Source organism: Terrapene carolina, unplaced genomic scaffold, assembly GCF_002925995.2.
Source record: "Terrapene carolina triunguis isolate 2854851 unplaced genomic scaffold, T_m_triunguis-2.0 Scaffold25, whole genome shotgun sequence".
Classification (NCBI taxonomy): Eukaryota; Metazoa; Chordata; order Testudines; family Emydidae; genus Terrapene; species Terrapene triunguis.
In genome coordinates this window covers 5599129-5661078 of record NW_020664376.1, presented here as the reverse complement: position 1 = coordinate 5661078, position 61950 = coordinate 5599129, and the positions used below count along the sequence as shown (strand labels likewise).

Below are 61950 nucleotides of genomic sequence, written 5' to 3'. Positions count from 1 at the left end.
TGCCCTGGCCTTCATAGGGCCAGCTGAGTCTGTTTGGGGCATGGCCCCAGCTGCAGCCACTTCCCCCAATCAGCTCAGCCTATAAGCTGCTTTCTCCAGCCCCAGCCCCCTCTGGACCAGAGTGGGGTTACCACCCTGCTACACACCTCCCCCCTCAAGCTTCCCACCCCTGGGGGGGGAAGGGGAGACTTATGGCCTGGGGTCCCCGAAGTTGGCCCTCCAGGCTTGCACATTTTCGCTCCGCAGTCTCCCAGCCGTGGGCCATCTCCCGGGTACACGCCTCTGCCTGCCGGCGGGCCCGCTCTGCTGCCTCGAGTCGTGCCCGTAGATCCGGGTCCCCCAGGCCCTCTTCCCTCAGGGTCTGGGTCCCCTTGGTCATCTGTCCCACAACCACCTGGGTCCATTTTGTTCCTTGGACATGGCCCACTTGGTCCCCAGCCTCTTGCTGGGCCCACTCCATCTGGGTCTCTCTCTCCGTGTCTGGCGTGGCGACGGTCTGGGTCCCAGCCTCTTGTGGTGTCCCCTCCATCCCAGTCACCGCCTCGGTCACGTTTGGTCCCTCCGGGCCTACAGGCACCTCTTCTTGTTGCCCCTCAGTCCCTCTGAGGGGGCAATGCCTCTTTAGATGGCCCGGTTCCTGGCAGCCCCAGCAGGCTTCTCGCCTCTGGGCTGCCCGGGACTTCTTATTGTCCCTTTGGGGTCCTGTCCCCTTACCAGGACTGACGTGGACCTCTTGTGTTGGGCCTGGGCATATCCTCCACACATGGCCCGACCGCCCACAGGCCCAACAAGTCAGCCACCGCCTGGGTTGCTTCACCCAGCGAGCCGTTCTTGGGATCTCCCCTCGTCCCTGCAGGGGTTGCGGCGCCCGGCCCCTACCCCAATAGGGACAGTCCCGTGCCACATGCCCCGCCCGTTTGCAGGCGTAGCAAGTCCTGCGCCCCTTCACAGGCCTCCTGGCCTTGGCGCGCCACTTCGCGTCCTGCCAGCGGCTCCTCCAACACTCCTGCCGGAGGAGTTGGACTAGGGTCCGCTGCTCCCTCGCTAGCTGGGCCATCTGTCGATGGAGGGCCCGTTGCACCTCCCATCGTTCCTCCTGGGTCTCCCGGATTCCCTTCAGGACATCAGCCCCCTTCCTTGGGGACGCTGACACCGGGACCCACCCAGGGACAATACCTGGGGTCTCTCCATAATATACCCTGGTGTATACGGGATCCATTGTCCCGTTCCTCAGTTTCTCCACCGTCTCAGGCAATAGTCCTGCTGTCCTGCCTTGCCCCTTGTGTCAGGGGTGGACCGCTTATGCCTACATTCTCCACCAAACTGTAACGGTACAGACTCACCCCTGCGGCGCCTCCTGCTGGTCGTCCAGGGAATTAGCTCTCCAGCCCCAGCCCCCTCTGGACCGGAGCGGGGTTACCACCCCGCTACACGGCTCAAAATTGATGCCCATTTAAAACTACTGTCTTGGTCTTGTAAGACCTGGAGGGGAAGAACCATCCTCCCTCAGGTCAAGGAACAAAAGTGGAGTCACTGAACAGCAACTGCAACCTTAATTTTACAGTTACCCCTGGAGCTGGTGCACTGTTTTTTTTGCAGAAGGAGGGCCCAGTGGATTTGTGTAGTAATGGATCCAGCAGAAAAGTCCTTCTCTCCCACCCCAGACCCAACCTGCCTCCATACCACCTCCAAATCCTAGCGTTGTGGCTCAAGGGAACCCTACCAGAAATATGTTCATGATATGCTGGGGTCCACACCTCTGACCACATTCTTTGTATTTTCCTACCCTAATACAGTGAATGAAACTGCAGTGGTTCTACTGTGTGAAGATCTCTACGTGAAGAACTGCACACAAGAAGCTATTAGCAACATGCAACAAGAAGTTTTATTAATTCTACAAAACCCACAGAATATTCTATATATTCATGAGCACCACCTTCTGGAACCTTAGATAACTATTTACATATATACACACATAGATATCTCATAACATTGCGCTTACGGGGTGTGGGAAGCATTTACAATCAATCAGAACCATTGAGGAACCACCTCAGTCTGCACTTACTTTAAAATGAGTCAGAAAGTTACAAATGTCTCCATTAAATAAATCTTTTCTTTTAATTCTTGAATTTCAGGAGCTGGCTAGCCATTTTGCTGGTTTCATGCCTAAGGACGTATGCATCAAGTACCTCTAAACCCAATATTTTACTGATGATGGCTGATGATCTTGGTTTGGGGGATGTAGGCTGCTATGGCAATGATACACTAAGGTAAGGTCACATTGTCATGGTCACTGTGGCATGGATTGAGGAGCTGAAATCCATCAAAATGTCCCCATAATTTTCATCTTGGTGTGTAGTGTTGTCCTCTCGCCTGGTGGAAATACAGAGTCAAGAAAAAGGATAGGCATACTTGAGTCAACCGGTATTCCACCATCTCATTATACATGAAAAGTGCTCTTCATTTTCCTTTGGAGTGTCCTAATGATAGCACAGTAGGCTGTGGCTTACAATAGGTATGAGAACAGGTTCAAAACTACTTAATATTAGAAAAATAACGTATTAATTAAAGTAACCCTGGGCTTACTTATTTAGGTAGCTGCCTGTCATCTTAGGTGATCAGTTTAAATATGTTCTTTTCAGTGTACAGTATATAGAAAATAAATGGGCAACAGTAAATATTATGTTGCAAGGGACTTTCTTGGGATGGTTGTTGATTCATTTGCCCAGACGGACACGCATGCGCACATGTGCGTGCATGTACTCCAAGGTTACATTTGAAATTGGGATTTGACACCAAATGTCAGTTCCAACCAGCACAGGTTTAAATGTAATATGTGCATGGAATGATGTCTCCATGTCCATGATATAGTTATCCCAAGATTGACTTATCCATTTTTATTTAGACATATTAATACTGTGTGTGAGAGAGAGAGAGAGCATAAAGAAAGTTCTTGGATGAAAGAGAAATTTCTTATTATAGTCATTATTATGTGTATTCTGGGTATTTTACACCTTCCTTTCTCCAGCTTTGGCAGCTGCCAAAGAGTTGATGCTGGACCTGATGTGGAATTTGTCTGTTTCAGTATGTCAAATCTTATGTTTCTCCAAAGGCTGGTGAAAATGTATGTTCACTTTAATAAGACAGGCTAACTTTCTGATAGGCACAGTACACGCAGCTATTGTTTTTCTCTTTGGAGAGTTTTCCAATACATGGTAATCATTTTAATTGCAGAATTGAGATGTTTTTTAAAAGGAAAATATAATTTAAAAGTGTAAAAATTGTTTCTGAAGTACTGAGTGGCAGGCACAAGAGACAATTGGATTGTTTGTTTTTTAAAGATTTAACTGTACTATGTGTTTGCAATCTCAGTCATATACAATACATAAAAAGCTTTAAATCAACAAAATGTTACTCAAGTCACGTACTACAAAGTGATAAAACAGAAAAGGACCATTCTCTTATCTTCACTTTTATTTCTGCAGTGAGAATGCAAAACATAGTGGTTCCCTTTCTGCAGGCAGGAGAAATAAATCCCTGTATTGTCATATATCCATATCTGGTTCCATATGCCAATACAGTATATGCTTTCTTCATCTGGGATGTACTCTTTGGTTCTTGTTTTTCTTTATTGCACCTTATTTATCCAGTGTAACTGATTTTTTTATTTTAATCAATACCACTTGGGAGAGGTAATGGTAATAGGACTAATATAAACATTTTCTCACTATTTAGTTGTATATAAGGCCGACAATTTGTAGATTCATCCATGATGGTCTTGAATATGCTGCTTTATTTTGTGTGTGTCTCAAATTTGATCATAGTTCATTTTTCTTTTTAGGACCCCTAATATTGATCAGCTGGCAAAGGAAGGAGTGAAACTTACTCAGCACATTGCTGCGGCTCCACTTTGCACGCCAAGCAGAGCTGCTTTCCTGACTGGCAGATACCCTATCAGATCAGGTTGGACCTCTCTTTAATGGTTCACTGCTGTCTAAACAGTACAATTTTCTATTGCAATTCCTTTAAATAGATCTTGATTAAATAGACCTTGTGTCCAGTTCTATGGTTTTTTGACAGCATATCATTGCATTTTGGTTTTAAATAAAACATGACCTTCCATTCATCGAAGAGAACAATAGGAAAAGAAACAAGTAATTTATTATTTTGTATTATGCTTTAGGAATGGGATCCAGCACTAAACAGCGCATTCTTTATTGGACTGGTGGCTCAGGAGGGCTCCCTCCAAATGAAACAACTTTTGCCAGAATACTGCAGCAGCAAGGTTATACGACAGCACTTATAGGTACAGTATGTAGAAATTAGCTAGACTACAGTTTCCAATCTATAAAACTTCTTAAGCACTGTAATATTTTGAAATATAGCCCATTTGTTTACAAAAACCATAATTTACATATCTGATAAGCCCAAAATGAGTAAATATGGATGTATAAAGTAAACTGAAAGCAGTTCAGAAAAAAGGATGTGAATTCAGTACATAATGTTTTAGGAAACACCCACAAAATAAGCATTGACTTATGAGAGCAGGTGCTTGCCAGACACTACAATAGTCTTAAACAATTACAGCTCAGTCACTCACCTGCTGGGTGAACTTGCTATGTTTGTGCATCCTGTATATTACCAGAGCCAAGTCTCTTACCAGGACCTTCATGAGCTGTACCTATATTAGGTGAGGCACAAAGTGGGAAGATACTCATTGACTTCAGTGGTGGATCAGGCCCCACACAGAGGGCAAAAATCCCACTGAAGTCACTAGGAATTGTGCCTGAGTAAGAATAGCAGGATTTGTCCTTTAAACAGCACTTTTTTTTTCAAAAAAATATTGTTCTAAAAAGTGAAAGACACTTCTTGTGTTTAAGCATACTGGGGGTGAAAATTAACCTTTTTATAGATGGCCAGCACAGGCCTCTACACCATTTCAGTTTTGCTTAGCTCTTAGTTTGTGGGTTTAAGAGGGACTTAGTAATATACAGGTCTTGTGCTAGCCCTCTTCAAAGGGATGAACATGACTAGGGATAGTGCAGACTGGTTCTCATGTTATACTGTAAAACACAACCAACAGCAGCTAGTAGTACTCAGAGGTCCTTTACCAGTCTTGTAGCCACTGACACCATAGTTGTAGGCTCTTCTATAACTATGCACTCTTCTGTGTCAAGATATATTCTTCTTGTGCTATAATATAACTTAATTATGGTCTGTGTAAATAACAATTATTAGTATGCTGTAAGTTATACATTCTGTAGAATTAGAACACCATATTTTGGGGATCATTTTAAAATAAATTTAGCCAAATAAAGTTGAATTGCGGGGGCTGAGCATGTGTAGATCCTGTTACAGAGGACTTCCCTCCCAGGAGTGGATGTCACACTAAACTTATAGGCTATCTGATGTACTTACCATCAGCTCCTTCTTGGATCCCAAAGGATCCTTCTTTAGAGTAAGGGCTAACTTACAATTTAAGTATCAAAAAAAATTCCATTCTTGATCTCATTCAGTATGTCTCTCCCCTCATCTGGGCTTTCATCCTAACTGGAATTCTGTTAGTTGAGTTAGATGAGGGTAAATTGGTTTTTCTATTTATTATGTGCTTCCACATATAAATTTAACCTCTTTCATCCCTGACCTAGACTCGGCTGATCTGTTTTATATTTTCATTTAGGAGGAGAGCCAAACTTTTGGGAATATAGGCAGGGGCACCCAGTGTCAATGATATATGATTTTAAATCTTTTTCATTTATATTTTCAGGAAAGTGGCATCAGGGTATGAACTGTGAATCCCACAGTGATCACTGCCATCACCCTTTAAACCATGGCTTTGACTATTTTTATGGCATGCCTTTTACCCTTGTGAATGAATGCCAAAGTACAGAAAATCGTCAGCTCAACGCATTGGTGCAAGCTAAATATTGGCTTTACAGTCAGATAATTGCCCTTACAGTGCTCACACTTTTGATTGGAAAACTGACCGGCTTATTCTTGGTAAAATGGAAAGCAATCATCTGCTTTGCCCTGTGTGGTTTCCTGTTTTTCATCTCCTGGTTCTCCAGTTATGGATTTGTAAAGTATTGGAACTGTATCCTGCTGAGAAACCATGACATTAGTGAACAACCAATGAAGCTAGAAAAAGCCACTTCCAATATACTTAAGGAGGCTGTTTCATTTATTGAACGGTAACCAATAAATATCATATTATCCTTTAATGTTTCTTAACTATATTGTTACTGTAAATGTCTCTAATAGTACAAGTCACCATTGGGTTAGGCAGCTAATGTGCTAAGACAACTGACTGGTCAGCATGATGGTATTGTTTCATCGATTCCTTGTGTTCCCCTGGCTGACTGGCTCCACCTCTTGCCTCTAATACTTAAACTGTGAGCTCCTTGGGGGCAGGGACCAACTCTTTGTTCTGTTTTTACACCGCCCTGCACAATGGGGTCTTGGTCCATGACTGGGGCTCTTAGATAGACAGTACCACAAATAACAACAATTTTAGCTTGATGTCTGTAGGTTAACATCCCTCAAGAAAATAGTCCATAGGCTGAACAGTTTATCAAAAGCAATACTGGATTTTCCAACTGTATTAGTTCCTTGTAATAGACAAAGCTCTTAATTCTCACCTTGCAAGTATTCATGTGTGAAATCTGAGCTAACCCACAGTGAATGAGTATCCTTTCCACCAGTGCACAGGGCTTTTGCAGTAAAAATGGCAAAATTCTCCACTCTGTGCAACACCTTGACCATGCTCAACCCCCCAAACAGAAATCCCTTTCTCTGTTACAGAGAAAACATCAACCTTTGGGCTGGGAGTTTATATGTTCCTGCTAATACAAAGATATATTGTTTATAAATGAAATTTATTGTGTGTGAAAAATGTCCCATTCCTGTGTTACCGAAATATCAGGTCCACCTAGCTGAGAGCCAATAACAGCCAGACAGGGATAAGGAGGAGTTGCTTTATTCTGCAGAAGAAAGGAGAGCTTTGCACCTTGGTACAAAAACTCTGTCTTACACACATTTTACAGATCCTTTATACACATTCAGACAAAGGCCCTTGCCGTGTTAACACTTGATTGGTGGTGGTCAGACCCGTGCTTTTGCTATCTGGTCAGTGAAAACCGGCTTGGGACCAGCTCCAACTACCTTAAGGCCTTGAAGGGAAAACAGTTGAAAAGTTCAGGCTACTGTGTACTTGAAGTGTCTGCTTCCCCCTAATGGCCACTCGTTGACATAAAGGCTGCTCTGTTAAGGGGGGGGATCACTGGTAACTTTCATACCTGCATGCACCTGGAATTTGTTTTTCTTCAATTTTGCATGTCTGAAACCTCACAAGCATAGTTGTGTAAGATTCCATCTGCATCTAACCTAGAACCAGAAAAAAAGCTCCATCCTGCTTCGAACCCAACCCAGGATCTGAACCACTAAGGTAGATCTTTTCCCACAAGAAGCCCAAAACTCAAAGAAGGTTGAATCTAAAATTCTTGTTTTAGCCCCTCTCTAAGAAGAACGGTTAACTGGAGTTGACCACAAAAACTATGTCTATACTCCGAGCTAGAGGCATGATTCTTCTGCTCATATACATATAGTCACATGAGCTCTCATAGAGCGATCACACGTATCAATACAGTGTAGCCACGGCAGCATGGGGAGCAGCAACAGAGGTACAGTTTCAAGTGGATTTGTACTTGGCACGGCTCAGCCGTGCTTCTACTGCTGCTGCCTGTGCTACCGTATCTACACTTCTATTTATACTCATCCTAGCTTGATGAGAGGTAATGCAAGTATGTGTACAAAACCAGGGAAATCACACCCCTAGCTCGCAGTGCAGACATAGCCTAACGTGTCACTGAATAAACACCGAGCAATATATTTCAAGGCCATTTGTTTTTGGGGGCAGGGGGATTGTTTTTCAACTAAAACTCTCTTTTTCTGAGACAGTGACAATTTATCTTTTGTTTTGTTTTTAGAAACAAGCATGGCCCATTCCTCCTCTTTGTTTCCTTTTTACATGTCCACACACCCCTCATCACCACGGAGAAGTTTCTTGGGAAGAGTAGACATGGTTTATATGGAGATAATGTAGAGGAGATGGACTGGATGGTGGGTAAGTGGTCTTTTTTTGAATGAGACTGACTTTATTTATTTAAATTTGTCTAAAAAAAAATTAAAAGGCATGGTAGGTACCCGATATAATTTACAATAACAAATTGCCTGAAACAGGTCTCTACAATATACGGATGTGCCCAAGGACCAGCACCCTGTTACACTGCCCCTTGCTTTAAACATATAATGTCATTCTTAGGAAGCAAATACAAGCAGTTGTTTTGGAGTAACTCTCTTTTTTAATTAAAAAACTCTATTCTGTGCAGTGCTGTGATAGTATAATGTAATCAAATTGTAGAATACAAACACTTTATTACATCTGGCCTCAAAGAATGCTTTTAACATACATTTAATTCAGTATGGTTCAAACATGACAGTTGTCAGTGTGAAGTTGAACGTGCACAGTGTACTCAGTTCCCTGTGGTTTATTTCTTGTTGCGCATATCTGTCTTGGGTACCTATATGGCTGTCATCACCTTAGTATCTGAGCACCTCTCTCAGTCTTTAATGTATTTATCCCACAACATCCCTGTGAGATAGGGAATTGTAATCTAATGGCTAGGGCGCTGGATTGGGACTCAGTGACTTGGGTACCATTCCCGTCTCTGCTGCTAGCCTTCAGCAAATCACTTCCCCTTCCCTGTACCTCAGTTTACCCATCTGTAAAATGGGATTAATGACGCTAACTGCAAGAAGCCTTGATATCTACAGATGAAAAGTGCTATATTAGACCTAGGTATTAATAATAATTATTATTATTATCACAGTTTTACAGCTGGGGAACTGTAAATAATCCAGTTAAATAATTGGATTATAATCCTAAATAATCAAGGTCACACAGGAAGTTTGTGGAGGAGCATAGACTAGGTTAGCCCCTAACCCCTAGACCATCCTTCCTTTTGATGCACTGCAGCTGTTGCTCCTTCATCTGTAGCCACAGGAGGCACCTATTGCCAGTGAGTTTCCTAAATACTGGGCTAAAAGTTATGAGATCAGACCCGCTCCCCAGCTTTTTGCAAAAACAGCATAGGTGCCTATCTCAGATCCTAGCGAGTGCTCCCTGCTGGCCATCCAGTAGGACTGCTGTGAGGAGAGTCCAAGCCTCTGTGCTCTGGATCCACAGGGTGTTAAGCTTCTGGAGCCTCAGCAAGCTGCTGCACTGTTCCTCCCTTGGCCAGGGCACTGACTCTCAGTCTGCTACCCCTTCTTGGAAATGGGCCCTAGGACAGGTGGGCTGAAGAGCTCCCTCAGGACCAGCACTTCCCCCTGAGATACCCCTCTTACTTAAACACACCTCTCCTAAAACTCCACCCCAAAGGTGTGAAGCTTCTGAAACTCTCTCAGGGGAAGGCAGTTGTGGTGAAGCATCCAATATACACACACACATGCTATGTACAGTCTAAAACCTTTATGCTCTTCTATACTTAGTTGTACAAAGCACAGGATAGTACAGAGCATTTAAAACAATAAACACTAAACCCATATTTAATTCCCTTATCATGCCAGGGCATGCTTTGAGCTGGTATCTGAGTCCCTGTTGTGGTCCAGAGCTCTTGAGGCTACCTAGGTTCAGGACAGTGGGCAGTGCCTGCCCTCCCAATGGGGCTGTTACTTACTATGTGACACCTCTCCCTCTCCTGGCCAGGAGAAAATGGACTGCTGCCCTGAGCAGACCAACTTCAGACCTTTTTTAAAACCAGTCTTTTGTCCAAAGGGAATAAATTTCCAGCAATTGGATTCTTAAGAGTCAACTGCTCTCTACTGTTATTCTTATGCCACCAGCTTTTGGAATGTTCAACCCAACATGGAGAGAGACAGACCATAGAAAAGGCAAATGTTTGAACATTGAAAGTGGAGTTTGCAGCCTGACACAGATACTAGGGTTCATAATCTTACACAGAATTCATAAATTGTACAGACATATTCCCAAATCATCACAGTGCCTAATCCCATGAGAGGGTTTGCAGCTCAGAATTCCAAGCAGAGGGAGGTGCCTCCCTGCAGCCCCGACTTAGGTGCCCAACTTGCCGAGAGGGGCAGGGTTTAAAACACCCCTCTTACCTTGGTATCTCCCATTGACTAGTTTAGGAGGGGAACCGCTAGCATACTGGGCTTTTGTGGTTCCCATTCTGAGGTGCCCTCTCTTCCCATTCATTGTCTATGGAGCTTAGGTGCCCAACTCAGATATGATCAGGGCCGGCGCTTCCACTAGGTGACCCTAGGCGGTCGCCTAGGGCGGCAGGATTTGCAGGATGGCATTTTGCCATCCTCGGCGGAAATTTGGCGGCGGGGGGTCCTTTCGCTCCGAGTCTTTGGTGGAAATTCGGTGCGGGTCCTTCACTCACTCCGGGACCCGCCGCCAAAGTGCCCCGAAGATGCGGAGCAGAAGGACCCCCGCCGCCGAATGCTCAGAGGAGGAGCGCTGCCGCCTAGGGCAGCAAAAACCCTGGCGCCGCTCCTGGATGTGATGAATCCCAGTGATTTTCTACATGCCTAAAAGTTAGGTGTGGTGACCCTCAGCATCACCACACCTAAGTTCCTTTGAGGATCTAACCCCCACTGACTTCACTGGACTTTGGATCAGGTCCTTAATGACACATTTGTAACTCTGTTTCTCAGTACTGAATAGCGCTATTTTTCTTTATTTATAGGCAGAATTCTGGATGCTATTGACAAAGAAGGCTTGAAGAATAACACATTCACTTATTTCACATCTGACCATGGAGGACACTTGGAGGCTCAAAAACAAAATACCCAATTAGGTGGTTGGAATGGAATATACAAAGGTGAGAACGCTGTAGACTATCTGTCTGTGGGACTTTATTTTAAGAAAGAAGATGCTATAAATAGGTCCAGGTTGAATATATTTATAAAGTTATATTCTGCTTTATCATGGAGCTCAGAAAGGCAACTAAAACCCAGATAGTTTCCAATCTCCAGACTCACCAGCATCTATACTTATATAACAATACTGTGATAGCTGAGCACTAGTCTTTAATGTATTTATCTGCAACACCCCTATTAGTTAAGGAAGTACTGTCATCCCCACATATGGATGGGGAACTAAGGCACAGAGAGGCTTGTGTGCCTGCTGACATAGGAAGTCTTGGCAGAGCAAGGACTTAAATCCCTATCTCCAAAGCCCTGGGGTAGTGCCCTAACCACTAGACCATCCTTCCTCTCTTCCATACCAATAATTCTATACCAATAAATGCAACTGGATAATGGCATGGAACGTACATTTATAAAATTTGCAGATGACACCAAGCTGGGAGGGGTTGCAAGTGCTTAGAATTCACAATGATCTTGACAAATTAGAGAATTGATCTGAAATCCACAAGATTAAATTCAATAAATACATGTAAAAAGTACTTCACTGAGGAAGGAAAAATTAAATGCACAAATACAAAATGGGCAGTAATTGGCTAGTAGTGCTGAAGAGGATCTGGGGGTTATAGAGCAGTGCTTTTCAAGCAGGGGTACGTGTACCCCTGGGGATAGTCAGAGGTCTTCCAAGGGGTGTTCAACTTATCTAGATCAGTGTTTCTCAACCTGGGGTTGCAGCCATCAGGGAGGGGTCATGGGATGGGTTTGGGTCACAAGTGCAGGGCTGGCATTATGGTTGGCAAGCAGGGAAATTGCTCGGGGACCCACACCACAGGAAGCCACACAAAGCTAAATTACATGCTTCAGCCCTGGGACGTGGGACCCGGGCTTCAGACAAGGCTCACTAGTGAAAAACAGGCTCAAGTATTTTACTGAAGTGTAAGTACAGTATTCATATTCCAATTGATTTATTTTATAATGATATGGCAAAAGTGAGAAAGTAAGCAATTTTTCAGTAATAGTGTGCTGTGACACTTTTGTATTTTTATGTCTGATTTTCTAAGCAAGTAGTTTTTAAGTGAGATGAAACTTTGGGTATACAAAACAAATCAGACTCCTGTAAGGGGTACAGTAATCTGGAAAGGTTGAGTACCACTGCTATAGAGGATCACAGACTTAATGTGAGTCAGCAATGTGATGCAGTTGTGAAAAAGGCTAATATCATTCGCAGGCGTGTCATATGTAAGACAGAGGAGGTAATTGTCCCACTCCACTCAGCACTGGTGTGGCCTCAGTTGGAGTACCGTGTCTAATTCTAGGCACCATACTTTGGAAAAGATGTGGACAAATTGAAGAAAGTCCAGAGGACAGCAACAAAAAATGATAAAAGGTTTAGAAACTTGACCTATGAGAAAACCTGGGAAAAAACTGGGCATGTTTAGTCTTGAGAAAGGACTGAGGGAGGACCTGATAATAGTCCTCAAATCTGTTAAGGACTGTTATAAAGAGGACTGTGATCAATTGTTCTCCTTGTCCACTGAAGGTATGCCAAGAAGTAATGGGCTTAATCTGCAGCAAAGGAGATTTAGGTTAGACATCAGGAAAAAAATCTGACTATAATGGTAGTTAAACTCTGGAATAGGCTTCCAAAGGAGATTGTGGTATCTCATCGTTTTAAGGTTTTATGAACGGGTTGGACAAACACCTGTTAGGAATTGTTACTCCCAGAGTTTTCTTTGTACTAGTGTGGTCTCAGGAATACCTAGAGGACACGGCACATTCATCCGATAAATGACTGACACAAGCAGTGTATCTCTAAAACAACCTTATGACCAGCTGCCTCACCGCTGCTTGTTATTTTTCCAGCCATTTCTTGTTACTACATGCTTCCTTGCTGTCAGCTAATGGTGGAATGATACCTCAGTGATGTGTTTAACTAACGCAAAATAGCTGCAAGGTTTCAAAATGGAGTAACTCTAGTCCTCGTCCATCAGTCCTCTCCTTGATGGTTAACATATTTATATTTTAACCATCACCAACTAGTGAGTTCAGTGGATGTTTGGCCTTGTCAGCATTAGCTCAAGGCTCCCAGAGGGACCAAGCAGGTGTTTCTTCTACTTGGCACAATATCTCACTACCCCTGACTTTGCCTCTCTAGGATAATGTAACCCAGGGATCGGCAACCTTTGGCACGCGGCCCATCAGGGTAAGCCCCCTGGCGGGCCGGGCCGGTTTGTTTACCTGCCACGTCCGCAGGTTCGGCCGATCGCAGCTCCCACTGGCCGCAGTTCACCACTCCAGGCCAATGTGGGCTGCGGGAAGCCACGGCCAGCACATCCCTTGTCCCGCGCCACTTCCTGCAGCCCCCATTGGCCTGGAGCAGCGAACCGCGACCTGTGGGAGTTGCGATTGGCTGAACCTGCAGATGCGGCAGGTAAACAAACCGGCCTGGCCCGCCAGGGGGCTTACCCTGGTGGGCCACGTGCCAAACGTTGCTGATCCCTGACGTAACCATTTCAGTTCTCCTAAAGTGCACACTCTGCAATTGTTTAAGCTTTCTTTTAATCCAGAATAACAATCAGTACTACCACCGATATCTGAAACACTAAAATCATGACAATAGGATGCAGAAGTGTATTAAAGAATCTCGTTGCTGTGGGAGACCATCCCAGAAATACCTCCTGCCATTTATGTTTTTGTGTCCCTTTTTACTCTTTCAACAATTTGTTCCCGCTCACTAGATACGTTGTGGACAGTAATCATAACCCTGCGTGCATCAGCTTGAGTTTTTTGTGACAATTTTTGCAAATGTGTATGATTTAAGAGCTATTTAACTAAACTTATGTTCATCCCCAATGAAATAAGATTAATACTAGTATACAGGTGGTATTGGTTTAGAATTTCCTTAGTTTTGACTTAAGGTAATGTAAAATTAAAATCTCATTGAATTACAGCAACTATATTACACAAACATTGATTTTCATTGGGATCACGATTTACATTAAATAAATGATCAACTGTAAATTGCTTACACAACTCCTAATACATACACATTTATTTCCTATGTACACCACCACAGATCCAATATATGGGAAAGGATTTAATTGATAGTGAACTTCCCTTTCTCTGAGTTTAAACATATATCATAAGACTGAACAGCATTACTGTTGCAAATATATCCAATTCCATGTTCTTCTATATATGCCTCAAGTTCTACTATCTTCCATAGAGATGTTTGATTTATGGCCCATAATTTATGCTCCATTGGTTGCATTACACTGTTATTAATGTTCAATCCTAATGCCACAATGGGAGATATCCATTCAATTTGGGCATTAGACATTAATATTATAAAAGTGGTGGCTTGATTCAGCTGTGCATCATATGTGAAATTTACCATCTTCCACCATGAGTACAAATTTTGCTCAGAGACAGTAGCATGTTTCCACACTATGCTTCTTATTTCTAGTGGGAGAATGCTACTTATCCCATCTCTGAGTCTTTCACCACATCAGTGGTCTATGTCTGTGCTTGCATACAAGTCAATGCTATGGACACATTGCTTTATAATACCTCTACTGTTTGCAATAATATCAAATGATCTGCTTCTTGCAGCTTTTCCCAGCCAGGATGCAAACTAGTTATCAAATAGTGGGTTGTACTTGTATTGTTTAAGGAGGTCTTTGCAGGTTTGGATAAAGCAGAAGATTTGCAGAAGCCCAGCCTGATGAGCAGCCTGGGTTGCCCTGCCTCCCACCTAGATTTCCTGGGCAAGAGGGGGAGGGAATCCACCATGGGTGCAGTTTGGAGATGGGGGGGGGCATTCAGAGTCACTGTCACTGCCTTCCCCCATTTCTGCCAGTGCCGAGCTGCTCTGCTCTGCCTAGGTGGGGAAGTGTCTATCCTCAGGGGTGCCATTTAGGGGAGGAAGCGGGTGACTGTCCTGGCCCCCCAGGATAGTAAAAATCTGGGAGAGTAGTATATCTCTTGATAGTATTCATCACCATGTATTTTTGACAGGTTTCCACACCCCATTTAGGGCTTATTTCCTGCCCTCTCTCCCCGTTTCCATTGGCACTGAAGTTTGGGGCCATCGGCCATTTTGAAAAATTGTTATGTTTGAATAAGGAGGGTGTTGTGTGTTTGTGCTTTGATACATTTAGAGGAAAAGGTTGAAAAAAAAGAGTGAGAAAGTTTAAAGATTAAAAAAAGAAAGTTTGTTACTAAAAACTTATGGTTTTAACTTTTATTAAAACCCCTATGTAAAAGGTCTACATCGCGGGGAAAATGATTGGGGTCTGTTTTTTTTAGATAAGAACAAGGAAGTTAAGGGTGGAGAGGGAGGACTTAGTGGGGGGAGAAGAGAGAGATGGTTCTTGTTTAAAAATCTTGGGCCTCTAGGATTGGTTCAAAAAAATGAATTCTATGACGCTGCTGTAGAACAACATCTGATTGGTCCGATCCAAAGGCGGTGATAACAAGTCTGAGGGGGAGTAAGCCTGGGAGGTTGGTTCATTCGGCAAAAAGACTTGGAATAGTAAGATCTCTCTCTCTCTCTCTCTCTCTCTGATTCAACCACGTGCTGTCTATCTTTGCCCTTTGCAAAGGGGCTTTCTTTTCCCTTTTCTAGCCCTGTTCTCTTTTAACTTCTCTTTATATGTTTCTCTTTTTAAAGGCTTTTTTCTTAACCTATCCTTGTATTTAATAGTTTAAATGCTTTTCTATTAACTTTTTTAACCACATGCTTTCTAAACAGGCTCTGCCTTAGTAAATTCCCTTTTTAAACCTAGCTTTTAATATTATTTAATATTTTAAAATGCTCTTTTCTTAACCTAGCCTGATAGTTAATAGTTTAAATGTGTTTTTCTTAGCCACCCTTTATAGTTTTTACCATGTGCATACTAAACAGGCTTTGCCTTAGTAAATTCCCCTTTTAAACCTAGTTTTTAATATTATTTAATGTTTTAAATGCTCTTTTCTTAACCTACCCTTATATTTAATACACCTTTTACATTTATTTCAAAATTTTCTATTCTTTAACAACCTGCCAAAATAGGCCTTTAAAATCATCATCTCTCCTTACTCAAACTCACTAAAAATCTCTTTTCTTTAATAACTTGCCTCTCTTCTTTCAAACTAGCCCTTTAAAAACAAAAATCTCCTTTTTTCTTTGTTCTCTTTCTATTCTTTAATAACCTACCAAACTAGACCTTTAAAAGCATCTCTCCTTACTCAACCTCCCCAAATAACCTTTCTTTCCTTTTTTCCTCTAAACCTTAACCCAACCTTTCTTTTTTTAATCTTTAAACTCTCTCACTCTATTCTTTCAACCTTTTCCTCTTAACGTATCAAAGCACAAACACACAACACTCCCCCTATTCAAACATAACAATTTTTCAAAATGGCCGATGGTGCTAAACTTCAGCACCAATGGAAATGGGGATGAAGGGCAGGACATAAGACCTAAATGGGGCATGGAAACCTGTCAAAAATACATGGTGATGAATACTATCAAGGGCTATACTACTTGGGAGCAAATTTGTGTCTCTCATCCCTCCCTTGCACCCATACATCCTTTATCCAAAATACGCATTTGGCACTGAAGTTAAATACGTGTTAACAAAATCAGAAAAAACAGAGTTTTCAAAGTGTGATTTAAAATCCGTTCCCCTCTCCATTGCTCAATTTTAACGAGGAGCCCAGTGGCACCTTGAAGACTAACAGATTTATTTGGGTATACGCTTTCGTGGGTAAAAAACCCACTTCTTCAGATGCATGGAGTGAAAATTACAGATGCAGGCATAAATATACTGATACATGAAGAGAAGGGATTTACCTCATAAGTGGAGAACCATTGTTGACAGGGCCAATTCAATCAGGGTGGATGTGGTCCACTCCCAGTAACTGATGAGGTGTCGATACCAAGAGAGGGAAAATTGCTTTTGTAGTGAGCCAGTCACTTCTAGTCCCTATTCAGGCCCAAATTAATGGTGTTACATTTGCAAATGAATTGTAGCTCTGCAGTTTCTCTTTGAAATCTGTTTCTGAAGTTTTTTTGTTGAAGCATGGCTACTTTTAAATCTGTAATAGAATGTCCAGGGAGATTGAAGTGTTCTCCTACTGGCTTTTGTATGTTACCATTCCTGATGTCTAATTTGTGTCCATTTATTCTTTTACATAGAGAATGTCCAGTTTGGCCAATGTACATGGCAGAGGGGCATTTCTGGCACATGATGGCATATATCACATTAGTAGATGTGCAGGTGAATGAGCCCCTGATGGTGTGGCTGATGTGGTTGGATCCTCTGATGGTGTCACTGGAGTAGATATTGGGACAGAGTAGGCAACGGGGTTTGTTACAGGGATTGGTTCCTGAGTTAGTGTTTCTGTGGTGTGGTGTGTAGTTGCTGGTGAGTATTTGCTTCAGGTTGTGCGGCTGTCTGTAAGCGACAACTGGCCTGCCTCCCAAGAACTGTGAGAGTGACGGATCAAAAAAATCTTGTCTTGGAAATAGCTACAGGGTTTGTTTAGTAGTCAAGCTTTTTTAGGTCGTTTAAGTGAGATACAGTCCCACTAAAATAATCATGTAACATCCAAATTTTACACTTCTTATAACTTTTTTTTTTACACATATTTGGGGCTCAAACTATGGCTCTGATCCTGATATTACTCTCTCGGGATCAATCATGGATAATTTCCATCACCCACTTCCCTTTTGGGGAAGCAATAATTAAAAAGCTGTTCAGGGGCTGGGGTAAAATTTATGGTGCAAATTTAGGTCATTTGATCAAGAGGTTCCCAATATACGTCCTCCCCCTGCATTATGAGCTTCTTTTAATTTTAAAAGTATTCTAAAATCCACATGCATAATGAGATTGACTATGAGATTGGTATGCCACAACAGGGGCAATAGTGCAAGTTTGGAATAATTTGGTTCAGGCGTTACTCAGATACTGCCCCCCCCCACACACACACACACACAAGAAGAAGAATATTTTAATATTCCAGTTGCTCTAAAACTGACATGCATAGTGAGATTATCTTGAACAATGATATTCCACAACTGAAACTGAGTTGGAGAGGAACTCCCATTGAGATGAATGGATCACTTCACACCACCCAGAGCTATTGTGTTAGATTATTCATCTCTTTGGAGCATCCTAATTCATCTGAGCACACCCTACTGAAGTGAATGGGCAATTCCATACATCAACAGTACTCCTGTACTGCAGAGCACTGTGCAGAGCCCATTCCTTTGTATATACTTCAGGGAGCTAGTGTAAAGTCTGGGGCTCCCTGCTATTCCTCTTGCTGCCTCCAGCTGGTAGATGTGCTCCTCACAGCCCTATCAGTTACCATCCTCCTTTCTTCCCATGGCCCTTCCAGCTCTACCAGGGGCATGGTGGGGCCAGGAGGAGGGCAGAACTGATAGCTAAAGTGGCAGATCTTTCCCCTCCCACGAGTGCCCTCCCATCATGCCTTCTCACTAACACCTCTTCCTCAAGAAACAAGGGAAATTAACTGCAGAAAAACATGGTTAATGCAGGTCTTGTTCACACTACAGCACCTTTGTCAGTACAGCTATGCCAGCTAGACTCACCCCTGCTTAGTACCCTCTTCAACTCCAGAAGTGTGTTTCAGATTCCTGCTGGCACTGCCAGTATGATGTGCCTTCTCTGGCTTGTCAGATTGGGTTTATATCTGCTGGTGAACCACAGCACCATTCATTAGACTGCTTTCCAGGCTGGTGAACGACCTGTGGTTCATTAATTTTATACCAGTGTAACTCCACTGATTTCATTGGGGTTGCTCCTGATTTACACGGCTACAAGTGAGGAGAGAATCAGGCATAGGCACCGACTCCATGGTTGCTCCAGGGCTCAAGCACCCATGGAAAAAAATAGTGGGGGTGGTCATCACCCACCAGCCACAGCTGTTCAGCTGGGCCACCATTCAGCTGTTTGGCAGCTGGCATGGGGCCTCGAGGGAGAGGGCGGAGCATGGAGAGGAAGAGGCGGAGCGAGGGAGGGGACTTAAGAGAGGGGGTGGAGTGGGGCACAGCCTTGGGGCAGAGTGCGGGGTAGAGCACCCACCGGGAAAAATAAAAGCCTATGCCAAGACCTGTCCCTGCTCCTAGATCTTTACCTAGCAGATCTCATTTTTCCTTTTTAGTGAGAGGTTTTGACAGCAGCTTTGCTATCCTTTAAGCAAAGACTCCACATACTTAATACACTGTGGCTGTATGTTTGACATGTTCATGAGGGTTAAGTCTCAAGTATTACCTTCTTCAGAGAATAACTGAGATCTAGCACTAATTGTCTTTTAATGTCTACTTTTATTACATAAGGGCCGACCTTAATTTGATCAGCTTTGGACACCCACAATACAGGAAAGGTTCCATGCATGCTGTTAGGACCAACAATTTTCTATAATCCACTTCCCCCTTTGTTTCATTTTATTATTAGGGTACCTTTACAGCAGTGCTAGAATGTGGTCTGATTTTTTGTTATTTTTTTCTGCATCCCCCACCTTGTTCCAACAACGGACTATACCAAGGTGCTTGCAGTCTTAATTGGTCCTTAGCTGTAATTTTTTGCTGGGCAGCACAATAAATCACTACACTATTTATTCCGCCCTATAGGTCAATAATGTTAGGCATAACAGAACTCTGATTAACATTGTGGGCCCATTCCAATGATATAGTTTCATTTTCTTCTTTTACCCACTTAGAAGCATGCCATGCTACAAATAAACATAAGGGATTCTTCCTCAGAACCTATATGCAATTACCTACTGCTCTATACCTCCAGACACAAGTTCCTCCCCCATGAAACCATAATATAGATTTATTTTGTCCTGGGTCTCTGTTTATATTAGCTAGGTGTGCCCACATTTGTCCTTCTTTTATCCAAACCTACTGATATAGATGCCCACTTAAAATCACAGACCCATTAACACTCTCTCCTTTGTCCCAAGGAGTGGTTGGCTTTATCCATTGGATATTTAGTGTTTGATTTCCCCTTACATTTAATACTTCAGACTGTTTGGTCATTTCCCACCCTTTCTTGTCTAACCCCACAGACCATTAACACAACATTGTGATGTTGTTCTTTCCTTCTATTGCTTGAGCATTCCTCGCTGGTAGTACAACTTCCAAACTCACACCACCACACAGGATCCAGCAAGCACCAATCCCCAAAATAGCCAGAACAAACAAAGCTTTATCTTGTATCATCTGAGTCACGTCTTCCTTATTATCTTAAAAAAAAAAAAAAAAAGACAGGAAAACCTTTTCTCCCTTAATAGTGGGAATGTAAACACTAGATTAACAATTATATACATGATTATTCTTGTAGTTCTTTTTCAGGATCTCCTTTCCATCACTTTAACTGGGAGGCGTGGAGCCATTTTGAAATCTTCTCTCTTGACAAATATCTAATGATATACAATTGGGCTAGCTTTTTCACAATTCTAACCAGTCCAATCCACAATGGACTGAGGACATGAACCTTTTCTTTGGTATACCTATACATCACCATGTCTCCTATCTGTCACTCCAGTGGATGGAGAATCAGTCCCATCCTCTTATCCATCTTTTTAATGTTTAAATGCCATTGCCACTTGACTGTGCAAATTAGCAACAGACTTTAGCAACTGTTGCATCCACTGATCTGTTAGTACCCTAGGCTGCAGCTCATCTGGGGGTACCCCAGTTATCTACTACTGCTCAGGCAATCACATATCTCTCCTAGCTTTAAATGGAGTTACTCTATGTGATACCTTTGTTCCCCTAATTGCCATTAAAATCAGTGGAAATTTCTGGTCCCAATTCTTAGCTTGCTGATTTACCACTTTCTTCAAGGCCGTTTTTAATAGGGTGATTTATTCTCTCCACCAGTCCCAAGCTTGGAGGATGTCCTGCTATATGTAATCTTTGCTTAATGCCAAATGCTTGGCAAAATCTCTTTGTGATTTCCCCCCTACAAAATGTGATCCTTGATCAGAATCAGTTTCTTGGGGAACACCCCATCATGTTATTACCTCTTCAGCTAGGACACAGGCTGGAGATAGGGCAATATTATTCCTTGTGGGCAATAATCCACTTTGTAAATGCATCTACTATTTATTAGGTACTATTGGTTTCCTCTTACCGTTTTAGCTAGTGGAGCAATATAATCAATTTGTATTCTAGCCCAGGGGTCCTCTATCCTTTGATGGCCCAGGGGTCCTTTTACCAGCCTAGTGTCTGCACTGTTGGCAGCACAAGGCAAGCAATTTTTTACATGCTGCTCTATATCGGTTCTCATATTTGGCCACCGCTCTGCTGCTTGCAGTTTACTGAGAGTTTTTTCCACATCCAGGTCTCCGTTATTATGGGCTAGGGTTATCATTTCAGGTCTTATTTCAGTTGGTACAACCATACTGGCATGTTTTCTCCTAATTTGGTGGCTAAAACTAATCCTGTATCATACTGGCCAAATTCTCCACCCTTGACATTCTTCCTTATCCACAAGCCTTTTTATTTCTGGATCCCTTCTTTGCAGGGATTTCAGATCTATTTGTTCTGTAACATCAACTCCTACTGACACCATTGGGGCTAACTGGGGCTGTGGCTTCCAAAATGTCCCTTCCTTGGCTCCTTTCTTAGCCTCCTCATCCAAACTGTTACTCCATTGAGCCTCCTCATCCACACTGTTACTTCTTATGAGCCTTTACCTTTCCTATATGTATTGTTTGTGCTCTCTGTTGATCTAGCCTCCAAAGGTAAGACAGCTTTTCAGCATGTACAATAGGCTTATTATATGTGGACCTCATTCCCCTTTTCTTCCATTGGGACATCCAGTCGACCATAGCTCTCATTACCCACTCAGAGTCTGTGAAAATAGCTACCCTTTTATCTACTGGTGTATTTTCCAGTGCTACTGCTATTGCCACAATTTCAACTACTTGCACTGAGTGGGGCACATGCTGTCCCCTAAAAACAATTCCATCAGATACCCTTACCGGAGCATATCCAGTGTGTGGTTTACCTTTTTCATAATAACTGAACCATCCACAAACCGGATTATATCTACTTTTTCTACTATGTCCCCTAATGTTGCTCCAATAAGGGTCCTTCTGGAGGGATTTCAGGCAGGGGGTACTCATGCTGTTCCCCTTCAATTATAAGGTCGTATGAGACTGGCGACAAGAGTTGCACTTTTTCCATATTTACATTTTATTCAATAATGTCAGTGTCCATTTAGCTAACCGAAGACTAGATACATGACCATCATTATTTTTTTCCTATCAGCACATATTTTACCAGGGAGTGAGATGTTTTAAGGAGCATCGGGGACAGTCTTACCAGATAGTCCCAATGTTGTAGAGCCCAGATCAGTGCTAACACTTCTTTTTCAAATGGGGTAAATCCCTGTTCTCCTCTATTCAGAATCTTAGAGGCGTATGCCACTGGTTGGAGCCTGGTTCCCTGATCCTGACTGAGCCCCGCACTCATGCCTGTATCAGTAGCAGCCAATAGAAGAACAAAGGGCTGTCCCACTTTTAGATAGGCTAATGTTGGGGCCTGTACTAGGGCTTGTTTTAAGTAAGTAAATGCTTCCCACTGCTCTAATCCACATTACTGTTCACTATTCTTAAGCAGTTCATACAACAGAGCAGCCTTTTCTTCATGCTCTAAATAAAGTCCTGAGAGAAGTTAGCCTCCAAAGGTCAAACCCAAAAAGGACCCTACGGTAGAGATATCTGTGGGAGCTGGTAATGCTTGTGATAATTCTACCCTTTGTTTACCTGATGACCTCCCGTCCTGCCCTAATGTAACTCCCATGTAATTTACCTGTTGCTGACACATTTGAGCCTTCCAGGAGCTAACCTTAAACCCAGTCTTTATTTTTTGCAGAACCTGATATAATATTTCCATGTTTTCCTCCTTAGTTTTAATACCGATAAGGATATCAGCCACATAGGAGATAATGCTATCCTTATTGGGCATTCCATGCCACATCTTAACCATATGTGTTTAGCAAATAGTTGGGGTGCTATGAAAACCTTGCGGGACTACAGTAAACCCAAATTGTCGTCCCTAGAATGTAAATGCTAATTCAGGGATCGGCAACCTCTGGCACGCGGCTCGCCAGGGTAAGCACCCTGGTGGGCCGGGCCAGTTTGTTTACCTGCCGTGTTGGCAGGTTCGGTCGATCGTGGCTCCCATTGGCTGCGGTTCGCCGTCCCAGGCCAATGGGGGCGGCGGCAAGCCACGGCCAGCACATCCCTCACCCGCGTCGCTTCCCGCCGCCCCCATTGGCCTGGAGCGGTGAACCGCGGCCAGTGGGAGCCGCAATCGGCCGACGCGGCAGGTAAAAAACTGGCCCAGCCCACCAGGGTGCTTACCCTGGTGAGACGCGTGCAAGAGGTTGCCGACCCCTGTGCTAATTTATACCAGTAATCACTATGCAAGGGAATGACAAAGAAAGCATTTGACGAAGTCCAGGACTGTAAACCATTGAGCTCTTCCCGCTATGGGTGCCATTACCTCTGGGTACATTGCCTCTACTAGGGCAGTCATGGGTGTCACTTTATTGAGTGCTTGAAAATCAATTGTCAGTCTTCAAGTTTTCCCATTTGCTTTTAAAACAGGCCAAATAGCCGAATTGTTCATGCTTTGCTGTTCTACTATGACTCACTGGTCTGAGTCCCTGTATTGTTATAAGTAAACTAGTTTCTGCTTCTTTAGGGTATTTGTACTGTTTTTGAGGTGGGGGGATCAGGTCTGGAAATAAGGACCTCCTCTCCAATTTTTCCACACCCAATTTGCTAGTAGCCCAAACTTCCTTATGTTATTGGGCTGTTTCTCATATCTCTGCAGGCCATTTGGTCCATTTTATACTTTCAGCAGCTTTAAGGGCAGCTAGCCAGTGTCCTGCTTCAATAATAACTGGCTGCCATAAGGTATTTGGTTGGTCTGGGGGAATTTCCCACAATGCTTTATTTACTAGATCAACTATACTAATTGGAAATCTTTCAATATATCCATTCCTACAATACCATTACCATCTAAATTGATTAAACCACATTGCCCCATTCCCTGTTTCACTCCCACCCAAAATTGAATTAAAGGACTAATTATCTCTCCCAATTATCACTTGACTCTCCCTTCTTTGCTGTCATTTCTGATGTTATGCTTATATTGCACACTCAGCCAGGTAATATACCTGAGTCCTAAGTTCCCTTATGTAATTCACAGACTATGGCAGAGACCAGGCTGCTACCCTAGGTCCTACCCTCCTGCCTATTCCTGGATTCCTGGTTGTGTCAATCATACCATTCGACTACTCTTGCTTGTGTCAATCATCATCTTTTTCTCAACCACTCCTGGCTGGCTCACTGATTTATTACCCCAAGGGTTTTCTCTCTGCTAGGGTGGTCTCAGGAATACCTAGAGGAACCAGCACATCTGTCTAATAAATGACTGACACAAGCAGTATATCTCTAAAACAAGTAATCCTTTATTAACACAACAATACCCATCAATAGGCCGAGACAGGGTAGTCAATAGGCAAAACATGGTCCAAATCCAGACTGCCAGAGGCTTTTGACCGGACTGCGGAGCGCACTGGGGCTAGGGGCTTCAGCCCCTGTGGGAGGTGCCGGGGCTCAGGGCTTCTCCCCTGTGGGGCACGCAGGGCCTCAGGGCTTCTGCCCTACAGGAGGCCCCGAGATTCCTGCAGGTTTGAAAATATTTACCAGAGCTCTACTCCAGTGGGCTCTGGTTGAACTTAAGTCCTGTGTGGGGCTGACAGTGAGAGCCCTGCTGCCCAGGACTGACAGCCTAGTAGCTCCTGGAGCCACAGTTAAAGTCGTCACCTCCCACCCCCCCACGAAATGGTGCCCCTGGGTCACGGACTTTGCAGTTAAAATGTTCACAATTCCACCTAAGCTGCTGAGGGTGCACATTTCTTGTCTGTCTTGGAGAAACCATCTCTGAGTGGCAGCAAGGGAAAAAGTAGCCAGTCAGGGCTGCTGCAGGAAGCCCCGCAGCCCTCTCTGCCCCTGCCCCTCAGCAGGCACCAATCTTGTAGGAGACAGGAAGGAGAAGAAAGGATTCAGTGGCTGGTAGCAGCTCTGCTCTTACCTTCCATCTACTCCTGTGATAAGAGGAAGGCTCTTGTGCCTCTCCCTCGCCAGTGTATGGGGTGTGAAGAGCCTCAGGAACTGCAGGTGGAGCAAAGGTAGGCCTACCTCTGGCATTTTTGACATTTAAACATGGAGCCATTAAACATGGCAACAAAAAAAAGGAAAGTTGACATCGAAAACCATTCATTTAAAGAAGAATGGACAGACGCTTACTGTTTTATTTTGCCACAACATCCAAAGGATCAACCAGTATGTTTAATTTGTACAGAGACTGTGTCTGTTGTTAAAAGTGGGAACATTGAATGGCACTACAAATGAAGCGTGTGGATTTTGACCACAAATATGCACTGGGCTCCCGTTTAAGATCGGACAAGATCACTTTATTAAAGGATGCATATTTTCAGAGCACCAATATTATTTCAAAGTGCTCAGGAAAAGGCAACTGAAACTTCACTGAGCTGTGTGTGGGTAATAGCAAGACACAGGAAGGCTTTTACAGATGCAGACATTATTAAGCAGTGTATGGTTACTACAGCTGAAACCCTTTTTGAGGGGAAGAAACACATTGATGCCCTCGGAGAACAGCCACTGTCAGACACAACAGCTATTAGAAGCAATGAGATGATGGCACAAGACATTTTCAAGCAGTTGTGTGAGAAACTGAAAACTGGAAAATTTTCCATGGCACTGGACAAATCCTGTGATATCAGGCACACAGCACAGCTAGCACTGTATGTCTGGGTTTTTTTGATGGAGAGAAATTTGTGGCGGATTTGCTGTCCTTTATACCACATAACAATCACACAACAAGTGAGGATTTGTTCAAATTGTTTTGTCTAATGAAGATTTTGATGTGACGTAGATTATGTCCATTACAACAGATGGCTCTCCTGCCATGATCAGTACTCACTGAATGCTTGTGAAACGTCTGCAAGATCTGAACCCCAATTTGATTTCCTATCACTGTATATTCACCTATACACACTTTGTGCAAAGCTTAGCAACAAATATGTCTAAGTCAATGGTGATTAAATTTTTCAACTTCCTTCAGTCCAAGTCATCACTGCCACACATACTGTTCAAAAGCTTTCTTTCAGAAGTATCTGCTGATTGCGATGACCTGTTCATAATGACATCCTCTGGCTGAGCAGAGGGGAAATACTAAGAAGGCTGTGGGAAATTTGAGTTCATGTGGAAGAATATCTACCTAACATTCCAGGGAAAGAGGCAGAAGAGCAACATGCATTTTTGAGGGATGGCACAAGCATGAGCTTCCTGTCCTTCCTTGTTTATTTGACAGGACACATTTCAACTTAAAGCTATGGGGCAAAACTGCAATGTAGTGGATCTCCACAGTTGTGTCACGTCATTTCAAAACAAATTGAGTCTTTTCAAAAGTTATTTGGAAACTGGAAAGATGATGTATTTCCTGAGGCTGCTAAGCTGCCGGAACACTGCAGACGTGAATGAGATGGCATCATCTCTAGACAGGCTTCTTCAAACCAGCCAGAAGAGGTTCCAAGAATTATGAAAATGTTAAAGGCATCTTCCTGTTTGTAAAGAACCCATTTGTGGTACAAGGAAATGGCACTTGGTTGGATCAAGCCAAAACATCCTTTCCAGATGTTGGAAAAAGCAGAACTACAAGTGGAGCTTTCTGATTTACAAGCAGAGGAAGTGCTTAAGGTGCAGCACACCTATATCTGAAACTTTCTGAACAATCCTTGCACTGGAGTTCACGTATCCACACTTGAGGAAGGTGGCATTTCGCATTTTGACTATATGATGCATTTTGAGAATGCTGGCTCAACATACATGTGTGAGTCATCATTCTCAACAATGAACGACTTTAAATCATGTAATCACTCCTTTCTGACTAATAATCATCTGTGCAATTGCCTCTGTCTTGTCTTGACTGAACTCACTACAAACTTCAAGGCCCTTGTGCATCAGAGGACCTGTCACTTTTCCCACTGATGGTGAGTAGTACTTTGTAGTGCCGTGGAAAATTACATTTTCAGTAGTGATACTACAGTTTTAACAGGTACTTCACAGTAATTACTCATGATTCTTTTGCTTAATGCAGGTATAGGTGGGTGTATTTATTATTGGAAAGACTTGAATCATAAAAGCTAGAGTTCATATGTACTAAGTGTTAGTTTCTTTCAAACTTTGATACTTAAAATAAATGAACCACAAAAGGCTTGAAAGTTTCAAATATGTTTATCCATAAACATATATGCCGACAAAACACATTCAAAACTTAAACAGTTGTCTAAAAGTGTTTTAATGCTAATATGTGCATCTATTTGATTTTATTTATGTACTTTCTCAAAGTCTCAGGTGTATTTATTGCATCGTTCTTGGAGGTTATTTTTAGGTTATACAGTGGTTTGATTTTATTTTTCATTTAATGCACTACAAATATAAGCAATAGGCCCTGGGTACATTACACAGCATTGTATGTGTTTGTTGAACAGGGGCACTTGTGGTGTGACCTTGACTATACCTTGATCAAGAAATGTGGACCTTTACAAAAAATAATTGACTATCCCTGGGCTAAGAGCACCCTGAACTGCAGTAACATACAGTTAGAAGTGATGCTGAAGTGGCAGCACCCCTCTTCTGATAGACTGTCTTCCCTGGGTCGTCAACAGCGAACTTTCTAACAATCTCTAGACATCTTCTGAATCAAGTTTAATCTCCCTCTCAGGTCTTTCTCTCTGGTCTCTGCCTCTCATCGGTCTCTGGGTCTCTCTCCCCCTCTGCTTTCTGCTCTCATCTGCTCTCTGTTCTTTCTTCTCCGTCTCTGTCACACATACATTTACACTTCTCCTTTCTGCTTTTCTCCTGCTCCTTCTCCTCACATACACTGACCCTCACTGTCTGATACTTACTTTCTCTCTAAAAAGAACGAAGAGTACTTGTGGCACCTTAGGGACTAACAAATTTATTTGAGCATAAGCTTTCGTGGGCTAAAGCCCACTTCATCAGATGCATGCAGTGGAAAATACAGTAGGAAGATATATAGATATAGAGAGAGAACATGAAAAATGGGTGTTGCCATACCAACTCTAATGAGTCTGATTGATTAAGGTGGGCTATTATCAGCAGGAGAGAAAACTTTTGTAGTGATAATCAGGGTGGCCCATTTCAAACAGTTGATAAGAAGGTGTGAGTAACAGTAGGGGGGAAATAAACATGGAGACATCATTTTTAGTTTGTGTAATGACTCATGCACTCTCAGTCTTTATTCAAGCCTAATTTAATGGTGTCCAGTTTGCAAATTAATACTAGTTCTGCAGTTTCTCGTTGGAGTCTGTTTTTGAAGTTTTTTTGTAGAATAATTGAGTCTTTTAGGTCTGTAATTGAGTGACCAGGGAGGATGAAGTGTTTGGAAAAATCCAAAACAAGTATTCTTCGACTGGTTTTTGAATGTTATAATTCTTGATGTCTGATTTGTGTCCAACGTAGTATCTAATGCACCCAACCTTCTGACCAACAGCCTCACCACTATTTGTTATTTTTCCCGACAATTCTTGCTTCTTTACCGTCAGCTAATGGTGGGATGATATCTTAGTGATGTGCTTGCCTAACACAAAATGGCAGCAAGTTTTCAAAATGGAGTAACTCTAGTTCTCTGCCATCAGAATGGTCTAGGTTTACTTGGTCCTGCCTCAGTGCAGGAGGCTGGACTTGATGACCACTCTCTCATAACAGAACTACAATGGAACATCCAATGAAACTGAAAGACAACAAATTGAAAGCAGATTAAAAGACAATGTTTTTAGCCCAATGCATAAGCAAGCTGTGGAACTCATTGTCATCATTATAAGTCATCATTATGGCTAAGAGCTTTGTATAGTTAAAAAAAAAAAGGATTAAACACTTTTATGTACAAGGAGAAATCTACTATTACATTAGATAGGATTTTTTTAAAATTAGAACAGATATGAATCCTAATGGTTCAGAGCACAGTCAAAGACAGTTCTGCTATGGGCAGGTTATTCCATCATTGTTCACTAAAAGGTTCTTATACCTTCCTGTCAACTTGTCAAGCATAAAATTCTGGCCACTGTCCTCAGCCCACTTGTTTACTGGCTAAACTAGCATGTTAACCTTGGTTTCACATGTCTGTTTCCTGTGATACTTTTCATAAGTGTCTGTCTGGCTCGCCACATGGTGGCAGGCGTAAAAGAGCAGAGCTAAGGTTATTTGGGTACCTGAACTCCATATTTTCATACTTTACGTTTGTTTTTTTAACTTAACTTTGAATTTCCTGAGTACCAGGGTTTTGGTTTTAAACTACATTGTTTTATTAAGGTCCTGCACTGCAGTTATTTAATACATATTTATAATTTTCTGTGTAGCTCAACAGTGTTTTTTTCCTCTCTGGGAATTATTTAGCATTCTCTTTGGTTTTCACTTTGAAATGCCATTCAAAGTAGTGAATATTTTGAGTTAAAAGAGAGCCAGTTCGTTGTGATGCCTGGGGATCGGGGTGGAATTGAGAGATGATTAGAAGAAGAGACAGAGAGCTCAAAGAGAGGCCATACAGACTACATTCAAGGACATCGCAACAGGACTGTAGATAGCGTCACAGAGTCTCCTTTGCTGCAGAATATTTATAGAGTCCCCTTTGGAGCTCTGCAATACTTCATATTCCTACATAGCACACTTCCTTCTAGAATTGTCTCAGAGCATCCCTGCAGTTGTAGATTAGTTTGTGGAGTGCTTGAAGACTGTCAACTATCTCCCAGAGTCTCCTTCTGCGTCTATGAACCATTTTGCTATGCTCCCTCTACTTCTGGTTGGAACTGCCTGATGAGCCCTTTTTATTCCACGGTTGCTTTCCTGAGAGTCATACGGGATTTCAATCTCTCTTCCGTTGACTTTGTGTTTGTTCTGTCAGATCTTGGCAATCAAGGAGCCCTCTACTGCGGTTAATTTATATTTAAATCACAAAATTCCACATTAATGTTGCAGATCTGAATTTTGTTTATTTTGGAAGTTTTAAGAATAAAACTGTCCCTCATGCCTCACAACCATGAATTGCCCTAGAAGCCATAGGAGAAAATGTCCTAATATAAAGATGGTAGTAATATTCAGCTGGGAAGTTAGCACTGCCTTTAACCTTGGCTTTCCTTGCTCTCCTAGATTTAGTGAGTTTTATTTTCATTTAAAGAGTGTTTGAATATTGTATTCTAATCTGTAAATTCACAACAACTTGAGTCCCTGTCCCTGTCCTAATGACTCATCACTTGTGGTGCCATTTCTCTTACAACAGGTGGAAAAGGCATGGGAGGCTGGGAAGGAGGGATCCGTGTGCCAGGGATATTTAGATGGCCGGGAGTATTGCCTGCGGATACAGTTATTAATGAACCTACAAGTCTTATGGACATTTACCCCACAGTGGCTCACCTGGCTGCAGGGATAATGCCTCAGGACAGGTATAGAGTCTGTTTCATAAACCATATTTGCTCCATTTCAGTTGAAATGAAAAGATTGATATTGCGCATCCTGATATACAGTTGTTTGTTTTTAAAGGGACATTGTCAGGTTAAAAGTCATACAGTTTTAAAAAACAAATGTCCTTATCTTTCCTCCTGCTTAGCTGTACCTATTCAGTATGATTTTAAGGAAAACACAAAGAAGACTGGTTTACTTCTCAATATAAAAATAGGATTAATTATAGTTAAATTCTGTTTTCTTTCATAAACAAACAATAGAAACAAATTTATATGTGTAATTCCCTGGGATGATTCTGGTTTTCTTTAAAAAAAAGCCTCTTGTATTAGAGGTGCATAGGAATTTGGGAGGCAGTAATGATTTGTTAGAGCATAAAGCGAAGGACTGGGAGCCTGGACACCTGGGTCCTATTTCTGGCTTTGTCGCTAATTCAATGTGTGACTGACAGTGGGCCAGCCACTTAAACCAAAATTATAAAACATTGGTACTTAGTTAGGCTCCTAAATTCATATTTAATCATCTACATGTGACCTGATGTTTCAGGAGTTCTGAATGCCAGCAGTTCCCATTGACTTCAGCCTTAGTCACCAAAGTTTGAAAGAATGGTCTTCCCAGTGGCTACAGTTTATGCTTTTGTCAAATGATCAAGCTAACATACATCACCATGGTGATTTTTTTTAATGTACTTGTGTTGTGAGACCCTTGGAGCAAAGGTGCTGTGGAGGTGTGAGCTATTAAGTCTTTGTTCCACTGACCCAATTAGAGCTGGCTGAAAATTTTCAGACAAATAGTGTATTTGATGAAAAATGCACTTTTGATTGACCTGAAATGATTTGTGAACATGACATGAATAGTTTCAGCCATTAATAAAATGGCCAGAGGAGGGGAGAAGGTGATGCTGTCCTCTGGTTGCCATCTTATCACTTTTAGCCCCAGTGGTTAGGGTACTCACGCAAGAGGTAGGAGACCCAGATTCAAATCTTTGCTCTGGAACAGACCAAAAATAGAATTTTTCAATTCCCTGAAAAGTCTAATTGGTTGTTTTGTTTGTTTGTTTATTTGTTTTTCAGAACTGCCACTGAACTGAAAAATCAGTTGCTCAAGTCTCTATAGCTGTGGAATCATATATAATTTTAAATTTTGCATTTCTTGATTCAAATGGTAGCTTGTTTAAGAATTGCCATTTGCAATGAGAGTACTGACTACACAATGTACTCACCCCAGTTTGGTGACTTCCATTCTCTCCCTCACATTAGAGTGATCGATGGCCGAAACCTGATGCCTTTACTGCAGGGAAAAGTTCAGCATTCGGAGCATGAGTTCATGTTTCACTACTGTGGGCTATATTTACATGCAGTACGGTGGCACCAAAAAGACAGTGAGTATAAATATTTTCCCCACAACAGGTCAGATTCGATTATTAATATATAAGCAAAGTCAGAACGGGCTCTACCATGACATCTGGTAGTGAGTTGTGGAAAAGGACTTCAGAGACTGATCTCATTTGTATGGGCACACCCACCCTACCTAGCATGATGGGAGTGCTTGCTCAAATGATCACTTTGGCTGCTGTGGGATCCCCAGTCTCTTTGTTATTGGGGCAGGAGTAATAAGCTGTTGTTGTCCTGGTTATGTGAATCAAGGACAGTAGAACTGTACTCGGCATTTTATGACGGAGGGACTCGCCCTCAATTAAGTAGCACTCGCTAGGCAAGGGACATGGGTTCCAAAACCTAGTGAATTGAGAGAGGTTGGGGACAGGTATTTGTACCTGGTAGTGTGGGCCACAAACACCAATTTGATGCCTCCTCTCTCCACTGTGTAATAACAGGGATAATTTTGACTCCATTAGGAGTCTTGTTACACGCTGCAGAGCTGAAATCACTGATACCTAGGTCTAAGCATTAGACCTAGTTTGGGCTAGTGGTGCACCAGCACTGAGGCTCCCCTACTACCAGTGAAATCACTAAAGAGCTGAAGTTACTAAGAGCTAAAATCACTGAGAGCTGTGTTAAGTGGGGGCGGGGGCTGAAGACATGTTGGTGAGCAGCTAGCAGGATGGCTGGTGGGGAGGAGCAGCTAGTGGGGTGGTGAGCGGCTAGCAGGACGGCTGGCGGGGTGGTGAGCAGCTCACAGTGAAGACTGCAGCAGAACCTATAGCAGTGTGTGTGTACATTTATACAAAAAAAAAAATCCAAAACAATATGCCCTACTGCACATGCTTGGGTCCCTGGGGAGAGGACAAGAGCATAAACACATGACAGATATGGGCGGCAGGTACCATAGGCTGAGGGAGGCTGTGCCTCCCCAAAAAGACATGTGTGGCCCCACCCACATTCTGCCCCCACGCACCTCTCCTGCTTCCCGCCTGCTCGAAATGCAGAAGTGCGGCTCCTCCAGTCCCCCTGTGCATGGCCCTGGCTCGGATTGGGGCTGCGCCACTCGCCCTCCCGGCGCTCCGGGGTTGGGGGGCTGTGGCTGCTGGCCCTCCTGGTGCTCCAGGGGTGGGGCCGCGCGCCGCCCATCCTTCCAGGGCTGGGGGGACTGCAGCCAAGGCCGCCCACCCTCCTGGCGCTCCGGAGCTAGGGGGGCTAGCAGCTGTGGTGGGGAGCGCTCTGGACTCCAGCAGGGGGTGCTCTTGGAAGAGGCGGAGCCTCGGGCAGAAGGGGCAGGGCTGGGGGCTAGCCTCCCCTATTCTGCAGGTCACACGCCGCCCATGAAGATAGATCTTATTCACACCGCTTATTGCACTACTAGAAGGTGCTCAGTGATGAACGCAGTACAAAAACCTATATAGAAGAGAATAGGTAAAAATATTTGGGGTGACCTGTTACCTTGATACCGCACCTCTGAAAGTTTCAGTATGGCTGAGTTGGTAGCTCTCACACTTTCTCCTGATACAAAGGAGTGTGATTCATGGCTATTACTAAGGGTTGGATTTTTAAAGGTAAATGTAGGCACGTAAAGACTCAAATAGGACCTTACGTGAGATTTTGAAAATCCACTAGGTGTCTATCTGCATCTTTAGATGCCTAAATACCTTTAAAAATCTGGCCCTTGGCCTACAGCCAGTGCTTTTATTGCTCCAGCTGCAAAAGCATCAGGAGAGCTACCAACCAAGTGATCATGGATACGGCTTATTTTTTTAAGCTTCAGAAGTTGTTTGCTTATTTTCAAGAGTTCCGTTTTCTCTGTTTAACTGGGTTTTCCCTTTATAAGGCTCAGCTGTGAAACATCTTTCTTCAATTAGGCTAATTGACAGCAGCTGTAATGCATTTCTTAATTATGACAACTCCAAAACCCTCAGACAAACAAACAAACTTCCTTGCTGATATATTCTTAAAGATGTCAAGTTCCCCTAAGAAAAGGAGATCTGGGAGCTAGGAATTCCTGAGTTCTAATTCCTGCACTGACACAGATTCCCCTACCTGCATACAGTATAGTGTCAGAATCCATGAATGAGTGGTTATAGGAAATCCATGTTTCTCATTCCTGATGTCTGAGTTAAAGGTGGAAGGTGATGGAGGAGACCGTCCCTTTCTCCTCATTTAAGCACTATCTCTAAGACCTTGAGCAAGTCACTTAACATTTCTACCTTTGTTTCCCCATCTCTGAAATGGAGGTAATAATTTTTAAGTTCTTCACAGGGGTGTTGTGAGGCTTAATTAGTTACTGTTCGTAAAGCCAAAAAGTTGATCTATGCCTCTAAACATTTCTCATAAATCTTAAATACATTTTGAGCGGAATATATCAGCTATTGTATCTATCATATTATGTACATGTATAGCCCCATCATTGTAGTATCTGAGCACCTCACAGTCTTTAAGGTATTTATCCTCACTATACTTTTGTGAGGTAAGGAAGTGCTATTATTCCCATTGCACAGATAGAAAACTGAGTCACAGAGGGTGACTAGGGACAATTTTTTTAAAGGTATTAAGATGTTGTTGTTCGTTGTTGTGAAGCCTATGGCCCAGATCCAGAAAGGTATTTAGGTGCCTATCTGCCTCTTTAGGTGCCCAAGCCCACCACTTAGATGCCACTGACATTTTCAAAGCTGCTGCTTAGCTGCCACCTAACCCCAGAGGTATCTAAATCCCCCAGGCTCCTAAAATTTCCACTAGTCAGCATTTGCAAAAGCCCCCTAAGGCCTGACACCATGTCACAGCTAATAAGCTGCTCAGATCCTTCTCTCAAGCCAAAGCCCTGAAGGCCACAAAGGTAAGGAGAATTGTCTATATCATCAGTGAGGTCCAATCCCTGTAGTTGTGCTCTGAGCACGCTGAAATCTTGATGCCTGTCAGGCCCTGCTGCAGGAGGACTAGATGCAGGCCACTGGTGGAGTGGGGCAGCACAGCACCCACACAACAGACAGCCATGGACAACGAGAAAATAGGGCAAAGCACGAGAGAGGCATTGAGTGTGCAAGAAAGAGGGACAGTTTGATTGCTAGGGTGTGGGCTAGCTACAGTGGCTATGCTGGTCTTGGTACCTAACTGCGTGAGAGGGTCCATGCCAATATATCCTGAGTGTAGGGAGGCACCTGTTAGCCTGGTGCACTAGGTCAGCTGCTTAAGTGTCTATGCCCTTCTCTGCATTTTGATCCTGTTTAAGTCCTGATGCTACCCTACGAGCTGCTCTGAACCCTTGCTCACTCCGTAGCCCAAAGGAATTCTCAGACTAGGAGTTTCCCTGCCTCTCACCCCAGTGAACCTTCCAGATCAGGCCTTTCTCAGGGCACCCTTACCAGATTGGGTTTCACACAAATGACAGTCATGGGTGAGCAGGTCAGGAATTTTTGATGCTGGGGTAGGTGTGCATGCATCCCCTGGAATACTCCACAGCCCAGGGGCTCGGATACTCATCTGAGAGGTGGGAGATCTGGCTTCAAGTCCCTGTTCTGAACCAGACAGAGAAGGGATTTGAATGTAGGTTTCCCACATCGCAAGTGACTGCCCTAACCACTGAGCTATTGGCTACGATGAGATAGGTTCACTTCTCTGTCTCTCTTTTCTCGTGAGAAAGGGCTGACTGGGCCTAGACACAGAACTGCAGGAGGGGAGTCACAGCTGAGAATCTCAAGCAGAGATGGGTGTCTCCCTCCAGCCCATCAGTCAGGTGCATACAGGCTCAGATCAACTGAGTTCGGTGCCTAAGGACCTTTCTGAATCTAGGCCCTAAGCCCTGAGTTATGCTCCCAGGCTTCCTGTACAATGCATGGGGAAGAGTTAGGTGCTTAAAAAAGGAATTTGTAGAACCTGTCAACTGAGAGGGGAGCTGCCTAAGCTATCCAGGAGTGAAATGGGGCAGAACTTAAGGCCTAGGTTAACAAAGGAACTTAGGCACAAATCTCCCATTGATCTGGGCCTTTAGGTGCCTAATTGATGGGCTGGAGGGAGGCTCTTATCTCTCCTGGCAGTAAGAGCACTCCCTCAAACTGTAGGAGAACCAGGTTCAAATCCCCACTCTGCCTGGTTTAGAACAGGGCCTTGAACCCCAGTCTCCCATCTCTCAGATGAATACACATTGCTAAAGAAAATGACTGATTAATGAATCACTGTAGGATTAAATGGGGATGAGGGGAGACAAAGATAGTCTGGAATGTAGCCACCCCAAGTTTAAACGATCAGTTATCTTCTATTAACAAATGTGGCAAGGAAGCTTATTGGCTAAAGTTTGAAAGTTTATCTGAATAGGAGAGTGTGTTTTAAAGAGAGGGAGGCTGGATTGGTTTAGATTTCAGAATGAATCATTCTCCAAACATACAACATCAGCTGGAGTTGAAGCCTGGCTCTGTATCTTAGCTGCCTGGTGACTTAAATGAGCTTCCAAGAAAATTGATAGTCAAGCAGGTATGTTATGAAACGTTCCACTAGAGGGCAGTGGTACACTGATAAATTCTAATACATGCCAAGCGGGGTGGGAAGGCGGGAGGAGGGAGCGGCGTGTCCATCAATATTGCTTTGCTTTGAATTGTGTTATAATGCATAGAGATGTTCCAAGCCTCAAAGTGCTTCAAAAGAAGTATTTCCCCCTCCCTCGGACCCCCTCCCAATGAGTGTTTCATCAATCTCCAACTTGTACTCCATTTAAATCCCTATGTTTCATTTTCAGACGGGTTCTGACTGGCCATCCTTTAACTGTTTTCCAGATTTGAAATTTAACAGATAAAGCTTTTAACAATAAGTACTAAAGGACTAGTGAGCAGACCCACCACAGCCCTGAATGAGATACAGAAACAGACAAGTGGCTACATATAAAAAGAAAATAGGTATTTGAATTCCTAAGTCCCTTAGATGAGGACACTTGGGCAGATATCCTGACAACTGGGGGCCCCACCTCTTCATCTCCTGGGAGAGACATTCAATGGGATAAAAGCAATGGACATTTCTTCTACACACCAGTTTTTCTAACAACGTGAATCCAACGCTCTTCCCATCCATGCAATCTCTGAGAGATGATGTAGTCAAATAGGTCCCTGCACACACATTTTCTGGGACTCCCCACAGATTAGAAATTTCTGGTCTTGCACACACAATGGCCTGAAACTGTTTCCAAGACCCAGACAGATAAAAATGCAACTAATTATATTCTGGCTAATATCCCCATGCAGCACCTGCGAAACAATACAAAATGTCACAAGTTTGAGAGTGGTGATTAGGAAATGAGTCAGTGTAGTGTGGCTCACAAAAGAGAATCCTACACTTAAGGTGTAATCCTACACAAAGTATAAGAAATAGGACAAATCACGGCCCAAATCTGACCATTCTGGGCCAGGTTCAAGAAAGGATGGGCCTTAAGGGAGAAGTCCGTATAGAAACCAATGGGGCCTTTGGCCCAAACCAAAATGCTGAAGTGCAAACATAAAATGAATCTGCCTTTGTAGGAAAATATGTGAGCACACCAAGCTTTTAATCATCTAACCCTATTGAGAGGCAGAGTGGTCTAGCAATGGATAGGGCACTAAACTGGAAATCAGGAGACCTGTGTTTCTATTGCCAACTCTGCCACTAACCTTCTGTGACCCTGAGTAAGTTACTTCCCTTATCTCACTTACCTCAGTTTTCCCCATCTCATCCTTTGTATTGTCAATCTCTAGACTAAAAGCTCTCCAGCATAGGGGTTGTCTGTTGCTATGTATTTGTACAATTGATCTCAGGACTTGACTTGTGCCTATAGCTGCTATAGTAATATAAAAATGATAGTCATGTATATTGATGCCCTACTAAGCTTTGTGTTTAGACTGGCTTACTTGTGTTGCTGTCTGCTACTTGGTTTCAAATTGATCTAATGCACCAGAATAACTTTGCTTCCTATAATGTACCAATAATGTAACAATGGATTCTTAATCTCTCTCTCTTGCTCTCATCTTTTACCCGTATAACCTTATGTATATTCAGTTTACTTAACTACATACAGAGTTGTGTACCTTCCTAGTTATCCCAATGAAACACAAGATGGTTCTATAAAAAATGAAGCATTCTGCACATGTATATCCGCTCCCACCTTAGTCACATAAGAGAGAATGCAAGATAAAATTTTTGGGAGGAATCCCATAGCTACTCAAGCAATCTTTTTCCCCACAAATTTGAAAGAAAAAGTAATTTGCTCATCTGGCTGCATAACTTATACGTGCATGTCCATTACAGACATGCAGATCAGATATATTCAAAATGTGGGTAGGTCTGAAATTCAGGCAGGTGAAATGAAACGTAGTTAAACCAAAAATTGTAATATTCCATGTAATTTAATCTGAAACAAAAATCTGTGCCTTGCTCAGATCCATTCCTTTCTGACAATGCAGCAGAAATCTTTGGAGTCCAATTGATTTCTCTGTGTTGTTCTGCTCATTTTAAAATACATCACGTTCATGTTCTACTTATTGTCCTTTCATGTATGTATATTGGGCTGTCTGGATGTGAAGCCATTGTATCTTTCTGTCTTCTAGTAAGGACTCATCAATTAGGCCCTTCATCTAGGCTGAGAGAGTCTTTTGTCTATATGTTAAAGAGTCCTTTCATCTTTGACACAATAGGGCTTATTAGAGACACTTTCTTTCTGCTTGTTAAATTGATTATCACCAGATGGGTTTGAGAGTTATTTAGATTCAAGAAAGAGTTTTTCCTTGGACATATTACATTAACATGGTACTCCAAAATTAACACACTTCCCTCAAGTTCAGACAGGGTTGCTTTAACTCTGATTATGTGTTCCTCTTTGTCTGTCTGTGCTGGTTGGAACCCCTGCTGGCATCTCCAATGCTGAATTCTACTCAGCTTTCAATATTGTTTTTCCCCATTGTTTTCTGGGTTTTTCCTTTTCTTTTCTAGACACTCCAGTTGTTTGTCACATTCTCAGTGCACCCTTCAGCACTAACTAACAGGGAGACAGATTCTGCATTGCCCTGCATCTTGTGTAGTTATTTAGCATTTTCTACCCATTTTGCACAGATGTAAATAACTACACAAGGTGCAGAGCAGTGGAGAATCAGTCATAAGTAGCCAGTCTAAGTGAGCTAAATAGATAGCCAGGTAACTGGGCTAATATGGCCCAAAATATTTAATGAAATGCATAGCCAGGTTAATTTTTTTGAACACATATCAATGACATAATCTGTAAATAGATTATATATAATATAGACTATATATAATGAGAGATACATATCTATCTATTGAAAATGTATCTAGATATACTACAGTATGAATTCACATATCTACATGTAGCCAAGAAAAAACACATACTGAGAAATTGTTAATCTTAAGCTTCAGCTACAATTAATGGCTGTGTCCTTTATTTATCAATCCATCTTTTGTTTTTATAATTTCTGCTAATGTCTGAGAGGGGAAACATCTGTGTCTACCATATTTCCAAATACATTATTTTAATCCAAAACTACAGAGGAATTCAGCCAGAAGTGATCACACCAAAGAAGTTCTGAGATGCAGCCTAAAAGCTATAGTTGTAATTTACAACTAAATTAAGATAAATACCCATGGAAGGTGTTCAACTGGAGTATTTGCTAGATTTTTAGATGCAATATTGTTTTTACCACCTTTCTCCTAATAGTTTTTGATTAGCAAAAGACATCCTGGCTGCAGCAACATGTGACTCACTCAGATCGCGGGGTAAAGCTGCAGCCTCCCAGTCACGGAGAACAGCTCAGGGCACAACAGAAAGCAGGAGAGTTCAGCAGATTCCACTGAACCAAAAAGAAAATGTCATATATACAGAACGCAAATGTAGGCTTTTGTGCTGCATGCATTAGAGAAATGGCTCAGAGTGTTGAACCTACCCTTCCGTCATTTAGGCATCATGTCTAATCTCTCTCTTGTGCTGGACACAATCACCTCCTCCTTCTAGAATGATTTAAATTACAGGAGATCAGGGCCTAAATGTGTTACCATCCGATGGCTGCTACCAAGTGGGAGCATGAACGTTTTTTATGTGGACCTTGGGCTTCCATTTTAAAAAACATGGCCCCGATTGTTTATAGAAAATAAAATTATACTAATGATAAATTAATAATAATAATAATGTATGCTGTGTAGTTGTAGCCATGTCACTGCTAGGATATGAGAGAAAGACAAGGTGGGTGAGGTAATCTTGGAGTACATTTCCCAGACCTGAGGAAGAGCTCTGTGTAGCTTGAAAGCTTCTCTGTCTCTCTAACAGAAGTTGATCTAATAAACGATATTACCCCACCCACCTTGTCTCAATTAATAATGTCACTCAAACAGCTTTGCTCAGATCAATTGTATCATCTCCCATCGGAGCAGGGGATACCCGGGGGGGGGGGGCAAATCTCCTGTTGAACTGCATTCAGTTTCACTCTTAACACCTTGTCATTTTTCATTATTAGCCAGCCTCCTACTGTCATGCTGCTACTTTCCTCTTTGTTTGATATAGTTCTGTTCAGACTATCGATCAGTGGCGGGAGAGCCACTGCTCTGTGCAACAGCTCGGTACAACATGCTGCCATGGCGCTGCAATCTAGTGTTCATCACACTGCGTTGAAAACAAGTTTCTGTTTCTGTTGTATTATTATTATTGGGCTACAGCTGAGATCCAATAAACTGCCCTGCTTTCAAGACTAGGCTACGTGATGAGACTGGAAATAAGTTGGGACCAGATTCTGTCTGGTCCTTCCGTGAGTGCAAAGTGCAGAGAGAGACCATAAAGATTTTTCCCTTGGGCAGACCACGTAAGGGCCAGGTACAATTCCTGTCCCTGCACTCAGACTGCAAGCACTGCACCCTTCCATCTCCCCTGAGGGTGCACACAGCTCCACAGGGGCAGGGGGAAGAGATGGGACTCCCCCACCTAAGGCACCAACCCCCAGAGCTAGCTATCGCTGTAAGAGGTATTATGCTATACCCATAGGTGCTGGAACTGCAGCACCCCCTGGCTTGAAGTGGTTTCCATTATATACAGGGGTTACAGTTTGGTTCAATGGCTCTCAGCGCCCCCACTATGAAAATTGTTCCAGCATCCTTTGCTACACCCTACAAAGGGGAATAGCAGAAAGTGTGCAGCACATGTGAGCCTGCAAACTGTGGGAAGCGTTTGAGTCCCTGAGGGAGCACATCACAGTCTTGCCCCAGAGCAGCTTCAGCTCCCTCCTTACCATGAGCTGGGAGCCCCCATGCTGATGAGAATGTTCTTTGAAAGCTATACACAAGTAGTCATTTTAAATAGGTGGCTCCATCCATACAAGACTCTCACTGACTCCCAATGCCCTTGTGACTACATTGGGAATAACACTCTCCCTCTGGCTATCTGGGGCCCACTGGACAATTCTTAGGGACAGTCTTTTGAGCTGATAGTCTGCAAAGCAGAGAGAGGGAATGCAGTCCAGCTCATAGAGGAGCATTGGTCTTGCATAGCAATTTATAGAGCAGTAGCTGGCAGCTGCAATGCACTATATGCAGTCTACACACAGGAAGATCTAGTCCTTGCCTCATAGAACTAAGTTAGTCATCTCGAGCAGGGTAATGAAGGTACCAGTTGCTGTAAAAAGAAATGCTTTTAAACATGGTTCTACAGATCACCGCCTTAGAAGAACAAAAATAACCGGTTCAGCTGCTTTTGGAAAGGGCTAGTTTGGAATTCAGGTAGTTCCCAGTAGATAAATAGTTGCATGGTCACCTTGGCTTGCCACTTGTTTCCTATGACAGGGACAGAATAAAAGCCTTTGCAGGGAAAATACTGCCCTTAGGAGAGCTCTGTCTAGTTCATGTCCATCTTTGTTACTTAAATTGGTTTCTCTCCTGGCAGGTGCTGCACTGTGGAAGGCTCATTATACAACTCCAATATTCCAGCCAGAGGGTGCTGGAGCCTGTTATAGAAGTGGATTGTGCTCTTGCTTCGGGGAAGACGTAACCCATCATGACCCTCCTTTGCTCTTTGATCTCTCCAGCGACCCTGCTGAGATCAAACCTGTGTCTCCTGCCACTGAGCCCCTGTTTGACATAGTAATAAGCAGAATAGAAAGAGCTGTTCAGGAGCATCGCCAGACACTGACTCCAGTGCCTCAGCAGCTCTCTGGGTACAACAATGTCTGGAAGCCCTGGCTGCAACCGTGCTGTGGGACGTTCCCATTTTGCTGGTGTGACAAAGAAGGTGACAGTCACCAGGAAATTCTTTAACCAAGGAAAGAACAGGGAAGCAGTCCAACAGCTAGTAACCTGAAAAAAGAGAACAACACTTAAATGACTTTGGCTAAATTACACTGGACTACTTGAAACAGACATTCCTCTCACTTCTGAGTCACCCTATCAATGCTCTGTTCAGTAGACCTGGAGTCTTCTTGATTAAGGCCTGAACACAATCTCTGGCCCAAATTCTGTTTCAGTTACACCAGTGCAATTTGGCCCTCAACAGCAAACTCAGGCTTTGGCCCCAAATAAATCAACTGGAATTTCTTTTTCTACTGGCTTTAAATTCAAGCAAATTATTGATTATATAAAACTAAATCACTGGGGTAGTTTCTGTTCAAGTGTTACTCAGGTAAAGTGTCACACTCCATAGGCTTGTGTCAGAGGATGGATCTCAGAGACTAGCCTGTATTTAAAAACAAACATGCATTCAGTTTGGTAATATGTTGAAACATGTTCACCTCAGTGATTATACATCTACTAAATCACATCAGTACCTTGTCAGCAAATCTGGTTGTCTGCCAGGCCAGGAGTCCCACGACAAAAGGTCAAGACTTTTAAATATTGGGTACCTAATGTTAGACTCTTAAGCCCATAGAGAGATGCTGTAATAAATGGCTTGATATTCTGAAGTGCTGAGATGCCGCAGCTCCCACTGAATTAAATGTGAACAACAAACAGCACAGCTCTTGAAAATGATGCACCACATATGTTCTGTATTGAACTAGTTCTCACAGCTACTTCAAGTGTTGAACTTCATCCTTCAGAAAGAGATGACTCAGTAGCTGCTTTGACAGGGTTGGTACCAAATTTCACAGGCAGTGGGTATGGCTATACTGTAAGGAAAGCCCAGGGTTAGTGAAACTCAAGTCAGCTGACCTGTGTTCGGTATCCCTGAGCTTGAGCATCTATATTGTACGCTATCCCTACATTAAGACTTTTCTAACCGCTGAGTGAACCTGGGACTCTGGCAGGGGTGAAAGTGGGCCAGTAGAGCATACCGGTAAAAAGTGGTCACCGATACCAGCCCATACGCAGCTAACGTTAAAGCGTTAATGTCATTGCCCCTTTTGCACACACACATACCCCGGGCCACCAACGGGCGGGGGGGGGGGGGAGAAGAGCTGCCCCAGTGCCGGCGATTTAAAAGGGTGCGGGGCTCCCGGCCGCCGCTACCGCAGCCAGCGCCCCAGGCCCTTTAAATCACCGCGAGAGCTCTGGGCGGCATGGGCCAGGCAGCACAGATGGGCTGGCTGGGGGAGGCTGACCCCACCCATCCCTGCCCCTTCCACCCAAGGCCCCGCCCCTTCCTGGGGCCCAGAGCCGGGCTCCCATACTGGTAAGTGTTTAATGTTACTTTCACCCCTGGGTTCTGGCAGCCACACTGCAATGTACAGCCCCGCATCAGGCGGGGCGCTAGTGCCTCTGGGATCTGGTTAGTTTAACTCGGGTCTGCACGCTGCAGTGTGGCTGCCAGAGCCCCAAGTTCAAGCAGAGGTTAGAAAAGTCTTAACGGAGGGGGATAATCACTGAGGTGAACATGTACTACCAAACTGAATGCACATTTGTTTTTAAATACAGGTCCATTATCAACCAGTGGGAGGTTGGAAAGTTGACTGAGGTGGTGGCAGAGGTATCTAAGGCAATCAGGCATGTATTCCAGCAGTAACTGCTGGCTTTGTGAGAATGGGGTTTCTTAATTGTGGGAGAGGGATAGCTCAGTGGTTTGAGCATTGGCCTGCTAAACCCAGGGTTGTGAGTTCAGTCCTTGAGGGGGCCACTCAGGGATCTGGGGCAAAATCAGTATTTGGTCCTGCTAGTGAAGGCAGGGGGCTGGACTTGATGACCTTTCAGGGTCCCTTCCAGCTCTATGAAATAGGTCTCTCTCTTTCTCTCTCTCTCTCTATATATATATAAATAAATAAACTGTGCTGGGGCTATTATTGGGCCTCATTTGCTCTCCTCAAGGAGCACCTCAGTACATACGCTGCAAAGGGTACTACTTCATTGCTATGCATGGACCAGAGAGGCAGATTTAGGAATGTCAATGTGGGCGGCACAGGAAAAATTCAGTGCCCAAGTTTTTTGCCAATAAGGAATCTATATTCATGGATAATCTGGGACACTAGTCCCACCAAATGCCATTGACATAAATGGTGTTACTGTCTGCACTGTTATTCTGGGGGAGCCCACATACCCCTAGTGCCTGGGCTTGTAAAACTGTATCCTGATTTCAGAGGCTGTGACAAAAGATGGTTTAATTACACTCTGGGCAGGTGTAGAATGGAGGTTGAGTGTGCTTGAGGCAGATTGAAGGCTCACTGAAACTGTCTACACACCTGTTTGGATGCTAGTGTCATCAATGTTGTCCACAATGTTTGGATTGCTGTGCCCTTCACAATCTTTGTGAAGCCAGAGGTGAGCCATTTCCCCCTGACTGGACCTACGACAGCAAGGGGCCACTGGATTGGTACCCTCAGCCAGAAAGTGCAGCTACCACTGAGGAAGCCAGGGATGTTTTGTGTTCTCACATTGTAGTCTTGCATGGCCCAATGGATTAGGGGGAACAGTACTTGTATGAATGTCCTGGGGGGGGGGGGAATTAACTCATTTTAGGTGCAGGAGCAGTGGTTGAGGGGCCATGGGCTTGATTGCCATGCAGTAAGTAAGTCTGAATGACATGATTAATAATGAATTTGGGGTGGGATGAGGGGGACAGCATGGTTTTACACATGGAATTTATTGATGTGAATTTCTATACTCAGTAAATACAGGAGTACTGGTGGCTTACTAACGCTTAATTGCTCCTGAACCTGTTTTTAGCTTTATTATCTCAAATTATAATTGTTTGATATGATGCAATGATAATAAACTTTCTTGAAAACAGAGCATGCTTTATTTGTAAACGTCTAAAACTAGTGCAACACTCACATAGCTGCCATTATAAAACCACACACAAGGAAATGTTCAATAGCCAACATAATACCCCTAGCACTGCATGTCCCCTGGGTGCATGTTCTCCTTTCTATGTTTTCCTCTCACTTGGTGGTGGGGGAAAGGAGTGGAGGTTTTCACCAGAGAGAGGTTGAAGAAGGAAGGCATCCTGGGGTTTATTTGCCCTCCCCAGCTGCTCATGAGTCCTGAGTGCATGGGCTGCCCTGACAGTGTCCAAGCTACTGCTGGACTAAGGGTACAGAGCAAGGTGTTTATGTTGTGGTGTGGGAGAGGCAGCAGGAAATCGTATACTTGCAGTCATGATGGAGAGGAGTAACAAACAGTTCTCTGTTAAGCTCTGCTGCTGCCCAGAGCTCCCGGCACCGGTTGGGGAAAAAAATGACACCCCACTTATGCTTTGGCGAAATGATTTTGTGATGGGCAGACTGCATGGACTATATCATGGGTCGGCAACCTCTGGCACACGGCTCGCCAAGGTAGGGTGGGCCCTACCCTGTGGTGGGCCGGGCCAGTTTATTTACCTGCCGTGTCCGCAGGTTCGATCGTGGCTCCCACTGGCCACGGTTCACCACTCCAGGGCAACGGGGTCTGTGGGAAGCAGCATGGGGCAGGGGATGTGCTGGCCGCGGCTTCCCACCTAGGGTGACCACGTCCCAATAAAATCCCGATATCCACCGGCAATCAGCTGAACCTGCAGATGCGGCAGATAAACAAACTGGCCCGGCCCGCTAGGGTGCTTACCCTGGCGAGCCGCGTGCCAGAGGTTGCTGACCCTCAACTACATGAAACTGAAATGGATAAGATTTGGAAATAGAAACCAACCCCCTGCAACCCAATCCTCCCTCCTCCTCCCCCCCCCTTCCTTCCAGGTGCCTCCATCGACCCAGGAGGAGTGATTGCAGGGTGGCTAATTTCTTGTGAGTGAAAGGAAAGTCTGAATGATCCTAGCAAACATTTGTGACTTTACAGTTGTTTATGAATGTTTGAAATTCCAAGTCCCACCATTTTGAACAAGGGGCAGGGATGCCAAGGCACTATGATACAATCCAGCATTAGTGCCCACAACCTGGTAGCCAGGACTTAAAATATTTGCATTGCTGCTTATAGCAGAAATCCCTCCCATTAGTGTAACAATAAACTGTAAATTTGAGTCATACTTACCAAACTCTGAGGTGGCTTCTGGCTCCACCAGGATTGCTGTGGGCTTGGCAGTGGGCTATTTCTTGGGGCGGGGGGCACACACAGGAATCAAACAGCTCTTCTGTGCCACAGCCTGCTCTGGGACTGGTTTCATTAAAAAGTCACTTGACGCTCCTTCCTGGGAGCACACAGCTGTCTCCCATCAGTACCCATGCTGAATTGCAGCTGATCAGCTCATCATGATGACCTGTTGGCTCCATGCAGCTACAGAGCCCAATCAAAGTCATCATCATGTGGGCATGTTATTGGCAAACTGCCTGAGGTGCGGGGTCTTGTCCCTGGTCTTCCAGTACTCACTCCTCAATCTCTTAATATACTCCCTGCACTGATCGCCTGTCCCAAAAAATTTGCGCAGCTGACAATTTTTTAGCCAGCTGTTCATATGTGCGCTCATTCCTGGTGCCATAGGCGCTAACTCCATGGATGCTCCAGGGCTGGAGCACCCATAGGAAAAAAAATTGTGGATGCTGAGTGAACCACATAGAAATTTGCTGTGAAATTTTCAAGAGGTCAGGGATAGAGGTGGAAAAAAAAGGGAACCAAGGACAGAGCCCTACGGAACCTCTATGGAAAGTTGGAGGGTAGATTGGGAGGATCCTCCAAAAGAGCAGGCTGAGTGATCAGCGAGGTAGGAGAATCAGGAGAGGACAAAATCGCAAAAGCCAAGAAAGGACAGCATTACACGAAAAGCTAGCACCTGTGTTAAAGGCAGCTGACAGGTCAAGGCTAGTGAGGAGTACCGTTTCTAAGATTTGGCTAAGGACGGAGAGATCATTAAAGACTTTAGGAAGAGCAGTTTCAGGTAAGTGTAAGAGGCAGGAGCCAGATTGGGGAGGCTAGGATAGAACTGGAGAAGAGGAACTCTCTGCTCCTCAAAACCCTCCCCTATGCCTCTGCTTCCTTCTTCTTGCAGTCTTTTCACCGAGGCTGGCCCTGATCTGCACCACTGTCAGGTATGGGTCACCTTCAGCACCCTGTTTATTTCATGCAAAATAGTAAGTATTGCAATTATGATATAGGACTGAATACAAGTCTCCAAAAAAAAAAAAAAAAAAAAGATGAAGGGGAGTTTCTTGAGGTTTCTTTTTCATGTCACTTTTCCTCTTAATAAAGGTCACAATGCAAATTGAGGTATTATTCTACACAAATTTGACAACTAACTGACGGGAGAGGTTACTGGGAGACCTGTCACAGTGTAAATATAAATTGATCTTACTAGTTGACAACATTTAAATCTACAAGCAATATCATTATGAATTTATTAGAGCACTGGACATTTTTCCTTTACCTGCCAGAGATTAAATCTGGAGCAGCTGCAATGCATTCCATTTACACAGAGAGGGAGCAGTAGAAGATTTAAAAAAGCCTGTTTGCTCAGCTCAGAAATTAAGCAGAAAATTTGTTTGTCATTTGGGTTTAAGTTGTCACCTTTACTGGGAATCAGGCCAATAATTTTTTTGAGCCAACTCCCTCTGCAACTTGCAGTAAGCAGAAGATGGAGAGGCGGGCCCAATCCTGGGTCCAGCAGTTTCTGTGACACTCAGCCAACAGCAGCTGCAAAGCTCACCTGGCTTTCACAGCTTTAGCGGTTGAAATGGCTCCCAAAGGATTGAAGCACCCCTGCAAAATGGTTGTATAAACATTATGCATTTGCCCAACTCTTCACCCTTCCAAGAGGTGGAGTCTCTTGTGGGTTGTGGCATTGTTGATTAATAATATAGCTAATCAATTAATTACACTTGTGGTTTATGAAAAAATGTTTACGAGATCAAATAACACTGGTCTACAATTTTTGAGAAGTCGTCTGCTTCAGAGAGAAAATGTGCTATTTATTATGTATTTTGATGTGCTGAATTCAAATATGACAATTAAAACAACTGATTGGCTACTGTTTTTAAGATATTTAAGTTTTTACATTTTATGTCTATGTATATTGTGTAGATAGAGTTTTAATCATAAATTGTAAACCTAGGTCTTTTCATGTGTTTATGGTTGCTTTACATGATAATATTTCACCTGTCCTGTTTATGTAACACTTTAAAAATCAGCAAAAGGGTTATATAAATAAAATTTATTATGAAACAAAAAGGCAAAAAACTATTCTGTACATATTTTAGTCCTATTCAGAGTCTACTTGGCGCTTCTTGGCTTGTCTCTTGTATTCATTAAATGGAGCATCTCTTGTCACTGTCCAGCAATAGTCTGCAAGCATTGATGGGCTCCATTTGCCCCGCTAGCATTTCTCCATTGTTGCAATATCCTGGTGAAATCGCTCGCCGTGCTCGTCACTCACTGCGCCGCAGTTCGGTGGAAAAAAAATCTAAGTGAGAGTGCAAAAAACGTATCTTTAGTGACATGTTGCAACCAAGGCTTTCGTATGCCTTGAGGAGGTTTTCCATCAACAACCTGTAGTTGTCTGCCTTGTTGTTTCCGAGAAAATTTATTGCCACTAACTGGAAGGCTTTCCATGCCGTCTTTTCCTTGCCACGCAGTGCATGGGCAAATGCATCATCTCGAAGAAGTTCACGAATCTGAGGACCAACAAAGACACCATCCTTTATCTTAGCTTCACTTAACCTTGGAAATTTTCCACGGAGGTACTTGAAAGCTGCTTGTGTTTTGTCAATGGCCTTGACAAAGTTCTTCATCAGACCCAGCTTGATGTGTAAGGGTGGTAACAAAATCTTCCTTGATTCAACAAGTGGTGGATGCTGAACACTTTTCCTGCCAGGCTCCAATGACTGTCGGAGTGGCCAATCTTTCTTGATGTAGTGGGAATCTCTTGCACGACTATCCCATTCGCAGAGAAAACAGCAGTACTTTGTGTATCCAGTCTACACACCAAGCAAGAGAGCAACAACCTTCAAATCGCCACAAAGCTGCCACTGATGTTGGTCATAGTTTATGCACCTCAAAAGTTGTTACATGTTGTCATAGGTTTCCTTCATATGGACTGCATGACCAACTGGAATTGATGGCAAAACATTGCCATTATGCAGTAAAACAGCTTTAAGACTCGTCTTCAATGAATCAATGAACAGTCTCCACTCATCTGGATCGTGAACGATGTTGAGGGCTGCCATCACACCATCGATGTTGTTGCAGGCTACAAGATCACCTTCCATGAAGAAGAATGGGACAAGATCCTTTTGATGGTCACGGAACATGGAAACCCTAACATCACCTGCCAAGAGATTCCACTGCTGTAGTCTGGAGCCCAACAGCTCTGCTTTACTCTTGGGTAGTTCCAAATCCCTGACAAGGTCGTTCAGTTCACCTTGTGTTATGAGGTGTGGTTCAGAGGAGGAGGATGGGAGAAAATGTGGGTCCTGTGACATTGATGGTTCAGGACCAGAAGTTTCATCCTCTTCCTCGTCTGACTCAAGTGAGAATGATTCTGGTGCATCAGGAACCGGCAGTCCTTCTCCGTGGGGTACTGGGTGTATAGCTGATGGAATGTTTGGATAATGCACAGTCCACTTTTTCTTCTTTGACACACCTTTCCCAACTGGAGGCACCATGCAGAAGTAACAATTGCTGGTATGATCTGTTGGCTCTCTCCAAATCATTGGCACTGCAAAAGGCATAGATTTCCTTTTCCTGTTCAACCACTGGCGAAGATTTGTTGCACAAGTGTTGCAGCATATGTGTGGGGCCCACCTCTTGTCCTGATCTCCAATTTTGCAGCCAAAATAAAGGCGATAGGCTTTAACCATAATGGTTATACTGCGCTTTTGTGATGCAAAATCACTTCACCACAAACATAGCAGAAGTTCTCTGCACTGTTCACACAAGTACGAGGCATCTCTGCTCACTTTGGCTAAACAGAAATGTGTCCCTTTGCAAAATCAAACACTGACAAATAAGAGCACGACACTGTATGATTTCTAGAGCTGATATAGGGCAATTTGTTCAGCAGAGTGATGTAAGCTTCGTTATGATTGCATCATCCATGACTTCTAGGAATAACATGATGCAATTCATATCATGTATGACGCAATACCAGCTTCAGATTGCATCATTCATTGTTTTGCCTAAAAAGCAAGTACTGTCCAAACCCAGTCATAGATTTATTCATAGATCCAGTCAAAGATGTATTTTAGTCATTTCTGGTTTAAATTGAGATCCCTTCCCTTTATAACTCACTTATCCTCCGCCATTCCCAAGTCAAGGGTCGTATATACTGACCCAATAGCATATCTTGAAAACTAGAGCCAATCAACAATTTTAAGCATCATTTTCGTTCTCAGTGACCCAGAATTAGTAAAGTTTGACTACATTTATTTCAGAAGCATTTTGGCTGTAGAGCAGTGTAACCAGTCTGTTTTATTGCTAAAAGTCAATAAGGGTACAGTACAGTGAGTTTCACTATGTTACCAATCCTTCTGGGAAACGTTTTTTTGCAACATCAGTTCATCTTACACAGGAGCGTTCCCAAAATATGCCCCCAAAACTAGCTTTTTAGATACTGTATTTATAGCATACTTGTTTACAACTTAAAAGCACTTTATACATCGCCGAAGACTGAAATTCACCAATTAGCTTTTTAGCTTGTTTTTCTGTGCATCCCATTAGCTCTTGTTTTTGAACACCGCATTACAAACTAGTTGGACTTGTACCAGGGTAAAACATTTGTATCTTGATTTTGACAGGGTTTATATTTGCGAATGCCAGCCGTTATGTTTAGCTTGCAGGGTGTTGTGGGATATATATTTCTTGACATAAGTAAGACTGAAACTAATGCAAATTAGCATAATTGAACACAACATTCATATGTATATGTTAATGTAATGTGTAATGCATATTAATATGGCATGCAATATACACAACACATATTGGTTAACAGTTCCCCCACTTGTTGCTTTGATAAATATATCAGGGTAACACCTTTGCCAAATTGATACATGAAGCAGAAGTGACAGCATTTATGTGAAATCTATACTATTTTAGCAAACTGTCTAAGCAGAAGTACGTGATTGATGCAATTAAAACTAACACTTCTTGTAATGCAAGCAAAGCTTTAAATGCAACTTCTAGCCAAGTGTGGAAAACCATTAGTTCAAGGTCACCATCATGGATAAAGGTCATTCAGGGCTTGTTCTGCTTTGTGCATATAATTGCTAATCAGACTGACATGTCTTTTCAAGATTGTAATGTTTATACGTTTAAGATTACTGGAGCAATATGTACGTTCAAAACCAGCAGTTTTTTTTTAAACTTATCTTGGTACTGCAGCTTACTTTAAATCATGACTTCATTTTGAAAAACTGGAATAGGCATTATTATGGTGTGACCTATAATGCTACATACAGAAGGTGCAAAACTGAAATTTGGAGTAGTGGCAGTACAAACAAGGCCTTCATACATACATTTTTATAATTATTTACTACACAGTATTGCCCATCCATATTATCGAGTTTTGCTCTTTTTTTTTTTTTTTTTTTAAACATGTCACTTTCAGGAAGAGAAAGCATGGAAATTTTAGTCTAATTTTAACTGTTTTAGACAAAGGAAATGCAGTGAATCTAATCTACCTGGATTTCACTAAGGCAATTGATGCAGCTCCACATGGGAAATTATTAGTTAGACTGGAGAAGATGGGGATTAATAGGAGAACTGAAAGGTGGACAAGGAAGTGGTTAAAGGGGGACTACAACGGGTCATACTGAAAGGTGAACTGTAAGGCTGGAGGGAGGTTACTAGTGGAGTTCCTCAGGGATCAGTCTTGGGATCTGTCTTGTCCAACGTTTTTATTAATAACTTGGCACAAAAAGTGGCTACATTTATGGCCATGTTATTATGCAACCCAATTAAAAGTTGATGTTGGAGTGGATCAGAAATGTGATGAAATGCTTGTGTCACCATTTTCAATTAAAACCTCTAAGAAAATTACCCATTTATTGGTCAACAGTTGGGTGGAGAAAAAGAGTTCACATGAAGCAGTCTGAACTTCTAATGCACTGAAAATTCAGAAGACATAAGAAAATGATTAGTTTGGGAGGGATATTTTAAAAATGACCATTTAAAATACCCCAGATATACCACACAAGAAAAAAAAATAGACCCAAGCAAAATGTTTTATGTATTTATTTGATAAAACTGAGGTAAAATACTTTCATACCAATGCAAGAACAGAAGTTAGAAAAATCTTCTCATTGATTGTACACCTCTACCCTGATATAACACGACCCGATACAACAAGAATTCGGATATAACCCGGTAAAGCAGTGCTCCGGGGCGGCGGGGCTGCGCACTCCAGCAGATCAAAGCAAGTTCAATATAACGCGGTTTCACCTATAACGCGGTAAGATTTTTTAGCTCCCGAGAACAGCGTTATATCGAGGTGGAGGTGTATTTGCAAAAAATCACAAGAATTTGAGATGGGATAAATTATAATTTCAGCTCAGTAGAGGAATTGACAAGATAATCAGATCTGTTAAAAAATAGGTACATTGCAGACATTTTCCTACTGAACCAACACATCTTTCCTGAGGCCATTGATGGTGTTAGATTTGCTGGGGCCCAGGCAGAAACTAAGGAGTGGGCCCCTCACCCACCTCCCTTACTTGCTCACACATTGGCTTCAGAAACGTTGCAGAAATCCAAAGCCTGAGCCCCGTTGCACAGGGCTGAAGCCCAAGCCTGCCACACAGGCGTCCCCTGTGGAGTGGGGCCCCGGGCAATTGCCTTGCTTGCTACCCTCTAACAGCGGCCCTGCCTGAGGCTTGTAAATAAGACCAACCACCGTTAATAGTACAAGTCCCTATTACTTAACAGAATACCAGTGGAAATAAGAATTAGATATTTTTATGCTCCAGCTTTGCAAACCAAAATAGACGTAAAATTCACAGCAAAATACAGGAGGGAGTGCCCTGGCATGAGGTTAAACAGTCTTCCTACTTTCCAAGAATATTCAAACTGAAAGCCTTCGAGCATGATGTTAGGAAACGGATGCAAGAGATATTACAGGGATAGCGCTACACAGTGTTATTACTATGGTACTGGGGAAATCACCTGCAGTGTTCTCCACTTGTGGCCCACCCACACCAGATCCTAACTACTAAGCCACCCAATTGATGGTTACACTGCAAGTGAGAATTACGGATTCTAGCTGGGATTAATTCTTTTGATCTTAAACATGTGAGGTGAGAGACAGATGAGCAGGTTTTAATTAAATAAAGATGTCCCTTTTAAGTGAAAGAGGGACGCTCTCCCACAAATAGCCCCTTGAGAGCTTTATTTTAATATAGCCTTTCAAAACCCCATTAATTGCTCATCTATTCTTGACGTAGATTGGACAGTAGGCTGGGGCGGCTCCAGGCACCAGCACAGCAAGAGCATGCCTGGGGCGGCAAGCCACGGGGGGCAGTCTGCCGGTCGCTGTGAAGGTGGCAGTCAGGCAGCCTTCGGCGGCATGCCTGCGGGAGGTCCGCCGGTCCTGCGGCTTCAGCGGCGGGCACGCCAAAGGCACGGGACCAGCAGATCACCCCCAGACACGCCGCCGAATCCGCGTAACCAGCGGACCGCCCGCAGGCATGCCGCCGAAGGCTGCCTGACTGCCGTGCTTGGGGCAGCAAAAAACAGAGCTGCCCCTGACAGTAGGAGCTCTTTATGCCAGTCATTTATCTCTATATCCTTGTCATTATTACAATATGTCCAGCAGAGACAAGTGGTAGGTATATACAGCCCTTCCTAACTGACATTGAGAAAAGATCTGTTGTTCAGGGGAAAATCCACCCCTGAAGTTTACTCTGTGACTACACCAATGCCTCTTGCAGAAAAATCCTACTTGAATCTCCCACATCAAAGCAGACACTCTGCTGAGATGAATCAATAAAATGGTAGATTCCCACTGAGATAGATACTGGCAACTATATTTCAATACGCTTTTTGAAAATTCACTAAAATTTAGTAAATGTGTACTCAGCTCTAACAAATAACCACTCTCGAGTTTTCCTTGAAACAAAACGTGATGACAACTTGCAACTAAACAACATTCTCATGTGAAAAGAATATATTCAGTCATGTCGCCATGGGGGAAAAAAACAAATAAAAGGGAAACAATTTTTTTCTATAAAATGTAAGTCCAAACAATGAGCGGAAACTTAATTAGTCCATGAGTAGTGATTGGAGAAAAAACTTTATTCCTACTAGCTATCCCTAAGCAGACAAACATAGCTTATGTTTGCAAATACTGTTCACCAGGTACCAATTTAATAACAAACATATTTAAAAGTAACCAGTCACTCAAGAATGATACTCCCCAGCCACAATGGAAATTTGAACTGTAATCCTGCACCAGCCATGTGATGGACATGATTACTTCAAGCCTTTTTCCCTTTCTGATTTGTGTGTGTGACATTCACCTTAGTGCAAAGACCTATTCATCACTTAAACACGTTAGGAACTTAAGTGGTATGTAGAGACTTGGGTGAGCCTTCTGCTCTGTGGTAAGTTTCACTGTTTGATTCTGTACTTACGGATATGAGCCCTGATCCTTATTTAGATGGCAGTGTAGAACTTCAGCAACATTGGTAACAAGTGACTATACAAAATATCATGAAGTTGTTAATATAATAAGCAGAGCCTAACAAACATCAGTGTTATAGATAGGTTAAAATTCACAAAACTTGGTGGAGATTCAGACCACAGCTACAAAACAAATTCACACTACATTCCCACAGTCAAACTTGCTCTAAAAATATATTGTTCAACTCTCACTCCATGAGGTGTGTCCAGCCTCTTTCAAATTCACAATAGTTGCAGTCTGCCATTGAATATTTGGTTCCCAGATCATCACCACCTCATCCCTCCTCTGTACTTGGTATGTAATCACAGAAATTGCTTTGAACCATTAACTTAACATGAGCAGAATTTGCCACTGCCAGGTGCATTAGGACAATGTGGGTGTGTTTTCAAAAGCAACTATTCAGCTATTCCTGTCCTATTTAAGCATGTAGGAGCACTTTTGAAAATCATGCCTGACATGTTTCAAAAGAACACAACTAGTCTAAGGAGGCCAAGTACCAGTGACTCAAATTTCTTCCCTGTGCACTATTCTTCCTGAGGTCATCCTCCTCATGGAGCTCATCCTCCCCACTGTTCCAACCAGTTGGGGGGGGAAAAACATCAACAACTGGACCAAATCCTTTCTAAACTCCAGCCAGAAAAAACACAGATTTCATTCTAAATATTAAAGATGAATTTCTCATTTAGTACATGTTATTGTGATACATCAGACATGCCTATTAATCTAGTTTTCTTGGTAAAATACTGCATAACCACCACAGGGTGCAAATTCACATCCTAGCTCCCTGATCCCTCCTTTCACTTTAATACTTAACAGTAATGAACCTACTCTGAAAATCTTTTAGAATTACTGATTTTCCCTTTAAGTCAGTAATTTCCCCCATCATCTAATTAACATGCCCAGTAAAATATAGTAGTAACTGCACAAAATGTATCTGCACAAAAAAGGAGGTTTCTCTTTTTTTTTTTTTTTTTTTTTTTTTTTAAAAGGGTCTTTCAATTTAAACAATCTTCAAACTGTTTAGGTCACATTGGCAATATTCCTCATAAAACTGAGAATTCTCTTAAACATCCAAATCACTTCAATAAGAGTAAATAAGAGACAAGCTGGATAAAAGTGGAGGTAGTTAGACTCTTGAAAATGAAAATAATTCCTTACAGACACATTAAAAAAAAAAAAAAAAAAAGGTTTAAAATGTTTTTTTTCTTCCATTCCTTTGGATTCTCTTGCTGCTTTCCTAGTGGATTAATTTGTGCAGGCTTTTGGAGGGAAAAAAAAAGTAAAAAATAAAAGCTACCTTTTCTTTTCCTCAGTAGAATTCTGTGTACATTCCTCTTACCAAGGAGCGATATATTATGGCATTGATTTTTTTTTAAGTAGAGTTCCCAAATGATTTCATTAGATAGTTCTGCAACTTAAAAACTGGTGACACAATATGACCCAAAATGTTTACAGAAGTCCCGCATCAAGTGTTGTATAACTAATTTCTCTCTCTGGTATTACCAGAGCTGAAGTTTCAAGCTGAAATGCAAGAGTTACCAAATTAGAAAATCTGTCAAGTTTCTCAGTCTTCTGAAATGTATTTATTTTTATTTAACAACGCGATTAAAGTTACATCTAAAGGCCCAAAACTGCAAAGGAGTACCCTCACAAGTATAGTTAATACATCACAGTCCCACTGACAGTAACTATACACACAGTTGTATCGGTTTCCGGAAATAGGTCCTTAGTTTATAGCTAATAAATAGCTGTTTTATTAAATAGGTATCAGTTATCTGTCTCAGATGCACCCAAACTGCCTGCAATATAGATAAGTACCATCTAATGGATTTAGTGCCTTCGTGAAATGCACTGGTAAACAAATTCATTTCAAGCACCACAATGAGGCAGAACAGCTGTTAGTTATGAAGGCCTATACAGTGTTTTTTTCTCTCTCAACCATTTAGCTAATAAAATACATAATAAAACATGAGAAACCCTGAATATACAGATTAAGGTAACATATAAAAATCCTGTAGCAGTTTATCGCAATGATCCAAAAGAAACTAGTAACACCATTACCATCTATTTTAGAGTTGTACCGTTGCCCATTAGCTATGTACCTGAGCACCTTCCACCTAAAGTAGAAGAGCAAGTGGACTTCTTGGAGTATCCAGGTGAAGGCCTAGCCCCACTGAAGTCAACGGGAGTTTTGATTTCAGTGGAGCCAGGGTTTCCTCCTTTGGCTTTTCCCCTTTGTCAGCTTATGTAGAATGGTTGATGGTGTGAATGTCACTTTGGTTCCAGTGGAAAAGCTTTCATAAAAAAGGTTTTGCAACATTTTCTAAAGGTGGAAATCCTCTAGATTAATCTAAGGATCCTCTGGAAGTTTAATGTTATCAGTTCTACTATTTTGGATATTACTGCAGAATACTATAGGACTTTTTCCTTAATGCAGGGATATCAAGTGGAGATGTCACAATTTCTGCACTACTATTTCATGAGGCACTCTAGGTCAACAATCAATATGAGGCACACACCAGAGTTAAAAAATTAGTGGTGCTATGTTTGCAATTTTTTTCTTAAAATAGAGGAGGTCCATTTTAACTTCAATATCAAAGGAAGATAACAAATATCCCAGGGATTGCATGTACACCACAAATGCAAACAGTGGCTGGTCAATATATTGCATTACAATTGAGTCTACTTTAAAAATGTATCCAATTTCTTTTTAATATGTTCAAAAGCATCCTTCCCCATGTAGTCCATACGGCCTTCCTCCCACTTCTTCCGTTCATCTTCTGCATTTGGCTCTTCCGGTTTCAGCTGAGTGGACAGCTCAGAAATAAGATGGGTAGTCTCATCCTAGGAAAGGAGACAGGACAGTGCAAAGCAGTCACTTCATTAGCCTCATTTTAGTGATGGGCTTAAAATCAGTTTCTAAATTTTAATCATCCAAATCAAAAAGATCTTGAAGAGATTGTTCATTATGATTTCCATGATGTGGTAGCATTTCCCCAGCTGTATCACTTAGCAAAGTATCTTTGAAAGAGTCAAACATATTTCCTGGTCTTAACTCACAATCTGGCAAATTCAGAAATGCCAACAAAAAATGAGGTTTTTAATGAGAATACATATGAATAACGCTCTGCACCTCTGTAGAGTCTGAATAACTTTAACAGGACTCCACATGGATGGAGATATCTAGACTAGCAGATCCCAGTGCCAGACTGGGATCAGAGTTTTGTCTGGTCTCCAAAGAGTTAATGGACAAGGCAGTAAGAACTCAAGCTAGAAACAGCAGCATGTGTCGGACACCAGTCTCACTACCCATCCTGAAACTCTTGTAAATTTTAATTAAAAAACGACCATTCAATGCACAGATAGTTTGCGCCTCTGAGGGATATTTCAAATTTGCCAATTTTGGTTTGGAGACTCAATTAGCAAAGGTTATGTGAATAAAATATAATGAACAAGTACTGATCATAATTTAATCAATTAAAGGGAAATTAATATACTGTGAAAGGAATTTCATTTCTGTAATACCTATGATAGACCCACCCTGTTCCACATGCATGATTTAAACAAAAATAATATTCCAGACTGACCTAGGACCTCACCCTGTACTCCACTACTCATACAAATAGCCCTTACTCATGCAAGTATGATGATCCAGAATGCAACTGCCAATTTTCATAGCATATATCAAAGATAAAATGCATCTGTAACAAACTATTCTGTTTGACTCCAGATGAAGATCTAAGATCTTCCTTTCTGGACACATCAATTAAGCATCATTTATATAAAAAAGTATAATGTAGGGAAGAAAAATTATTAATTGACCTGACAAAGAAGTCAGTAATAAAAACCAAGGATCAGATGAATATATAGCAAAGGGTAGAATGTAAAAATTCCTAACATCTGCTTAAATAAAATCTATATGTAAAGATGATGCACAATGCACAGGTTAACGGAGATAGGGATTTTACTTTACTCTACAGTATACCATAAATCAAGTCATTTAAAGGATAAAGTGAAATTCAAGTCAAAAATACAGACAGTCTTACAAGCAGAAAAGGACGGAACAGTTCATTCAGCTTCAGAGTGCCTCCTGCTAAATTACTTCAATCTTAATTGTCCTGATAGCATGACATAACCTCTAAGTAAAAATTAGGAAAACATGAAGCTATTTAATGTAGTGCCTCTCCAAACCATGTGGGGCAGACAGCAATATTACTATAGTATTAATGGTGTATGCCTGACATGCGACTACTGATAGAAACTGAAGAACCACAGGAAGATTTCAGCAGAGATCCATGTGTTAATGAGTTCCTAAATCAGATTTAGAAAAAAAAAAAAAAAAAATCCACAGGAAACTTATCTGGCATTGATTTTGTCTTACTTGTCTGACTGTTATACTATTGGTCATGTTTGTAAAGTATATTACAGATAATGTTTCATCAGAAATTTTACAATCCTAAAACTTTGTCTAATATTTTAAGCCTTTTCATATAGTAGCCACCAAATTTCAAATATTGTGGATTTAATACCAACCATCTAAATACTATGGCAGCTGCTAAAGGAGGAGTTGAAAGTTTGCTCCATCTGAATACACTGCTCAGGAAGGCACACCCGGAAGCAGCTCCTCCTTTGCTCATAACATCAGAGAACTGATTGTTAACTCATTCAGAAGGGTCCACATAACCCTTTGAACCCTTGCAAGAAATTCATAATAAGGCAGCTTCAAAATAAAACTATCTTTCTGCTCAGCTCCCAATTCATTTACTTGAGGCCCAACAACCAAGGAACAAACGTTTTTACAGAGTATACTTACTCCCTGGAGATATGCACGTGTGACAAAATCTGGCACTTATTTCTTAAGTAAACATAATCCCTACTAATACATGTTAACCCATTTACTTACCTTTATTACATGGATTAAAGCGAACCTTTGGATATTATTAATGACAGAAGGTTAAATATTATGGGTTAAATCCTGGCTCTGTCCAAGTCAGTAGCAAAACTCCCATTGACTTCCACGGAACCAAGATTTAACCTATTATATGTTTTATCTTAAATTATTTCAGCAGATAGTACATTTGAGCTTTAAACACCAATTATTATTGAAACAACTATTTATTACAAGATACCCAAGACTAATTTTAGAAATTTACCACTTGGGGTGGAGCAGGGGGAAATATACATTCAGATAAAAAAAAAAAAAGTACAAATATTAAAAAGAGAGCTTCATAAACAAGAACTGGAAATGGCTAAGAAATTATACAGAGAAATCATTTCTATATCTGCCTGATTAGCTAAGACATACTTATTTGTTAAATTAAATCATAATTAGCTGATCTCTCCCAAAATTGTGCTGGCAAAGAATGAAGTAAATGCACAAAGACTTGCAACAAGGGTTGAACACAAAGAGCTGCATATACCAGTTTCAAGGTTTGCTGAGGGGCAGGATGAAAGGCAAGCTGTTCTAATGGCTGGTCTGGCTCAGGGAGACGGACTTCAGAATTGTGTTGTTCAACTTGAGGTACAGGTGGCTGAAATGTAAAGTTTTATTAATTGTTGCTTTTTCTTCACACAGTTTTTACATTAACAGAATTTGTACAGTAGAAAATAATTTCAGCTGGAGGAGTGGGGGATGGAGAAGAGACGCTAAAAATTCAGTTTGCTCTAAGGCCAGATGAGCAATTTCGATCTACAGAATGAGAGTAGATCAAGGTGATCCATAATAGAGATAAAGTACAGAAACTGTGTTCAGGCCTACATAGGTTATCAGAAATACACAATCACCTTTTCTGGCAATCAGAGCATAGAGCCCTTAAGCTCGAGTGTCTTCTCACTTACACCAGAGTAAAACAGAAATAACTCCATGAGGTCAACGGAGTTAGGCCATTTTAAGTGAGAGGCCCTTAATCTTAATTTACATGATCTTTTGAAGCATTCATATTTTATTTTAATGAAAAATTAAATGAGTAGCTTGTATACAACTAGCAATTTAAATATATTTTTAAAAACCCAAAGAACCACGTTGTTAAGCAACATGTTTTAGAATTACCACCCAGTAGTGTATATGGTAACAGTCTGGGTCTAACAACATTCCGACACCATCAGAAAGGTCCAACAAAAATTAAATTCCTTTAAATAAATTCAGTTTTTAAAAAGCAATTCTTGCAAATAGCCCATTTGCAGTCTCTCTCTAAAAACTCTAAAAAAAAAAACAAAAAATACCACACTTTTCTACAGTAATGGTCAAGAAACACTAAAATAGTGATATGTTTACAACACACAAACATAGTATCATTATGAAGCGTTGACACAGATTTAGCCATTAAAAATTAGGAAAATTATATTTCATTTGACCACTGTACTGGCAGTGTAATCAGTAAAAACAAACAGCAGGTGACACTGAAGCTACAATTTGATTTACTTTTGCCCAATCTACCATAATATAGCAAGTATTATAAAACAAAAAAATGTATGGCTAGTAGCTCTGCATGGTATGAAAGTGCTATTATGGACAAGGCTTTAAGGTGCCAGGATGAACAGAATAATGTGCACCCAAGTGACCTCACTCCAGTGAGCATATAAGCAATTCCAATTAAGTAAACTGATACACACAAGTGTAAAACAAGTATTCAAAGAGGAACTCAAACTGTCTTGCAGAAGTGAACGGTACATCTATATCAAAGGAATGCAGTCTAGGAAACAGTCTTTGAGGAATACACTTAAGTTTTAAACAGAAATCTCTGTAGATATTAATGATAAAAAAAAGATTCCAGCTTTAAATGTATACAATGATAAGAATACTGTAATTCAATAAGGTTAACTTGGCAGTAGAATTTCCCTAGGATTTATTTAGCACCCACTAACTTGTCAATCAATATTCTCTTGACAATGTTCAATACAAATTTTTTAACCTCCAGATACATCAGAACCATTCTTGACTGAAGATTAAAGACAATAAATTTTCATGATGAGACTTGAATTCATTTCCGAATTCAAGCACTACAACTAAATTGAGGAGGACTTTATCAAGATCAAATGCTTAAATTAAATTCTGTTTAGAGG

General features: G+C 42.2%; 2 protein-coding genes across 2 annotated transcripts in view; one reads left to right on the top strand and one right to left on the bottom strand.

The window, feature by feature from the left end:
* Positions 1 to 1302: 1302 nt before the first annotated feature.
* LOC113406330 (arylsulfatase H-like) lies at positions 1303 to 42242 on the top strand. The gene is made up of 10 exons (XM_029911217.1): positions 1303 to 1325; positions 2136 to 2270; positions 3842 to 3963; positions 4184 to 4306; positions 5768 to 6191; positions 7986 to 8122; positions 10773 to 10907; positions 30368 to 30530; positions 31806 to 31927; positions 41824 to 42242. Exons 1-10 carry the CDS (start codon positions 1303 to 1305, stop codon positions 42192 to 42194), a joined length of 1755 nt encoding a protein of 584 aa, XP_029767077.1. The 3' UTR covers positions 42195 to 42242.
* A 15260-nt stretch (positions 42243 to 57502) lies between these two features.
* LOC113406299 (glycogenin-1-like) overlaps positions 57503 to 61950 on the bottom strand; it is a 36368-nt gene continuing 31920 nt past the window's right edge. The window contains exons 8-9 of the mRNA XM_026650372.1: positions 60309 to 60419; positions 57503 to 57732 (exon numbers count right to left, since the gene is read on the bottom strand). Of these exons, the coding sequence (XP_026506157.1) occupies positions 57571 to 57732; positions 60309 to 60419 (273 nt within the window). The 3' untranslated portion in view covers positions 57503 to 57570. The remainder of the gene's footprint in view (positions 57733 to 60308; positions 60420 to 61950) is intronic.

Excerpts from the sequence above, each read along its gene's own strand:
- LOC113406330 (XM_029911217.1), top strand. The coding sequence starts at position 1,303 with ATGCCTACATTCTCCACCAAACT. Across the intron at positions 8,123-10,772 it reads GGAGATGGACTGGATGGTGG|GCAGAATTCTGGATGCTATT; the intron begins GTAAGTGGTCTT and ends CTTTATTTATAG. Across the intron at positions 30,531-31,805 it reads GGGATAATGCCTCAGGACAG|AGTGATCGATGGCCGAAACC; the intron begins GTATAGAGTCTG and ends CCCTCACATTAG.